General features: G+C 44.4%; 1 protein-coding gene across 1 annotated transcript; it reads left to right on the top strand.

Annotated features, from left to right (window-relative positions):
* Nucleotides 1–14,598: 14,598 nt before the first annotated feature.
* LOC144720767 (uncharacterized) lies at nucleotides 14,599–66,035 on the top strand. Its single transcript, XM_078597792.1, has 7 exons — nucleotides 14,599–14,780; nucleotides 21,403–22,653; nucleotides 46,150–46,325; nucleotides 48,505–48,568; nucleotides 53,807–53,933; nucleotides 64,139–64,280; nucleotides 66,010–66,035. Exons 2-7 carry the CDS (start codon nucleotides 21,404–21,406, stop codon nucleotides 66,033–66,035), a joined length of 1,785 nt encoding a protein of 594 aa, XP_078453918.1. The 5' UTR covers nucleotides 14,599–14,780; nucleotide 21,403.
* Nucleotides 66,036–72,089: the final 6,054 nt, after the last annotated feature.

Genomic DNA, 72,089 nt, shown 5'->3' with positions numbered 1-72,089 from the left:
GGTATAAGGAAACAACACTCAAAGCTACACAGAGATAGATTCACAAATCTACTTTTTCTACTGCCATTCACTGACCACATCACCACTTTTTGCCTTCAAATGTATGGATTGCAAGTGTGCGCTGCCATGCCTGGCTTCCCATCCTGGACATCTCCATGCCATATGCATATTTGACTGTTATAAAAGCGTAGATGTAGAATGTATACATGTTGTGTTTTATAAAAAAAAAATGCCGCATAGTGTGTATGTGTGTGTACATGTGGGGAGCGGTAGCATAGCGGTTAGCACGTTGCACTACAAGCCCGGTGACCAGAGTTCGATGCCAGCTCACGGCCAACGCCAGTTACGATTGTCTGAACCGGTCCTGGGCCTCCTCTAGGTCCACTCAGCCTAAAATGAGTTCCTGGTGCATTGTGTGTAAACTTCGCTACTGGGGAGACAAAAAAAGCAATCAGACGTGGTGCTGGCCACCGACACCTTCATAGATGCTCGCTCACAGCACTTGTCACAACAGTCTGTTAAAAAGCTACACGTGGGATCTTTGTCATAACACAATATGCACACAAATTGCACCAGTGCCATGTTCATAAGATAGAGAAAAAAGTAGCGTTTCAATTTCACCACATTGCGCATTTATTCACGCAATTTCATATCAAAGTAAATGTCGCATCCACATTCGGACAGCTTTATATAATTCACATTCTAATTTTTGTGGAGTTGACTCAAGTGTGTGTGTGTGGGAGGGGGGGGGTGGCGGATTATGTATGTGTGCACAGCGTGTACGCACGCATGCGCGGCGCGCGCGTGTAAGAGATTAGCTCGAAGCACTTGGGCTCGCGCGGCGCGTGCCCAAGTGCCAAATGAGCAAACTCACCCCTCATGCGCCGCGGTGGCAGAGGCAGGTGCCTCGTTGCTGACTGATGGCAGATCCTCCGCCGCTCCGCTGCGGCGGGGCCATGGAAAGAACAAATCGCTTGTAACGCGGCTCTCCAAAAGCGGGAGGGTTTGGCTGGCTGGCCGTGTTACGCGAAAATAACCTCGCCGCCGTGAAACGCGAAGCACGCAGAGAAATGCAACGTTGCGCGGCGCAACCGACATTGATTAAATGATACATTTTTGGGAAAAGACCAAAAAAAAACCCAGTGGAAATGTCCTAGACATGTTCGGTTACGTGTGTTGAACTTCTTTCGCGTCGTACGTAGCCAACCGTGCTAATCGTAGCTGCGCGGGCGGGGGGGGGTAAACAACTAAACACAACACTGTTCTAGAGAAATGCGTTTTTGTATCTAGATTTAAACGTTGCGTAGCTCCAGCCGCTTCCTAATTCTTAAATCAAGATGTCCAATGGTGCGCATGCGCACAATTGTCGACGCACCTCCGATTAGCACGGTTGGCTGTGCACGCTGCGAAAGAAGTCCAACGTGCATGCACGCGCACGCATTTGCGCCCAAAGTGGCGTGTCGCGTTTCACTATCGCGACTGCGGAACAGGAGAAACGCGTGCCCTTTGTGCTGACGGCGTCACACGAACAGGCGAGCGCTCCCCGCCTTTCTCTGCGAAGCAAACAGTGGGATTTGATGGCGCAGCTGGGCAGGATGGAGTTGGGGGTGATGTCGTCTTCATGGACAGGTGCCAGCGGGGAGGGGGTGCTTTGTTCTCGAGGAAATAGAGGCAGACCAGAGCAAGCGTCGCCGTTGTTGAACATATGGATAATTCTGGTCAAATTTGCCCGATGATGCTGGATGTAATCACCAGCGAAATGTCGTACTCAAAAATTGTAAATGTTGTGGATTCACTCTTCAACACACCGGTGGGCTAAAGTAGTGAACTATTTGTCTTTTGTCAACGTGACACATTTTTTACTGATTGGCCGTGTCGGGTAGTGGAGGGTTGCGACGCATTTATAAATAACGCGATCTAACCCACAAACCTTTATTATGAATATGGATAATTATTAATATAATGTATACACGATACTGGAAATGCACATTCGCAACGCCAAAAATGAAAGTTCATTCGAAATAATGTGCAGCCTCTTTGTCGATCCAACTTCTTGATGAAAGTCTTCGTCCCGTGCCTCTTTGGGTTGTCTGACGTCAACTTCGCCATGGTGCTCGGTGCCGTTTGGTGAGGGAAGGAGGAGGAGACCCAGGACCAGCCCGGATATCGCTCATGTCAGCTGTGGCCGTGAGGTCGCCGGGTTAATAGTGCAGTACGTTGTTGTTACTGTACAGCTGTGCTCCCACATATGTAACTCCCCACATTCACCATTAATGGCCATAATCTAGAGATAAAATGTAAAGGTGCAACCCTGCTCAAGGCTCAAGCCACTACTGGCAGTAGGGCCTCCACTCGAGGGAGTTCTACAGAGCCCCTCTAGAGGTTTATTTGTGTGTATTATTCCATAATGACATACTTTTCCTTACCACTTACTGTGGCGTGCCAATGTTTAATGCTGGGTGGACAGAGTGTGGGGATATGTTATAAACTTGTCAATTTAATTGCAAGTCCAGTGTGCTAACCGTTACACCACAGGAGCATCTGAAACTAGAGAAAACGTAGCATTGTTTATGATAACCTGGGCTGAAAAGTATCTACCATTGTAAAAGTGACTCAAATCTGAAAAAAATAAATGTAATATTTTAGCTAATGACATGTGCTCAGAGAAAATCACGTTGCATGCGAAACGTTCCACAGTTTTATGCTATAATCATCAGCCATACTATTTCCATTGCCGAAGGCTTCCCCATGCCATGGCCATCCCTCACAGTATTGCAATGCCACAATCCATCTCACTCAAGCACACGGGTGGGCCTGATCACTGCATCTCTGCAGTGATGATCTTCTTGGGTGTGTAATGTCCTTTAGCTGCAATTTCATTACCATTCTCTCAAATGGTAGTGCACCAACATCTGTTGTTGGCTTGTACTCTCCCCCAAAATCTATGCTCCCCATCTTAACCATCCCACAGTGGCCAGTGTGATTCATGGCAAGCCGATCATATATTCATGAAATTTTGAAAGTGCTGTACATGTGCAGTTATAAGTACTGGTTGTCCAAATGTAATAGGCAACATCATGTGTCGTTCCAAATACTCTACTGGTCCATCTTTGAGATTACTCCATTCAGTATTGCATGAATTCGTCTTCAAAAATACACTCATGATTCACTAAATGATATTACTAGAAAGTTTACCAGGATACAAACATTTATATATAAGCTCTCATTCCATGCTAATAATGTATTGGGCGTGTATAATTTCAATATGTACAGTGTGTTTAAAACAAAATATTTTATTTTAAAATAATTTCTCGTGTAAACAATTCTTAACATAGCCAGTTAATAATGCTGAATGTTCATGATGTAAATTTATAAGTAAATAATTGTAACGAATTTCCCCCTAAAATATACTTTTTAAAAAAATGTAGAATTGACAATTTAAGTTATGCATTAAATAACTTGTATTAAATAAAAAAAACTATCAAACCATTGGCCCACTTGCGACACTACTTTCACTCTCTGTTTACGACCAACCTCTGGAAGGCATTGTCATGATGGAGGGCCATCTAAATTTAACTTGTCCCCTGCAATTGAATTGGAAGGCACTCAAGAAGATAATGTACAGACGTGAGCTGTCTGCCACGTTATTTCATAAACATGTTGAAGGGCATGTAGCGTATGCTGATTGTGTTGGGCAGGAACACTGCTAGCCAGCTCAGAGGGGATGCACTTTTAGGCACATTTGACATTCACAAAGGCTTTTACAATGAGTTTCGTTGAACCCACAGTGCTTGATAAGCCGAAGCCTGTATACAACGTATTTTATTTACTCGACATAACCCCAAAAGAAGCCAATTATTACTATAAGCCTGTTTATTACACGTGTTGGTCGGGTAGTCAATATATCCTTGCTTTGACTGGGGCACTAGCAGGCTTTGGCAATAAGTTACGGCCACTGGGAGTAGGGTTTCATTTGAAGTAATTCATCATTGCTGAGAATGCTACCTCTTCGGTGTGGCACGTGTGGTCTGGGTCTGAAATGCTGCTCTTCTCTACGGGCTCATGGTAATTTATTTTTAGCTTTGCTATATGTGGGTGATGGGGGCAACTTTTCCACTGGCTTTTTGGATTATCTTCAATGTCATAAAGTAGCCAGAGAAATATGGCCATGCTTAAGTATACCGGAAAGGTGAAAGAATTGGCTCTGCACTGGGAATGTGTAGCATGGCACGCATATTAAAAATATAAAGGCTGTGTTTATGATTATTTATTGGGGTAGTTTCCCCAGGCAAGCCTCAATGAGTCCTCTTGACTCTTTTTCAGGAAGAGTCGTGCCAAGATTTCGCAGTAGGGGGCGACGATTGCTATTTATAATCCCAATCGAGTAATTTTTGAAATGTTACAACCACCGAGGTTAAGAACCAGGCTACAGTCTACATTATAGACTGCCAGCACACTCACCGAGGTTAAGAACCAGGCTATTGTCTACATTATAGACTGCCAGTACACTTACCCAGATTAATAACCATTTCTACAGTCTACATTATAGACTGCCAGTACACTCACCCAGATTAAGAACCAGGCTAAAGTCTACATTAGTTTTTTTTGTTTTCTCTTATTTTTATTTTATTATTCATTATTTTTATTAACTTTATTTATTACTATTTTTCTATCTACTTGACTTTACCGAAAGAACCAAAGAATATGAATTCCTGCAGTCACGAAAGTTTTAAGTCAAAATTTAACTTGAGAAATGTTTGACCATGACGCCGGCACACAATAGCCTACTCCTGCGAATGACATCGTTGGATCTTTAACCTCCACTGTAAAGTAGGCGGCACACATCTCGTCAACCCGCAGCAATAACAAGGGCAGCCGCTGAACTCGAACCGTGAAGCTCAGCAACAAGTGGAGAACGCGCTACCGCTGGGCCCCATCACCCGCCCGAAGTGAATTGCATCCAAATTATGAAGAAACTCCAGTTGAAAATAGTATTTACAATGTAGGAAAATGTTAAACAAAAATATGATCTGCATGTTTTTAAGAACATGACAATTACGATCAACAAAGAAAGACATCCAAGAAATGCATGAGAAGAACTTCATTCTGTCTCCACATGAAAAACACATTCCTGCGGAGGGAGCTGGTAGGAACGTTGGGTTGCTCGGTCAATGGCCAGGGTCAACGGCGGCGTGGTGTATTCCGCAAATATGGGCGACTGTGAGGGCGGGCACGAGCCGGCGTGAGTAGGTTAAACGTTGAGTTTTATAAGGGCACCACGGGGTGACCAGCCCCTCCCCACCCAGCCCCAACCCTCCCACCCCCCACGCAGCCCCACCCTACCCACCCAGCCCCTCCCCACCTAGCCCCTCCCCACCCTGCCCCTCTCCACCCAGCCCCACCCCTCCCATTTTTGGATGCACGACGGACGGACGGACACAATAATCCCCTGTGGGCTGGTGTAACCAGGAGGTTCCTACCAGTATAAAAACAAATACTTGTCCATTGGCCTTGGATTTCCAGACCAATATTATCCAGCAGCATTTCCTTAAGAAAAACAAACTATGAACCAGTTTCGGCTTTGTTCAACAAATTCTGCTGGGTTGCCAGATGTTAACACTAACAACTAAACCGAAACTAACGCTAGTGGCAAGAGCACTCTATGTAAACAATGTGGCCCTGTTCAATACAAAAAGCATATTGCTTACAATAAAATGTTATATTTCCATAGCCACGTACATTTATTCAGGTTCAGTGTGGGATGATATGCCCACGAGTTGCTACTGACCTGCATTTGCAGGCTCTCGCATGCACGTGGAGTGCCCGTGTTATGCGCTGTCTGGGTGTGGCTGTGTCCTGGAGAGAACCCTCCGCAACAACAAAAAATTGGCAGCACATCACAGGAGTTGTGCAATACTAAATGCAGCATTAAGTTTTTGAAATTATTACCAATGTAGCGCTTACATAGCAGCAGAGAAGTCCAGCCCAGGACATAACAAAGGGTTTTCATCACGGAAAACAAGGAGGCTGTTTGTAACTTCATGTGATACATCGCATCTTTGTTTTTTTTTGCCAAGATTTTTTTTATTAAGAATTGTATTAATTTAAATCTTAAGAATAAAATTGCATGGCAGCAAAGAATTAATTATATTATTGGTCCGTAGTTTTTTTAAGCACTTTATTCCATACTCGTTGGTTCTTTCGGTAAAGTCACTTAGGTATAAAATAAAACAAATCACGACGTTTTGGGCGCAACACAAGCGTCCGTCATCAGGTGTGAAAGCATGATCTGCTGCTGAGGCAGACTTTATTCCAGTTAATTCCAATTTGGCTTCATTATAATTCCTCCCAATCACTCATTGTTCATATTTCGCCTTGTATCTTTGTTACCGGTTGCTGGACGTATTGTTTTAACGTATATAATTAATTTGTTAAATTTATTTAAACAACAATAAAACAAATAAAACACAAAAAGGTACGTAATATTACTTCGGGAAGGCAAGAAGCCGGGTCGACAACAACACGTGCAAGTACAAAGTAAAACCCCGGGGGAAAGGTAGAGAGAGGGGATGGGGAAGGAGCAGGCTAAGTGGCACCCAATCATCACGTCCAGCATCAACGGAGGAGACCCCAACACGCCAAATTACCCACAATCGTACAAATTCACAGCATCCGTGTAAATACGTAGAAAAAGTTTACAGACGATATTTATCCCTTTCATCTCCAATGTCTCTACCCAGGTGCTCAACATTGGCAGAGTTGATCACAGATTAAACAATGGATTATTTTGCCACTTTCAACCTTTGAAATACGAAACAAAATTATAATATTTTATACCAGGTAAGGCCCACTGAGATATATAGCTCTTATTCAGAAGCGACCTGGCTGAAAATGATAGCTCAACGAAGTGGCTTATCACGTGGACATTTATAGCAGCCAAACACTCTAAATGTGGAGGGAAAACCCGAAGAACCCAGAGAAAAATCCACACGGCCACGGGTGGATATACAGCAGGCGTCAGCGTCGTGATTGAACCCACGACCTCCTACATACCAGGCGAGGGAGTTAACATCTCGCCACTGTGGTTGCCCCAAATTGGGACCTCCAGCTAATTGAAAAGTGGGACATCTAGAGAGGTGCAGTAGATTTGCAAAAAAGCACGTGGATGAGTATCCAGGGAGGTGCTCTCTTGAGAGACTATGGAAATCCACGTCAGGTGTGGGGGGAGGGGAGATGGAAGTGCCACACGCCTTGTTCATTTCCGCAATATAATTCTCGAACATCTGGGCACGGCGTAAAGGCAAACTCGGAAGTTTGTGCTGTGGGGCGAGAACATTGTGGGTAATCGGGTGAGGTCGATAGTTCGCATTTATGCGGCGTGAGCGTGTATTGCGGTGGGTGAAGGGTAATATTGCAAATTGGGGAAGAAGACGCACAGTGGAGCCAGTATCGCAAAATGTAGCCCATCAGACCACTTTCCACACTTGTTTTGTCAACGAATGGGATAGCATATCACTGTTAAAAGCTGCTGTGTGGGGCCTTTGGGAGCAGATTATGATCAAGAAGGAGAGCAAAGACCTCTGAGATATTTTTTTTTCGTCTTTATTTGGACCCTTTTCACCGATTTTGGAGGCATTGAGGCACCTGGAGGGTTCGAACGTGGGGGGGGGGGCAACGATGGCTCGCCTGAACTGGGGCCAATGAACGCAGCAGCAGCAGCGTGTATTTATAAACAGGATTCTCACAGGACAGATGAGGATAAATATGAGGAAACCTCGGCACTCCACCATTGGCCACTGTTATTTTCTATCTTTGTAAAAACCCATGGACCGTCGTCTCTGGTGACTGACACATTCACGTGTGTGCTGACGACATAGTCATTTTCTACTTCTCTTAAACTGTATGCTGTTTACCCGTGCCGCTTCAAACTTATTTCTATTAATATGCACGCGCTATTCTTAGAAGGAAACATTTGTTCTGAATGCATATAACGTAAACTGCATTTGACTAAATACAAGACCCTGACAGCGACGTTGTGTGCAAAGTGGCTTAACTGCATTGCTTAGCATATCTCTGTAGATAAATACATTTAGAGCAAATGGCAAACATGTTTGAGCTGCAGGAATTGAAGTGTCACCTCCATGCAAACTGGCTCGATATTGAGTGCACTCCCCGTCAGCCTTTTAGCGCTTAAAAACAAGATTAGATAAAGATGTCCCCTGCCTGTTGTTTATTATAATTATCAGACTGGCCAATTTTAACCCTTCCCGTGAAGCTATAGTTACTTGTGCTGCTGGTACAACACATGCATTGATCCTGTGTGTCCCTAATGCGAGTGATAATGCAATGAAGTTTTCACATACTTCACTGTATCGATTTTACACATTGCTTAGAATATGTAAGTATGCATTCCAAAGGGTGTGTTTTTTACTCGATCATTTGATTCAAGTTTTGATTGCTATCTGTGTACATAACGTTAGTGATACACCATTGCACACAATGTCACACAAGTATTTGCGGTAAAACATAAGCGACTTGCCTGCCTTGGCAGTCATGGTGTGCAATCAAAGGCTGAAAATGCTTTACCCGCGTCCTCATAACCACTGCCTAATTGCGAAACAATATACGGAAAATTCACCAAACATTTTGGGTAATCTCCTTTCATCAAATAAACATATTAAAAAAATTACGTAAATAAGTTTATGAGTGTTTCACTTGATTGAAATACACATCATATGTATTACGCTATTGTAATTGTCAATTTACTACTGGAATGCCCTATGAATAAAATATCATGCATGGATGACTTTTAATCTTATAATGGAAACGTGTAACCACATCCGTTTTTCTTGAGCTGAGTGACATCGGCTGATAACATAAAGTCTTATCACAAGGCACTTACCTAAGTACATTTGCATGTAACATGAACATTATTTTTTGCGGTATGCTCATGGTTACGCTAAGGAGTGCAGTTATTGATTAGTTTATGTCTATTAGTGAGGCAAATGAAGACGTGTTTGTTTCATATTCTTCGGTTTTTTTTATTTTATTTTACTTTTTAATGTTTTTACCTACGTGACTTTACCGAAAAAACCTAAGAATATGAATCATTGCAGTCACGAAAGCTTCAAATCTACGTGTTTGTTTGTTAAAACTGAGATAGTTTCTATGTATGTGTAGTACCGTTGAGGACGCGTGGACACCCGAGTAGAGGCACACGTATTTATTTCACAACAGTCACTGGGGACATACAGTACTGGAGGGGGTATCGGCCCCCTCACCCGGATAGCTGGGAACACACGGCTAGCTACCCCTAGCCTGCCTCCTAATCCTCCAATTACTGGGCTAGGGGAGGCTGTCTGGCCCGACACTGGTCAGTCGGGCTACGGTACCCGGAGTCCCAGAGTCCTGGCTCTAGTTCACGGGACCACGCCGCTGGCTCGGTCCTGCGCGGCCCTGACAAGGGCGGCGTCCCAGGGGAGTCCAGGGCTCTAGCTAGGCAGTCTTCGGTCTTCAAGAGTTTACTTAAACATTCTGCCCCGAGCCCTCTGACACATTCCCCTTTATACTCCACCCCCGCTGAGGGGTGGGGCCCCGGGCTGCCTGGTGCGGACGTCGTTGAGAGCACCCCCCCCCCCCGTGCACTCACGTAGCCCCGCCCACTGTGTTTGTTTCCCATAAGCTGCCATGCATAACGGCTCTCTCTCTATCACCCCTACACATACAGCTCCTCCGTAACACCCCTACATCACCCCCCCCTGTACAGCTCGCAGCCGTCCCGGCTGCAACCTTGACAATAAAAGTTTATTCACCCTCGATCCCCCAGCGTGTGCCTCATTTTTACAACAATAACGCAACGAGAAGAACAACAGGAAGGGAAAATAACCCGACGCACCCCACCCCCGAATAAATACGAAATCCGTACAACCAACGTATATACATTTTTTTCAGGAAACCCCCCAGCACACACACAACACACAGCGAACACAACATTCGTACAATGCAATGTGCCAGGAGCACACCACCGACGCCGCACACAGTGAGCATAACATGTGAACGTACACAGGAAAAAAAAAATATTTAAAAAAAAAATATTAAAAAAAAAGTTCTTTTTTTCCTTTTTTTTTTCCCATTTTCACTCCGTGCGTCACAAGAGTCTGCGCATTTTTGCGCGCGTCCTCGCCGCAGGCCTGTCACACAGGATGATCCCGGCCGGCAGGCCGTCGGGTGGCAAGTGTCCATCTCCGAGTGAGTCTGTTGTTGACGTCGCAAGACCCTCGGCATCCCCCGTGGGGGTCGTCGGGCGTGAGCCCGTCACTCCCGGTGCACCTGGGGGCGGGACAGCCGGCAACGCGTCAGACGAGAGCAGCGGAGACGAACTCTTTGAGTCGGTCGCCCCCCCACATGTTTGGCCACGCGCGTGTGTAGTGGGACCTCGCACCGCAACGAAGGGTTTGAGCCTGGAGGGGTCTACAAACCACCGGCGCTTCCCCCATTTAATGCGTACGCACTGAGGTCTCAGGACCTCAACCACCTCGACGGGGCCCCGCCACGGCCACACCAGTTTTGAGGAGGTTGCGAGCGGTACCTGGGGACAGTGCAGCCATGCCCTGTCCCCCGGCTTCCACTATAGCACATGCGCGCGACCCAGTCTGAGGCGCTCATTAGCCCTCTGCCGCATGTCAGAATTTTGCATGGCAGCATCCTGCGCCTCTGTCAATTTTTCCAGGTTAAATTTAACATGTTCGGCCAATTGAGTTTTTCCCTGTGGCGCTGGGATCTGCAGCTGGGCCCGAACAGGTGGGTCAGGTTCGCGGCCATACATAAGGAAGAAGGGGGAAAATCCCGTGGCAGCATGGGGGGCCAATCTGTATGCTGCCAGGACCCCCTGAATTTTCAAGTCCCAATCTGTCTGTGAGTCCGAAACCTGCTGTGACAACATCGACGTGATGGTACGATGCAACCGCTCGACCATCCCGTCGGTTTGTGGGTGATATGGAGAGGTCCGAATCTTTTTCGTGCCCAGGATCTCACAGACCTGTTGAAGCAATTTGCCAGAAAATGTTTTACCCTGGTCGGTCAGCAGCCGCTCGGGAGCACCTTTGTCAAGGACATATCCCTGGACAAAGGCCTCCACGATGGCTGCTGCCGACTGGTTGGCCAGGGGCCAAGCCATAGGCCAGCGCGTGAAGTACTCCACCCCGGTTAACAAATATCTATTTCCCCTGGGGGTGGCGGGGAACGTGGCAGTGCCAACGTGATTGGCGACAGGTTCCTCGCAGGGCACCGGCGTTGCGTGAGCAAGCACGGTCCCTTGAGGAATTACCACGGCCTGCGACCCCACATTGAGGACCGCGATGAAAGGGTCCCCGTCCCCCCTTACGATGGTCTGGGCGGGAATTAAATGCGGCCCGCTAACCCCGGCCCTAGATGGCCCCAGCAGGACACCCTGGTCCCCAACACCCTTAGCGAAGGGCCTACGAAGTTTTAGGGGCACCAACATTTGTGCCCCCGGCGGCACGTGAACCGTTTGAACGACAAACGCCGGTACCGTCGCGAACGCCGACCGAGCCGCAGTAGGGGAAGGCAAAAACGCCATCCGTCGTCCCGACGGGAGCTCAATGCAACCTTGATCAATCAAAATCCGAATTGGCATTTTGCCCAAGAAGTCCGTCCCCAGCAGGCACGGAACCGCCAGCGAGGAGGAAACAAAAATGGGGCCGGACAATTTAATATCACCGATCGAAATTTGTGCGCGAATCTGACCCATGATACCCAATGAGCCCCCGTTAGCAGCGTAGAATGGGACATTAACCGGTAGCAAAGGACGACTCTGGACGGGGAGAATGTTGTATATGAGTTCCGAAATGATAGTCGCCGACGCTCCTGTATCGACGAGGATACGCACTTCGACCCCGTCAATGTGCCCTACTACGGCCGACGACCCCGACGACGCCGCCACAACGCGGTGGGCCAACACGGACCACTGCCTGGGTTCGATTTGGGTCCCCATAGTGGTGCGTGTTGGCCCGACGGTGCGCAATGTTGGCCCCCCCGTTCGTTGCGGTGTGCTTGTGTGTAACGGGTGTGTGCTTTGGCCAAACATGTGGGGTGCCGCGACTCGCCGGGTCATGTTGATGGAGCTTGGAAGAAGGAGGAGGGCCGGCGTCCCGGCGAGGCGTCGTCCCCCGCTGTCGAGGAGAGCGGCACCCCGAGGCGACGTGGCCCCGGATGCCGCAGTTATAGCAGCGCGGGAGCGCAGGCGGTGATGACGGACGGTCGGAGCGGCCCGACCCATCCCGGCCCGCCCGTACTCCCACCCTCTGCTGCTGTCGGAAGTCGGCGGCGTAGACCTCCTCCGTCGGGGGGGTGACAGCAGCCACCGTACGCCCGGCCGCTGCCCTGCTGGCCTTCCGTCGATGTGACAGGAGGTTAGCGTGGAGGAGCCGCGCCGCCTGGAGGGAACCCATCTCCGTGTCCTCCTGTGCGACGATGGCGATGTCCAGGTCGTCCGCCAGCAGAAGAATTTTCTCAGTGACCATCGCGTCCATGCCTTGGTCATCCATACGAGGGAAGGCCGTCTTTGCCAACGCCAGAAGGCTCGTACGGTAGGCGAGGGGCGACACCTTTGCACCCCGCTGGCGATCGTAAAATCGCTGTCTGCATTCCGCCGAAGGTCCGTAGACCCCAGCCAGCAACTGCAGCACCATCTGAAGAGTGGAGCGCTTGTCCCTCGGTGCCGACGTAAGAGCGGCGAGGGCGTCGCCGTCGAGGAGCGCCGGCAGCGCGCAGAGGGCTTCGGCGTCCGACCACCCCGCCATTTCTTGGTGCGCGAGGAAGCGCCGCTGGAACCCCCCCCAGTCGCCCTCCTCAGCTACAAACTCTTTCAGCGGGGGCAGCCTTTGGTGTAGCGCAGCGATCGCCGTGGAGGCCCGCGCTTTGCTGTCCCCGCAACTCGGCTGAGCGTCGGCACGAACGACAGATGGAATTGCCTGTCGCGCTGATGGTGACGCTCCGTCCGTTGGTGGTGACGCGGCAGCCCCTGCGAGGCCGATGTCGGACCCCAGGTTGAGGCTGGCCACGCCCTCGGCAGCTGCTGCGGCGATGGCAGGAGATTCAAAGTTGTAGTCAGTAGAAATGGCGGGAAGGCGCAACGGTCGTCGGCCGTCCTCGCCCCGCGGAGGTCCAGCAGCCCCCAGCCGAGTGATGCTCTCGAGTGTGGCGGCAGCAGCTTACAGCAGCTCCGCCAGCCTCGCGTGCGCCAGCCGAAGTCCGTCGGATGGCGACTCCCCTTCCGATGCCCCGGTAAGGATGCATTCGGCCCCGGCTGCTCGTTGCCTCCATCAGCCGTCTCTGGCACCGCACTTCCCGCGGTGTCCTCCGCCTCCTGCACCCTGGCCCGAGCTGTTCGGCGCGTGTCCATGTTCGTTGTTGTTCACTTCTGTCACCAGATGTAGTACCGTTGAGGACGCGTGGACACCCGAGTAGAGGCACACGTATTTATTTCACAACAGTCACTGGGGACATACAGTACTGGAGGGGGTATCGGCCCCCTCACCCGGATAGCTGGGAACACACGGCTAGCTACCCCTAGCCTGCCACCTAATCCTCCAATTACTGGGCTAGGGGAGGCTGTCTGGCCCGACACTGGTCAGTCGGGCTACGGTACCCGGAGTCCCAGAGTCCTGGCTCTGGTTCACGGGACCACGCCGCTGGCTCGGTCCTGCGCGGCCCTGACAAGGGCGGCGTCCCAGGGGAGTCCAGGGCTCTAGCTAGGCAGTCTTCGGTCTTCAAGAGTTTACTTAAACATTCTGCCCCGAGCCCTCTGACACATCCCCCTTTATACTCCACCCCCGCTGAGGGGTGGGGCCCCGGGCTGCCTGGTGCGGACGTCGTTGAGAGCACCCCCCCCCCCCGTGCACTCACGTAGCCCCGCCCACTGTGTTTGTTTCCCATAAGCTGCCATGCATAACGGCTCTCTCTCTAACACCCCTACACGTACAGCTCCTCCGTAACACCCCTATATATGTACAGATAAGAAGCATTATGATCAATGGTAATTGCACTTGAAACGGTCAAATTGTGACGTTTACAACGATAACATGTAAATGTGTTAAGTCAAATTCTGACGAATGAAGCTCCTCCTCATCGATTGCTTTGGATTTTTACGACTGACTTGAACATCAACATGCCAACAACGCGCCGCTCAAACTGCTCTGAGTTCCATCATGCAGTGCACTCGGAAATCTATGGATCAATGTCAACGATGTTCAACATCCCATCGAATACATCAAAAGAGCAAATCGCGACTTTCTTTAATAGTTTCGGTTGATATAGTGGGTGATTCACTTTGTTCAAAACAAGAGACAATTCTCGATGTGTGTGTGTGCCGTTTTGTAAACGATTCCTCTGATGTGGGCGCCTCTGCCGGTGACACCAGCTGCCGTTCTTACCCCCACAGCTTCGGCCAATGAGATGGTAGTAGACCTCCGTACCCCGTGGACTACAGCCATAAGCACCTTCCCAAAATAACCGCGGCCGTTAGTGGAGTGACGCGAAGTCACGGCATCGGCGGCAGAGCCTAAGCCTCCAGCTCGCCAGCATTCATGAGCGCTGGCCACGATTGTGCGCAAGGCTGATCTGAAGGTGTCGAAGCCTCACAGAGGTAAAGTTGACGCTTCGGTAACCGTCAAGTTTTTGTTTGACGAGCAGTCGGACAGCTGGATCCACAAGGGTGCAGGACGTTGATCCACCACTTGGCAATACTGAGACGACATCAGGTAAACCGTTTGGCTGATTCTCTTCTTTGGGATGCCTTATGTCCGTGGTGCAATGTTTGGGATGTATATGGTGCATCAGTCGGTCTGTGGTTTACATTCTATTTCCTTTCATTTGAAAGGAAAGAGAAGTACATTTCACTGAAAATGTTTGTATCAGTCAATCGTATTTTATGTGGACATGAAGTTTTGTTTGGCACTTTCTACTCATGGCATTTAACTTTGTCACCGTATCAGCAGCAGAGCCTCGCCTCCAGCTCCTGAAGATGGTTCACATATACATGACTTAGTTGTGTGCATTTTGAATCGTTTGTCTTGGCATTAATTTTAACAGTGTTGAGTTACTTTGCCAATTATAATGCAGATTTTTTTTTTGTTAAAGTATTCACATTAATTAGAGGTGTTCGTTAAAATAAAGTTGCAAAATATTAAAGTGTTCCGCGCAACACTACAGGAATATCATCTTCAATTAATATACAGCTCTATAGAAAATGTAAATCACAGCAATGACAGTAGGTTGCAACTCATAATAATGCATTGTATGGTGTCAATGTGAAATAATTTTTACTGAGTCATTACATAAATGACATTTTTTCTTAATTTTGTCGGCTGTCTCTTTGCAACTGTTCATTAGAAAAGGCCACACGGCGCGCTGTTTAGCGGCTATATTTTTATCCGGTGGCCTGGAATCGGCACGCGTGGAGCTACTACTCCAGAGGCACGTGCGGCATTTCCCTCAACCACCACCACCACCCCCCACCCACCCACCGACTTGTGCTCCCGTGGCTCGCGCAAACATCCCTCCCCTATCGCCGCCGAGGGTCCACCACGCCGCCTGCTATCTCTCCCTCCCCGCCACCACCACCACCATCTCCTCCTCCCGCTTCCGCGGATGAAGTGGCGCGCGCGTGCCTTGGAGCTGTCACTTTCAGCGAGTTCGAGAACGGGGTTTTTTTTTTTACCGCGCGGCAACGCAACGCTCGATCGCTGCCTTCTTCTGGTGGTTCTGGAGTTCTAGAAGTAAAGCGATATCGGTGGGGGGGGGGGTTGCTAAATATAGCCGACGACCTGCAGCAGAGTAATGCACACGACAGCTGACGCCAAAGGGGAGAGGAGGGGGGGCGGTGAAGACTGCACCGTAGGCATTTTCTGCCCTTCTTGAACTTAAAGTGACACAAGCAGGCGTGCGTAAACGTACCCTTTTTGAATAAGCCCTCAACAAGTTGTTCGTGTAAGAGTAAACAAATGTCATGAGGAGATGTCCCCTACGTCTCTTCAGGTAAATTTAGAATGTTTTAGGCCCGCCGTGGAGCAAGAATATACCGCCGGCGGGCGGGAGGCCAGAGTGGCTGATTTAGCTTAGTTCCTCGTGTCACCAAGTATTTTGGGATATTTTTCTGACAAACAAGTCCCTCGCACCAAGGTTTTGTGTTTCAAAAAGAATCGTGGTGGTGGTGGGGGTGGTGGTGTGGGGGGGATAAATCGGCTGACATTGCTCTGCACCGTTTTCTCCTTTGTTGCGTAATTTTCTGTTGCCCCCAGCGGTGTCTAAACATTATTGCGCGCGTCTTCTGCTGCCGTTTCAAAAAGTTCACATCAAGTTGGGTTCACGCCATGTCAATCGTGGCATGAAAGTGGCTAATTATATATATACGTCAATTTACAATAGTGTATTTATAACAGTGTGCATTGGAAGTCTATTTTAAAATGTTCACGTTAATGTAAGTGGTTAAAGCACATCTGAAAATAAAACACGTGGACATATATTTGTATGAAAATGTTACGTACACATGTAGGATAAGCAGCAATACAACTTGCAGTCCGTGAATGACACACCTACATTCTGCCAAAACAAATAACGTGAATTAGTTTAATCTCCCATTGTCTTTTAAATGTTTATTGCGTGTGTTCCTTTTTCATTTAAGGTGGTTCTGACATTATTTCATGAAGGGTACCTTTTATGAACAATTGTTCAATATTAAATCTGGTACATTTAATTCATCAAGATTGCAGCCCATGTTGCCTGTATAGCAGGTGTGCTGACGTTAATGTTAGATAATTTCTGAGCCCTGGGTAGCGTATTGGCAACCTGCCTGGACTAGAATTAGTCTACCGATATAGCAACTCACTTTGCAGAGCAAACATCCAATTATCAGTGGTTCCAAAAAACTGAAATTCACAACTTTCAGTACAATTTCAGCATGCCGGCTACAGTACATGGAGTATTTGCTTAGCTGCACATTCCCACAGGGAGTCGTCTATGTATAGGTGTTGGTTAATTTTCAATGAGGTGCTTTCACAAAATAGGAATTCCCACTGATAAGGATGGAGAGCATTTGGTAACCAGGAATTTTGGGATCATGACAGTGATGGCAGGGGAGTAGAAGCGTTTGCGTGGTTAGGAAGTGACCTCAGCTCTCTCATGCTCCATACTTCCTCATGGGATTGTGTGATGTTATGGAACATTTTTTTGTATCAATGCCGTATGTGGGATCTTTAATGCTAGGACAATTACTGCCTATAAAATGTGGCTCATTGTGTCGAATGACACTGCTGAGTACACGTAAATTTGCAATTAAAAAAACCTGTATATAATACTTTAATAATGTTCAGCCCTTTATCAATCCAACGTTAGATGAAAGCATCCCCACACTGTGTTGGTCATGGATGTTGCTTAACCATACTTCACCATGCTAGCGAGTGCAGGTTGGCGAAGTGGTGACTCAGTACGCGTTTGGATATTGAATGTTAGCCGTTGCTGTGAATGAATCTCAGGTTGCCGGGTGAACAGCGCAGTGCACTACACAATGCACCACTGCTGCCACCAATATCTCATAGTATAACTCATTGCATTTTACAACAAACTTAACGTTTTGTACAATAAACAACACGTGTTTTAATGTTCCTTAAGGACGTACAATGTTCGATGATTCACATTTTATCTACTTATGTTTGTGTCGTTATCACTCAAATCCAATATTATGAAAATCTATTCTACTTTCGCTGTGAATAACTTCAGCGAAAGTGTGTCTTCTTGTTTCACTCTCATTGTCACTTGTATGGTGATGCATTCTTCATACAATCTCATTGTAGGTGTTAAAACAAGTTTCCAATGGGGTTTAGAACATGTCATTTATAAAATATGTTTTTTTTTCATGACTACCAATTGAAATAAACAGTATCATTATCAAAGCCACTGAAGTTGAACTACATTATAACTATACTCTTTGGTTCTTTCGGTGAAGTCACGTAGTTAGAAATAACATAAAACAAATCACGACGTTACATTATAACTACAACCACCAACGGAAATTAACTACAGGAAATTATCTGAAGAACTTCATCAAGAAGAAGGCTCAAGATAAATATGAGGAATAAAAAAGTTCCACGCGAAGTCTGCACAACTGGAAAACGCATCAGGGTATCTTGTGTTTATTTTGTTGTCCGTCCCCGCACCTCCGATTAGCACGGTTGGCTATGTTCGGTGTGAAAGAAGTTCAACATACATACAAAAACTAATTCCAACACTTTCTATAAGCGATGAGAAACTCGTCGGACAGAAGAGTGAGCGAAGGCTGGAAACAAATAGAAGTAATATTATTTATTTTCACGTATTATATACATTACACGATGTATATCGAAATGAGTTATTGGAAGCAGAGCGGGATCAATATAATGAAATAAGAGGATAAAAGGTTGGAGTGCTTTCGAAAAAAAAATACTTAATGATGAAAATCAACATACTAATATATCTCAAGAAGGGCATATTAACCAGCGCATATTACCTGTTATGACATATGCATCAGAAACATGGATATTGATAATAATAATAAACATTGATTCATGAAGCTTTAAAAGTGCACAAAGAAGCATCGAGAGGAACATGAGGATTCTCGAACATCTACAAGTTAAACACATCACATTGTGAGCTTTGAGCAGTACGCATCGCAGAAAGGGACGATGGCCAGTGGTCGAAATTAAGAGCAGAGTGGCAACCAAAGGATGGAACATGACTCATAGTACATCCACCGTGGAGATGGAGTGATGAAAGCAGCTTGTGTGCAAGAGCTACATGGATTGTTGCATCGCAGCTCCACTACAGATGGTGATGACATAGTGGCAGCCTTCATCCAGAAATTAATAGATCATGGGTGATAATGAAGATATAATAATTTAAGAAAATATCATGCGCAGTCTTGTCACATGACCAAAAACCACATTTGTCGAGAGGAAATGCTTTGTGCTATGAATTAGTTTTGTATGCTTGTTTGTTTACAAGCATTGCTGAAATATAAGCTACGAGTGTGTGCCAACGGATTGCCCTTGTATCATCAAACGTTAATGTGCTGTGGTTTTGTAACTGGAGTATGAGCACATGATTTGCCAGAAAGGGTGAGGATTCTGCTGTGGCATTCGCTCAGAAGTTGAGTAACATATCACTGGGAGTTTGCACATGAACGTGCTGCAGTGCTGACAACACAGTGCAATGTGCATAACGTCATGAATTGCAGTTTTCTCGGCGTACACATGAATAGCATTAACATGGCTATCCAACAGTATAAACAGCCTGATTTTATTATCGCATGACACTATAAGACGATTTAAAACCAGTGCGATATTAGTCTCGTTTCATTGTGCCACTCGATTTAACTTTTTCAATAAGAATTCACAACTTTGTTATGTATGTTGAACTTCTTTAGCACCGTACGTGGACAGCTGTGCTAAATTGGAGGTGCGAATCGGAGGTGCACAGACCCATTGACAAGCCGTACATAGCCAAGCTGTGCAGAGAGATGGTGACTAATCAGAGATGCCAACCGTGTTAACAAAAGCTCCAATAGTGAAACCACAATGAAGCCAGGAATAGCACATGCTACATTTTTAGATGGGCTATGACATAAACATCGAGAGGGTCGTTGGTTCGTTTGAAACAATGCGGCAAGTTTCTTAAATACCCCCCAACTCTGTCCACCCAGCAGGAGCAATGGTCACGCCACAGTTAGTAGATGGGCAGGTTGCACGTGGTGGGGTAGAGTGTGGGTATCTCTCTTCCAAGATGTCTGGATCGTTTGGAGAAAAAAAGTAGGCCAAATACCCTAGATATCCTCCTAGTGCAGGCCGTTCTGCCAGGAGTGGCATGAGCGCAAAATTGCAGGGCTGGACCTTTTACCTACCACCTCTCACCTAGAGGCGTGTACGACACAACACTTCGTGCATTTATGTTGTTACTTAAACGTGCAGCATGCACTATTCCGAGGAGATGATTTGGAGCAAAAAGTTTGGGATTTTCAACTTAAAGCCACGATGGCAATAAATCACGTACGTGGACATAACGATCCGCTTTGCGGCATGGAGCGTACACGTCTGGTCAATGGCGAGCACTGACACAGTCTTACAAAAGAACATTTCAGAATCATGGGACTTGCCTTTTTCATTTGTGTCAGCATCTCGCCGGCTCTCACAGCCCTTGTCCTTATCATCCTCCACATTGGAACGCCTGATTTCGCCCACCGCGCGTTACACCACATCACTGGCGTTCCATGTTTCTATGAGTAGTTCACATTGTGTGTCCATGTGTCAGGAGTGAATATGAAAGTAATGAGCTATTCGCTATGAATTGTGAAACCCACGGCAGCACTTAGCCACGGGTCGAATATACGTCTTCAAGATTAAAAGGGGACATTTTTTCTGTACAATTGGTCAGGTTTTGGAGATCAAGACACGTGTGTTCAGAGTATGAATTGTTCGGGCGAGGGCATTATTAAAACTTCTGAGGAGTCTAACGTGCACCAGCGAGCCAAATAATTGGCACATGAGTTCACACGGAAAGAGCACTCATGATGGAGTAAGTGAACACTGTCTGTAATTCGCGCAGCAGTCGTGGCGTGTGCATCGGTGACCTTTCCAGCGTCCAACTGTGGTGAGGAGCAATAATCCTCTTTCAAAATGTGCTAATTTTCTTTCCCAGGTGTAGCTCAATACAATCACGGAATTTGTAAAGGTTAACGCCTAATCGTATTTTAAATTCACTGCAGTAGCCGTTCAAAAGTTTGCACTCACTTTTGTTTTCTTTTTCGCAACTAAACTGTTTGTTTTCTCATTCATTCACACCTGATGACGGTTGCTTGTGTTGCAATCGAAACGTCGTGTTCTATTATTATCTTATTTTATTTTCTACGTGACTTTACCGAAAGAACCAAAGAGTAATTCCTGCAGTCACGAAAGCTTCGAATCTAGTTCAAACTCAGCATTTGAGTAGGCGGTAACTACTGGCTGCATGTGTTGCCGAGATAAAGGAAATGGTGTTGACAATGTCAATAGTTCCTTAGATAATTTTTCCACAATAAGAAATATAATTAATAAATTAACAAATGTTTATGGAATCGATGTAAAATGGATGAGTTTATTTACAATCGCTATTCATAAGACATCATAAAATGTAAAAGGTGCTTATTCCGTTTAAACTTGGCATTTATTTGTAAAAGAAAATCAAAATTACCTGAAAAAAGTGTTTGTTCATGTTTCCTCGTTTGCATGGTGCTATTTTGTCAGAGCAATTGAATGCAACACAATAATGGTAAAGTGAGTTTCAAGTTGTCGCGTTTTTGTCTCGCCTTTATGACAGTATGCAAGAAGGAAACACAAACCCAGGAATCCCAGAGCATTCACCTGGCACACAGCAGCAGTGGGAACGGCATCAGAGCGACGCCCAAGGCCACATGGGAGACCAGGAATTCTCTCCAGACCTGTCGGCGTTCCTAAGCCAAGACGAGCTCAACAAGAGCGTTGACCTCGCCCGGGAGGCCATCGGTTGCCCCTCAGCTGGAGATGGGCACAGCTCCACGAGCAGACCAAATGCAGCGTGCCAGGCAATGCTGGGTCCCAGAGAATCTTCGCAAAGACAGGACCTCCAAAACATGGATAGGGTCCTCCAACAGAATCAAGCCCAAGCACCCGAGAGAACACTCAACAGCTGCCAGCCTGCGCAGAGCGACGACGAGTCCCCCAACCGTACTCAGCAGAATCAAAGCGGCTCAATAGACACAAGTTGCAGCGCGTATCGGCCGTCGGCCATTCGTGGCGGTGAAGTCGCCGGTTTCGGCCAGCAGAAGCAGGGCGCGGGGAAATCCGTGGGCAGCGAGACGGACTCGAAGCACAACGCGGCGGCGCTGATCGAAGAACTCTCATCCCTCTTCAAGTCGGGTCCGCCGCGGAGAGGCGGGCGAAACCGGGGGAGGCGTGCAGGCCGCGGGGGCCACGTCTCGACGGAGGACATCTGCCAGGCGATGGATTGTCCCAAGCAGGGGCCCACGGCTCCTGCGCCCGTCGAGAGGATCCGCGTGCAGTCCAAGGAGCAGCTGTTTCAAATGCGGCAACAGCAGCAGCAGCAGCAGCAACAGCAGGCCCTGCAGCAGCAGCAAGAGGTGTTGCCACAGCAGCAGGAGGACCAGAACTCATTGTGTGACTATATCCAGCAGCAGCAGCAACAGCAGCAGGATGTCCGTAAGCCAACCGAGCTCACCAGCTGCCAAGAAGATTTAGACGCGGAGCAAGATTCAAACCACAACGACCACCACCATCACCACCACCAACATCAAGAGGCGAGTGCTCAGCGCGAGTTTCCCAACCAGCAGCAGCTGGAGAACAGCGTCGAGGTAGCAGCAGCAGCAGCGGCAGCAGCATCAGCGCAGCAGCAGCAGCAGCGAGCGGCACCGCCGGCGCAGGCGGTCGAGACGAGGTCCGTGGACCCCGCGACGTCGCTGCTCGCGAGGGAGCCGCCGCGTTTCACCACCAAGCTGAAGAGCCGCGAGGTTCCCGAGGGCAGCCGAGTGCAGCTCGACTGCCGGCTCAGCGGCGCGCCGGCGCCGTCCGTCAGGTGAGAGTCGCTCCCGTCGGTGGCTCGTGACCCGCGACTTGCGCTGAGCGACACCTGTCAACAAAGTCCCCCCCCCTTGTCGGTGCCATAGCTTTGTTGTTACGGAGTAATGCAGATCTTGTTGGTTACACCCCCACCCCACCCCCCACCCACCACCGTGCCCTTTAAACATCTCAACATTCATCATGCAGAGTCCCATCACAAGGGAGAAACACAAATAGGCAATCGCCACTGCTGCACTCATCACCACACCCACCACTACATACCGCCAACGCCTTATCGGTGCATATTGAGGTCTGCATCGGTAAAAGAGCGGAACCATTTCGAGGACATTCACATTATGAGGTGCATACATTATGTACTGTTTGGGTATCTGCAGTATTTCCCTGTGCCAAATGAACATTTTCAATTAGTCCATGTTTGCCTGCTGTGACACGGATGGGAAACATGAACGTTGACAAAAGATGCAAAGCGAAATTCATACTTGGAATTGTACTCCCGGACAGACAGAAAGAGGACGAAATGGATCAGAGATCAAACACGAGTAAGAGACGTCATATTGACTGTTAAGAGAAGTGGGCTTGGACAGGAGACACTGCTCAAAGGGATGACGAGGCCGGCGATGGAATGTCAGCTAAAGGAGGGAACATCTCAAAAGAATATTGAGGAAGACATGAAACAATAAAATCAGCGCATGTGTGGGGAACGAGATGGATTGTGTTATCAAAGGACCATGAAAGATGGTAACGACATGGGCAAGCCTTCATCCAGCAGTGGAAAGATAATGGTTGATATGATATGCAGTATTCATTGGTAGCGTTGTTTATATATTTTTTCATATAAGCTGTACTGTTTGTGTAGTTAATGTAAATGTTTCATGGGACTGGTTTAATAATGTTTCATGAGTAGACGTGAACCCGTGGCTCAAAGTTCAAGGGTTAATTTAACAATTCAGTCTAAATTAAACAAAACAATGAAAACCAAATAATCCAAAATTCCATATTACAGCTATTCATAATCACCACCATTTTTGTTAATCCACTGCTGGAATAAGCTTTCCCCTTGCTGTGTCGAACATGGGGGTTGTTTGACCATACTTCACCATGCTGGTCAGTGGGCGCTTGTGAAGGCAGTGTCCAGGACCTCTTCAGATATCACTCACCACTGATATTAGCTGTGGCCAGGAATCTAGCTCAACCCACTGGGTTAATAGTGCAGTGCGTTAACCACTGTGCCACTGCTTCCCGACGGTATCATGCTGTAGTTCTCTTAAATTATCTTCATGCAAATTAAATTGGTGAGTAGCAAGCTGAATTAAATGACCATGGACATCCATAAATTCGTTCATGTTTAACAGTCAGTTGTGAGTGCATATCACCTTTTCTCACGTAACAAAACACACCACTCTAAAGCTATTTGCTGATATATGTGCTGCAGCGTATATATTGTGTAGATTTTGTTTTGTCACATGCTTTTCAGACAGTCACACACACACACACGTGTTCAGTGAATTAGAACACGAAGGGATGCTGGTTATGTCAGCAAGTTCCTCAGCTGAAACATTAGCCAAGCTGCTGAAGGAGTTGTGACAGAAATCCCTGCTGCCTATAAAGGCATTAACATCTGTGTCAGATGTTGGAGGGTCTTAACAAACACAAATTTGGCCAAATCGTTGCGGGTCCTCACCTATATATGAAAAAAAATATATTATGGTTCATCATATTGGCTACAAAACCCTCTGTGATCGGTTATCTGAACCTTTATTTACAGGTAACACACACTAAGTGTCCGGAGGAGTTTTGTTTCTCCCCTGAATGTGATGTTGGGTGCTATCGTGACTTGCTCCACTTTATTCCATGTTACCAGTTCCACTCAAGTAACGTCAGTATATTTGTTATTTTTTTTGCTTGTATTGTCAATATGAACTATGACTAGCTTCACATAGTGATGTGTACACTTATTTTAAAGTTAACAACAAACACAACAGAAACGTATTATAGTGAATACATTCCCTTCACCACCATCACTATCATCAGCCATGATCAATCCACTGTTGGACAATACCTACCGAAGCTGTCATCCTATCTCACGTTCCTGCAATGTGATCATCCGCGTAGCACCTGCACACGAGCTGATTTAACTACTCCATCTGCTCGGTGGCCAATCCTGAATGAGCCCATGTCCTTGTCGCAAATTAAAACGTTCCTTCGGAGTGGGCACGTAGGAACTTGGTTGGACAGCGCATTCGTGCACGACAGACAGACAAATAATCCCTGGTGGGCAGTGTCTAACCTGTTGTTCCTACCTGTATAAGTGTAGTGGATCGTGTCGTGTATAGTGTAGTGTGTAGGTTAAACGTTGAGTTTTATAAGGGCACCACGGGGTGACCAGCCCCTCCCCACCCAGCCCCCCCCCAGCCCCTCCCACCCTCCCCACCCAGCCCCTCCCCACCCTCCCCACCCAGCCCCTCCCCACCCTCCCCTCCCGACCCAGCCCCATCCTCCCTCCCCACCCAGCCCCTCCACACCCAGCCCCACCCCTCCCACCCCCCCCATATGCACGACAGACAGACAAATAATCCCTGGTGGGCAGTGTGGAACCTGTTGTTCCTACCCGTAACATGGCGTTTCTAGGTTTAATAATCTCGACAAAAAAATATCACAATTAAGTTAAAGGAGGTGAAGATTTGGACCTTTGGTAACGATGTCGTTCAATAAGCGACAACTGGTGAGTAGGCCCGTTCAGAGAAATGGTGGGCCCCGGTTACACAAAGCCACGTAAGCCGGTCGGCCCCATGCTTCCCCATGTAAACAAAAATCAACTCTTGTCATTTTTGGGGGGCCGCTAAGCTTACACTCCCCCCCACCCCCCTCCAGTTTTTTTCAGTTTCATTTATTAGGTATAACTCTGTGAGCCATAGAGCTCTTGATTATATAAAGTAAATTCATCCCCCCCCTTTGACCTACTGCTGTCGTTTTTCCTGCTGGTGAGCTACCGTGACATTTTGTCTTGATGCACTGTAAGCTTGGATAGCAGCAGGCAGCTCGTGGGTGATGGTGCGTGTGAACCTCTTTTATTTATAGCGCCTCCAAATGGCTTGCATCAATTATTTCGCTGCCAAATTTTTAATGAAAGTTTCATTTCACACCTGTCCTGCTGGTATGAATTGCTGTTTTCAAATACATATCTAGTTTAGCCCTGTATGCAAGTAGTAACAATAAAAAAAAATCGGCAAGGAAAAGCACAGTGTCATAATATAACATACATTTTGTTTGTAACGTTTGCACGCAGCTCCGTAATGCTGGATTTCTGCAGAAAGCTAGCCAAGCAATATTACAGTTTACAAATAAAATGCCTGGTTATTAATTAAGTATTTCATACTTTGAAGCAAAGTTATTTGGCTGTACTGCAAGAGTTACAGTGGCCCGCTGATTGAATAGCATCGTGGAAAGTTTACAATCCCCCATGTGTAAAGGGTGGCACGCTGATTACTGTCACACAATTTGAGATGCTGTGTCTAGCAGAGAGCTCTGAAGCCAGGCATGGCTTGGAACATTGAGTGATGAACTCACAGCACTCATCCAGTCATGACTTCAGCTGTAAAAGAATCACTTTGCAATTAAATCCCCTGGTCAAGCTGAACTTTACATGTATATACTGTATATATTTAAATTGGAGTGAGGTCCATGTTATATAAAGTCAATGTTTCATATTTATTCTCTGATTATATCAGTCTATGGCATAATTTTTCTAGATGTTACTCACTACTATCGGTAGATTATGGTGACTTATGGTGACTTTCTTAATATTCTAAATAGTATTATCCTATTTATAACTGACTTTGAGTTTGTCATATATTTAAATTTCAAGCATGTTTCTGGATTTCTGATAGTTAAGTCAAAAACTACTGGAGGTATATTACGTCAGACATTATTCATTATATGTAAATATTATAAATGTGATATTTCAGTTTGGCCGTGAGGTTATGTTAACGTGCAACTTCTATCACATCAACCTGCGATGGCTTCCTGTGCTGAATTGTTGAGGATAGAGGCTCTACGTCTCTAACAATATGGGTTTTGTTAAATAGACTCAAGATGATCTTGTTTCTAATTCACCATGTTAGAAGAACTAATTACTGAAAAAAAACAGATATTTAACATCAAAAGTCTACATCAGGAGATGCTCAATTTTAGACTACCTCTAAGCAACAGAATCATATGCCTACAGTAGTGTTTCTCAACCATTGTCGGATGATGCCCCCCCCCCCCAGTCAAGACCGCTGTAAATAAAGAAGTGGACAAGAGCAGATTTGGAGTGGTTTCATAAACTGAAATTAATTATGTCTATCAACCTAGAAAAGTGCCTAAAGATTTTTCTTATTCCAGTATACATCAACATTGACAGAGAAAATAGAAACAACAAGTTGAAAAGTGCACAAAGAAACAAGGGGAGATGGATGCTTGGAATTATATTGAGAGGCAGTAAGAGACATCCATAGAATAGAGGAAATACAAAAGTTAAATACACCATAGTGACTTAAATTTGTCGTATTGGGCTTGAGCAGGACACGTTGTTACTTGTTAGTAGGGACGATGGCTGGTGGTCAAGACTAACAACCAAGTGGCAGCCAAAGGAGGTGATTCACCCTAGATGATGACCACCGTGGAGATGGACCTGTGAAATCGGTTTGTGTGCAGAAGATATGTGATTGTTGCATGCATAGGGAGATAGGGAGCCTGTGATAGATGGCTTGGTGTGACCTTTATCCAGGAGTGGATTGATTGTGACTGCTGATTATGACTTTGTAAATTTTCATATCCTATTTATAACTGACTTTCAGTTTTGTCAGATATTTAATTTCAAGTTGTGTCTCAGGATCGCATGATAGTTTCAGTCAAAAACTCACACAAATAGTTCACAACTCACTGCTCACATTCAAACAAATATCTCCATTTTAATTTAAAGCTTTCGTGACTGCAGGGATTCATCTTCTTGGTTCTTTCGGTAAAGTCACGTAGAAGGGAAGTAATACATTTTATTATGTTTTATTTTTATTATTTTATTACTTCCCTTCTACGTGACTTTACCGAAAGAACCAAGGAAAAGGAGAAATATCTCCATCTTATTTACGTTATTTTTTGGAATGACCTCTGAAACATTTTAGATCTGCCTGGGGATGGAAGCCAGCAAATTGCCGGGCCACTTGTGGCCATCTCTTGACTTATAGGGCACCTGTCCATGGATCACTTCCCCACATTTAGCCCGAATGCAACAGCTGCACTTCCTAAAAAAAAAGACTGTTTACTTGACGTAGGAAAATGAGCCCGACTGCATGGCGATTAATTATTTAGTTTCTCGATTATCCCGACAGCACACATTGAATATGTAAACACGTTGCCACAAAAGTGATTTGTATACGCGTATGCGTGTTCAACGTAGTGCATAAGAGCTGCGGGGCATGAGGCCAAGGCAGTGATTGGGGTTGCAGAATGTGAAATATTTACTTTGGGATTTGCGATAAGGAAGGGTCGGCTTATACAGATGTGTGCAGTGGAGGACAGTTACTTTTAGCTGGGTGTTGCTTCAGATTGTGCCCAGGATTTATGTGCAAGTGGTGCCATGGGACAGTGCATTGGTGAGGGATGCTGGGTTAGATGGTGGTCGGAGGGCTCGAGGTGGTATTGAGCTGGTGAGAGGGTAATAAAACAAAACGGCCCTCAAACAATGGGGCGTCTCATCTCATGCACCATTCCATCCATTCGTGCATCTGACCACATTATGAGGAATGTGGACACTTTCTGGGACGGCCTGACTTCAGACTCCTTCAAGGTTGTACTTTGAAATACTGCATTGAAGTATAGGATGCTGCTGTGGTGTTATGTGTAGCACACTGGACTTTCAATTCAGAGACCACCAGTTCAATCTCGCGGTGCGGCAGTCAACAGATATGGGACACATTTCTTAAATGCCTGTTTGTCCACCAATTGGCATGAATGGGCACACCAATGAGTCAATCGGCAGGTCACGTGTGATGGTGTAACATATGGCTACTCCCGCCTCTTCATAATCTCTGGCCAGTGTGGAAGAGTAGGCCAAACACATTCTCTAGAGCCCCCTTTAGAAGTGGACCTTTATTTTTAATCTTTCAATGAGAATCTCGAAACCTCTTTGTTGGCTCGCAAGGATTTTACTTAACCTGCATTGTGCCAACCTCTATCCATCTTGGCCTCCGTGTCCACACGTAACAAACTCTTCCATGTAATATGTATAGTTATATTCCGTATCTACATTTAAAAACAAAATCTAATGTAATCCATCAGCCTACCATTTATAACCTGCATCCAGTCATGACTTCAGCTGTAAAAGAATCACTTTGCAATTGAATCCCCTGGTCGAGCTGATTTTTACATGTATATACTGTATATATTTAAATTGGAGTGAGGTCCATGTTATATAAAGTCAGTGTTTAATATTTATTCAGTCTATGACTGATATAAACATGTTGAGGGTTTTTTGTCTCACATTTTTTATTTAAACACTGCACGGTTGGCTATGTAATGTGCGAAATAAGTTCAACATGCATACAAACATAGTGTGATGTCACACTGGTGAATAGTATGTGTTGCATTAGTGTTTTCGACTTTTGAGAAAACTATAAACCATATTATTATTACCACGTAAAGCCACGAAACTATTTGAGATGTACTTCTGAGGCGACCTGTCCACACGTGATAGCTCGTCAAAGTGGTTTACCATATGCGAGAACTTATAATGGCCAAATAATATGAACGCATGTTTCTAAAAGTGGAGGGAAAACAAATTAACCCGTAAAAACAAAGTTTTTCACTATAAATCCTTTATATGCGTGTTCAATGGGCCACAACCCAGCCCACATTGGTCTTTGAAACGAGCGGCTAGAGTCCTCTCGTCCTCTGTCTTGAGATGGCTGCCACCTATGGGTCAGATGATTGCCTGCCACCATTAAGCAATTGGTAATTAAATATAATTTATTTTTTCCTAAAAAGTATAAAATTTTGGAAAAATTTTACGAAAATAAATTGTCACGCACAACGAGTCTGTGTGCAAAATGTCAGCTCGATTGGATCACGGGAAGTGGGTTAAAAAACGACCGAAAGATGTGCACGGTCGTAAGCACGCAAGCAAGCAAGCAAGTGAACTTAATATAAAGGATTTAAAAACGGAGGACCCGGAGAAAAATCCACGCGACCACGAGGAGAGAGAACTCCAAACATACAGGCACCAAGGTCGGGCTCGAACCCACAACCTTCTTCATATCAGAGACAACATCTCGCTCTGTGCTCTATGAATGTCTGTGCTCTATGAATAGAATAGAGCACAGACATTTAAGAAATGAGCCAAGCGACAAGGGTTGATAAGGAGTCATACTCTTAGGTTTTTTCGGTAAAGTCTCGTAGGTAAAAATTAAAATAACAATAATAATATAAATATTTGAAATACAATTATAAATCACGACGTTTCGGAGGCAACACAAGTCTCCGTCATCAGGTGGACCGTCACAGCCAGATTTACAGTAAATCTAGCTGTGACGGTAAATCTAGCTGTAACGGTCCCACCTGATGACGGAGACTTGTGTTGCCTCCGAAACGTCGTGATTTATAATTGTATTTCTATTATTTCTATGATTTTATTTTTATTATTTATTTTTACCTACGTGACTTTACCGAAACAACCTAAGACTATGAATCCTTGCAATCACGAAAGCTTCAAATCTAGATATGAAAAGGAGTGTTTGATGTAACACTTGGGTTAATAGCTTACAATGAAACATACAAAGAGTATACATCAGTTAGGGGCGTTTAGAAGACATATCATGCATTGTGAACATGGAGTGTAAGTGTTTAAATATAACATCAGTGTCAACGTGCTTATGTTCCTGTTGGAGGGGAGGAGGGGTTGACACACACCTGCTAAGCCCATCATTTTCAGATGGAGCACAAATGCACGTATACTGACTTGTAAGTGATAGACATGAATTACACTGGGAAATAGACATCATAGGCTTATTGCTTCTAAAGAGGAAAGTCAAAGGGATTTATTGCTCAACTGCGCACTGAGGTGGTGCTCATCTCTTGTTTACAGCCCTGAGGCAGTGGTGGAAAAATCAAACGTCTTCACCCAGGACAATGACTGTTAACTTCCCCACGAAGCGGTTTGTCATTTGATCGATCCCGGAGGGATGGATGGGCTGAGTCAACCCTGAACCAGGATTTGAACTCGCAACCTTCCGATTGTGAGCTTCTCTACTGCTGAGCCGCTTCGTCAGTTAAAGCGAAATGAAAGCCTGCAAATGTGACAGACTCCTTTGACTTTACGGGCCTTTGACAACGTTAAAGACACGCACACATAAATTATGTACACTATAATTCATATCAAAAGAGACGAGGGCGAATATACTCGTACAAAAAATTATGACAATATCATTGTCGCCTTCAGTGAGATGATGTGTGACCTCGACTAAAGGATACACCACTGGCTCAGCACGGGGACATCAAACATCGAAGGCACCCAGGGACACACGAGTGACTGTGGGTGATTCTCCACTATTGGGGATGGCGTTAACACACCGTGGGCTTCCCTTGCTGCCGTAGAATGAGGTTCTACAGCCACACACGGTGGTACGCGTGCTTGTGCAGGTATTTGATTTCCAGTACGTTCCTTTTACATATTGCCACCTTGAAGCAAACTTACAGTATCGGTGCAAATACCGACCACTATGCAACCCACCCTCCTCGTACTGTGTTAAAATAAAAAAAACAATTGTAGACATCTTATGTGTATAGTTAACTGTATAAAGACACGGGAATTGAGCATCTAACATTGAATAAGGCCAACATTTCGAAATCTGCACATACGATTTGTATACGTGTGAACCCCTTATCAGTGCCTACCTTACTACAGACCAATTCAGACCTTATAAGTCTCAACGTTCATCCTACAAAGTCCCATCACAGGGGAGAAACACAAACAAATACACACACCTTTTTTGCCCGTATTGAAACGGCTATACGCCCTATGGACCTGAAAACTCAATTTCCCAGTACAAGAATACGGGATAAACCGTGTAGGTTGACAGGTACGGGTTTGTGGACAGGTCCATAATTAAACGTGTGACCCAATTTTTGGATAAATCTGAAAAATCCGAAAATCGGGCATGTATACAACGTTTAGGATCCCAAAAAAATGTTTTTTTCGGATTGATCCGAAAGCGTGATGTCACAGAAAGTGGCCTTGTCGTCTGTGGTGTCACTTCCACGAATTTCCTGCCAAGAGTGCTGTCGTGTGATGTCACTTTAGCTTAAATATTTATATAATTCACTATGTAACACTATTTTTTTTCCTGGGTAGTAAGTGTTATTTTCTAATTGCTTATGCCTCAAGAGTATAGAAAATGGCTATTATTCCCCACAAACTTTGGCTTTTGTGACCAGGACTTTATGTGAAGGAATGACACAAATGCACACGAATTCTCATTGAAAATATGGAATTTTTTAAATATCACTGTGCCCGTAGAGCGATTTAGCTGGTCCCGCTCATACGTAACGACTCGTAAAATAACAAATTTTACAATTTCTACCGTGCACAAATTTCACGAAGCGGATGTGTTAACTGTTTGATCGCAAACTTGGAGACATTTGTGGGAAATATAAAAAAAAACGCACAATCTCAACAAAAAGAAACTGGTATAGACGGTGATGATCGTGATGCAAAAATAGCCCCCCCGCCCCCGCCCGTAGGAACCCGAGACACCGCGCTCCTCCGGGTTCACGGGCCCTCTATCGCCGAGGGTTGGTGGACGCTCCACTCCAGTGGCACACAGCTCTGCGCCGCGCCGCATTCCACGACGCGGTGCAAGCCACACTTTGGCATTTTGAGGCTGGGTAGTCCAGCCCCTTACTACCGCGTTCGATTGGGGTAGAGGTGAGGGCTGTCAATTGAAACAGACGCCATTGGACAGGTGCACAATTTACGCTCTACATTTCATAACACCCTTACTGATGTCGTAACTATTTTTTTTAATTAAGGTCCTTATAAATCACAATTCTAGAGACGCATATGTGTTACATCATACTGTCTAATTGCTGACTGCCCGGTTAAAAATAATACTCATTCGTCAGTTACAAACGATCCTTTTATTAATTACTGTATAGAGTATTGAAAGGCCATTGCCTGAAACATTGGCTCATTATATATTCTGAGTTATTAGACAGCGACAGGTTATTCTATATATAACAAATAATAAAATAGAGAGTGAACAGTAAGTATTGGCACATGCCTAACTTGTCAGCTAACTTATTTGAAGGGTCAATATTGTAAAACAAAATACTGTAAAACAAAATTGAGAACGTCTCAATGTTGTAGAGACGTAACGTCTGCTTTCAGGACACACGTTCACATTTAATAAGAGAAATGCCTCAGGCAGTACTGCTCAAAGATGCCTCCAACGTGGCAGGTGAAACGTGGCGAAGGAGAAAGCAGGAGCAGCGCTCGTCAAGGCTATCCCGAGAGAGTATTTGTCATACATCGAGCGGTGAGAACCGACATCAATACAACTTTTGGTAAATCTAATTTTCTGGGTCTGTCGAAGAAAAGAAACCCAGCGGCAAAGCTCGTGCGCAAGAGATGAGCGCAGCAGCAGCAGCACAGTTGTGCAATTAGGCATTGCGCCAGCACTGTTTCTCTGGTCTCTTCCATAAACGTACCTCTGGTCTCTTCCATAAACGTACCACGTAAAGTTGTCATTCAGTCCTTCAACACACCTGACCCAGATTCGTCATCCCATGAAGTTGAAAGTGACCAATCAATAAAGGAGGTGCGCTTTTCCCACCTTGTAAAAATCACATCTCCCCTTGACTTAAAGCTTTCGTGACTGCAAGAATTCATATTCTTTCGGTATAGCCACGTAGATAGATCAAATAATAAAAATAATAACAATATCTATTTTTTATTCTTATTTGATCTATCTACGTGTCTTTACCGAAAAACCCAAAGAATATCACATACCCACCAACACTTTACTGTTGGACGGCTCCACCTTAAAATAATTTCGTTTGTGGATGGCTTGTTTAATCGCTGTGACTGCAGCCTTGGTTTTCCAAAACGGGCACCGAGGCTCACATGTGGCTGTACTTCCAGCCAAAACCTCACACTTGGACCGAGCCTGTGATGAAAGAGCTTGGCAAACCTCGGCCCCTGTCTGTTCTTACACATAAATCCACAGGTTTGTACAGCCTGCCGTAGTGGTCATCCTGACTGGCACGCGGAATACGCTGCGAGTTTCCCTGCGCAACTGTGCTGGAAGGTTTATCTTTCATTGGGTCATATTTTTTTTTCATGGCAGCTTCAAAGATCATTACCCTCACTAGAGACTTAACTCAGAACAGGCAGAGTTGTTAACATTTTACTGGAAGCAATAAAAATACACTCCACATCAATTTGGTGTATTTTCAATGATGACATTTTGTTTATGTAAGCTGTACAAAATAATGTATGATCATAATTACGGTACTGGATTGTATTCCAGCAGATCGTATTAAGGTCTGTGTACTGTGTGTGGATACATCATTTTATTTTTACTTTCAGCCAAGGGGTGTTCAGACTCCAGTCCACATGTGACTTATCTCCAGATTTTGATGCAGTCCACCTTTAATTATCTACCAGCGTCCCCTATCTCATCATCATAATCAGCCATGATGATGCTGGATGACTGCCTCCCGAAGTCATCGCAATGCATTGACATGCATTGCATGATCTAATGACAACAGACATTTTAATAATGTGCAACTTAATCCACCCTGTCTTGTATTATTTCTGCCTCTCCTACGTGAATGATTTAATTGAATGTGATGCAGGTCCTTAATGAGTGTATTGATTGGTATGTAACTCCAGGAGGCACAAGACAGATGTATACAGTCATGCAAGGTGCTTGTGTTGCATTACAGCTGCTTACAACCATCCACTAGGTGGCACCATAACTTAACTTTCATGAGTTGCAACTTGTATTTTGCAAGAGTATGCACTATACTGCAATCGATAATACACATCTGTCTGCAGAGTAAATAGAGTGTGCAATTAAGCAGTGAAGTTCTATTTAAAGTCTTGGTTAATGTCGCTTCAAAAATGTTTCGACCTAAATATGTATTTCAAGGATTATTATGCTTGTACGTAATTTTCATTATCGTTCACCATGCTCTCTCCACTGCTGGGTGAAAGCATTCCATCACCATCGTTTGTCATCTCGTGTTGAAGCAATCCATCTGTGTCTTGCACGTGAGCTGATCTTACCACTCCATCTCTGCGCTGTTCATTCTCATAGCCATGTTTACTTCCTTAGCTGCCATTTCATTGTCTGTCTCGACCATGGGCCATCACCCCTTCTTGCCGTGTGTTCCTACCCAAGTCCATTTACTTTTCTTAACAGACAATTCAATTAATCCGAAACCTGAAAATGTATACAACAATAATAATAATAACAACGTTAAGTTCTTAATCACTCAACTACTAGATAGATGAAGGCCTCCCCGTGCAATGTTAGTCATGTGGCATAACATTGTTTTACATCTTAATGGTTTTAACGTTTAAACTACCTGTTAAAGTTATAAGACCTGCCAAAATAAATCATGTTAAGTGATTCACCTTGACAATACATTTCTTTCTAACAATAACCAGAGGTAGGAAGCCACCAGGGACATTGGTCTGCATTTCCCAGAGTTCCAATAATTCATGAAAGACAGCCAAAATAACTGACATGGCCCAATAACATAATCAGTCGTTTTAAATTCACAGCACTTCACTCCAAAATTGGAAGAGGAATTGTTTGACACGGACAGCGTGTGGGCAATTGCAGTAGTACGTGCATTGGCATGTCTGTGTCTTTTTCAGTGGAACTTTGTTGCATCATGGAATCATCATGTAATAAAATCTACGAACATTCATTGCATAATCTAATGGCACCATACATTTTGATGAATATAATGTGTTATTTAATCCACCCTGCTTTGTCATTTTTCTGATGCAATTGAGTATTCATGTTTTAGTCCTCTTTGTATATTTTTGAACGTTTAAGTTTTTGTCATGTATAATACAAAAACAAATCCATTAAAAAAAGTGTTCTTACAAAAATGTCAAAAACATACCATGCATCGAATCAGAAATAACGACATGAATACAATGAAACTAACAAGACATTATCATACTTGTTCATGTATGAAACCACCCAAAAGCCACATGCCTTTGAGCAATGGGCCCAAAATATTTAAAAAACCTGAGAATCCAGCACTTGAATTTTAAATGACCATGTAGTGAATTGTTGCACATCGATGTCAAGGCCAGAGTGCTATTTAACATGTGTCATTGTTCGCCTCGTTCAGTCGACAGTCCTGATCTATATCTCCATCAGTCCTACACGAAAAAACTGGCCCCTACTCACAGTCGTTAAATTTGTTTGTGCTGCACCATTTAGCGTTGCACCGAATAGGGGTGAGTATAAATAGCAGAACATAGGTGCCACCCACAGCTGTTCCCTAATCTGTCATTGGCATGACATTGTGCACGACCCACACACTTTTTACCCCAGCTAATTTCTCTTGTGACCCGTAGTCAACTCCTATTCCATCTCCGTGTCCGTATCATGCCAACTGAGCTTAGACCTCATCGGCTCTGTTCAGCGCTGAGCATATTCTGCAAGTGTCCTCGTATGTAAGGAGGATGAATGCAGGACAACGGGCAGATATTTAGTTTGAGCACACTTTGTAATATTTAATTTACGTTTATAAATAATCGATTGCAGTTTAATATGTGTCAGCGTGTAAAACAGCACAATACTTCATGCTGTACCTTGTCCCATGTTTGGCAACAATAAACTTGCTCTTTTTTGTTACCGAAGTTTCAGTGTTATCTGACACCGAAATACAAAGGGGCTCATACAGCTCCGAGACAAAAAAAATAACCATTAATGCAATTTTTTTCTCTGTGAATATTATGACGTGTCCGCCAAATAAAAACCCTTGTATGCCTAAACATTTTGATTCCACTGACATAAGTGTCGGCAGTGGAGTAGTGACCCCAATCCACAACCCACCTGTGGCCCGATCTCGTCAGGTCCCATGTCCATCTGTCTGACACAGACCCTACTCCTGGCATGGTGGGATAAAATAGCAGCTGCTAGTGTCACCCGCTCACAATCTGCATGGCCGGGTGGCATCGTGCAGAAAGGTCCAGTGATGCCATCGCCGCGTATTGTGAGGCGCGCCGTGGAGCGGGCGATGTTGTTTTAAAGCTTTGCCAAAGGCGGCAAAAGTCTATCAGGGCACTGGTTAAGCCTGTGCTGTAATTCCAAACCGTCATTCCAAACAAGTCAAGATTCTTGTGGGATTTTTTTTCCTTCTGTTGTGTTGACAGCTGTCAAGGATAATGCATTTGGAGACGATCCCGCATTCCACTTGAGCCCATGACGTCACTGCAATGATACGATTGGGATTCCCTTGGTTATTGTCGTGTTCCGAACTGCATTATCGTTTAGACGTCATTGATGGCCTTTTGCACATGGCGGTGATGGTATTACTACACGTAAAGTGTTTAAGAGTTACCTTTCATCGTAGTGTTGACCGCATTGCAGTTATTTCTATTAGCACTTTGGGGTATATAATGGAAGGAATTATTGAAGGGTGCCACGTACGGTTTGCCCAACACTCCTCGGTTTTCATGAGATGTTATCCTCATTATCTTCAGCCATGAATTGCCAGCTGGATCAAGGCCTCCCCATGCCACCGCTTCCTCCTCTCACGATTCTTCAATGTTAATAGTCCACCTAGTACCTTCACGCAAACTGATTTGCAATTTTTATGGACGTAAGAAAAAAACGTGGCCAATTAAAACATGATCAGTTTTTGAATGGTCCAGAGGAGGAGCAACTAAACGGTGATTCATAAGTCTTGATAAATGATACAATCAAGCCATGTATTGTGTTCATGTGAGTCTACACGTTATAAATGTGAAGCGTCTTATTTAGCCTGGCACCATGGTGCATTTCATTTTCACTCCCGCAATGCTGCGGGGCAAAATGGTGCAGAGTATTGTCAGATATATAACGTAAAACAATGAACGCAATCAAGATTTAACACGAATCAAAATGGCCCATTCAGAAGGGCGTACAGGGTGACCTTGTCCACTCACTATTGACTGTGAATAATAACACAGGTAACCTCATCTCAATCTCTACGTGTGTGTCGGTTAGCGCGCCGCGCTGCGAACCTGGAGACCCGGGTTCACGGCCAACACCGGTGACGATTATCTCAACCGGTCCTGGGTCTCCCCTAGGTCGACTCAGCTTCAAATGAGTACCTGGTGCGATGTGTAAACATCGCCAATAGGGAGGCAAAGGCGGCCGGGCGCGGTGTTGGCCACCCACCCCCTCCTCGTGTGCCGTGCCGGCCTTCATAGGTACTCGCTAACAGCACTTGCCCCAAAAGTCTGTTAAGGCTATATGGGGGGATCTTTGTCTTTGTTTGTGTTTGGACCAAGATTCCACCTGCGTCTTTGCGGCACTGTTACCATCTGTTTTACAATAAAATTTAAAAGCATAGTGTACTGTACACATATCTATTTCAAAGTCTTTCCTCCTCAACCCGTTACATATAACTTATGCCAGAAGACTTTTTTTATCACCAAATACATGGCTGTAGCTACATCTACAAAGCAATTTGGCATCTTTTTGTAGTTGCCATCCTCTCTCTCTCTCCGAATGCCGGTATGCGCACATTCAAAGTGGAAACTTCTGGACTACAAACCTGCACATCAAACACCTTAACGCTGCCTATTTTATCTTGCTCTATCCTGGCAGTTTACCAATTCTTCAACGCGCTTGCCTTTTTCCCCATGGGCCCTGCATTTATTGCTTCTGCCACACCTGACCTTCACTCTGTGCAACACCCAGAGACGCTGAAGGGTAGATGGAGGAAATTAGTATATATATATGTTTTTTTACAATTTTAAGGACAAATTTTGCATTTATACTCCTCGCGGAAGTCGTCTTTTTTTTTACATTACATGAAAACATAATATACATAGAATATATAACGGTTGAAATTTTTACTAGAGAAAATTGCATTACTTTACATGGTAAAGTATTATAGACTAGTGTAAATAATACTGAGTAGACGTTGTTGGAATTATCATAGGAACGGTATACAATTAATAATGTACACCTCTTCGCAATTTTCTACTGAAGGCCTCCCCACACGGTTTTAGTTATGGGGGGGGGGGCTGTTTGAGCATACTTCACCTCACTGGTCAGTTCACATTAGTGAAGTGGGGGGTCAAGTCCAAATCTGATGTCACTTGGGTTTATTAATATCAATTTACTACAGTCAATCATTCCTCATACACCTGCACATGGGTATAGATTTAATTAAAAAAAGTGCTTGAACAGTTTACATTGCGACCCAGGATTGTTTAAATTAGGTATGTGATGATGTACTGATCTGTTAAAATGCATTATGTTAATAGTGCATGCATAGGATCATGCGTATATTAGCACATTACATCTTAATATTACACTTTTAAAAAATCAATCCTTGACTTGAATCGTGACACCAATAAATTGTGAAAGTTCATCGAATCACCATGCAGGTACATCGCTCCATGCACGGAATGAACGATACAACCCAGCTAGAGCTCTGTTGAAGGTACGGCTGTCAGGATGTGTGTGTGTGAGCGTTGTGGAAGGAACGGTAGTGTCGTGGTAAGCGTGCTACATTACCAACCGGGAGACCCGAGTTTGATTCCTGCTCGCGGCCAACACCAGTGACAATTATCTGTTGCCGATCCTGGGCCACCCCTAGGTTGACTCGGCTTCAAATCAGTATCTGAGTGCTGTGCGTAAACATCGCCACTGGGTAGACAAGGCGGCCGGGCGTTGTGGGGAGCCACCCACCCTCTCGTGTGCCATGCCAGCCTTCATAGGTGCTCACTAACGGCACTTGTCCCAACATTCTGTTGAGGCTATGCGGGGGATCGTTGTCTTTGTTACGGAAGGGTTCGAGTTGGCGCGGGTATAGTCTGAGCCCCGTCAGCTCACGTTCGCCCGCTTGAGCGTGAACTCTGGGCAAGCTGAGGCGAGCTCGGCTTTGCTTGCGTGCACTTTTCTCAGAGAGTTGCAGCCTGTGCCCTCGATGAATCATCTGCCCATCTGTGCAGCGCAATTCACGTGCCAATACTGCTGAAGGCATTTTGAGCAAAGTGCTGACCGCCGTGGGATTTTTTTTTAATAACCTGGCCACCATCAATTTATTTTCACCGTTTTTTGTTGTTTGTGGGGTTTTTTTTCACGTGCATTGTTTGTGGGATTAGTCAATTGTATGGCAATATTGTCATGGCTAAATTTGGTCGTCTTATCATGTCACATTTCCCCTTGCAAAATGCTTGCTTTGAAGTCTGCCGCCTGAGTTTGTCCGGATGAAATATGCCGCTCAACATACAGATGACAATGGTCTTTTATTGCTACAAAACTGAGTTCACAATAATTTCTAAAGCCGGCAAGGGAGAGGGAGATGGATGAGCGTGAAGGGAACACTAGAGCAGCCCTGAGAACTGGTACAGTCTGTGATTGATGTGCCGCACATTTGCAAATAGCCTTCAAGCACGCAGCCCAGATGTGGAGCATTAATTGTGAGGTTCACCGTTTCTCTCACAGAGTGATTCATTAATCCACCTCTTTGTTTCGGAAGTGTCACCGAAGCAGCACACAATATTATTTAGGCATCAAGCTGCTGGGGTGGCGGTGCAGCACAGCGGTTAGCACACTGTGCTATGAACCCGAGGTGGATTTCTGATCATGGCGAACATCGGTGGCAAGTGAAAGCTGAACCAGTCCTTCGACAATCGACACTGAGCGAAGTAGTGAACCGCTGTGGATTCAAATAACCCCCATGGCCGACACGCACGGCGTGTGGGAAGCGTCCCATCTAACAGTCGACTGACAAAGAGCTGATTACTATAACAAGTTTGCTGCTTCAGTGAACTTATAGATATAAAATCACCAGATTAATTTAAAATAATAAGATATCCTGTAACACTGTTACTGAGAGGAAAGGAAGACCTCAATGTTTTGGCAGACTGGCCTTCTCAAGGAAATATCGGACTACTGTTGCTGTGACAACGACCACATTGAACAGGCTGCATCTCTTGTAATGCACATTGTTTCATCATGCATATTTTTGCCTATCCAGATGGAGTAAAAAAAACACACACACATTGGCCATGCAATATTATTTACGTATTGTATAGTACACGACTTCATGTACAGTATTATAAAAGACACGTTTCATACTATACAGTGTTATTTTGAGAGAAACAAAAAGTTTTACTAACTGTGGGTTTGGAGGCATGCGCAATGCTTTGCTGAAGGTTGACGAATCTATTGTTATAATGTGCAGATTTAACCTTTTAATCTCTTTGTATGGGGCACACTTTCTGATTGAGTAATGAAATAATTGACAGACTCGTGCTAAATTTAAGAGAGGTGGACTGACATTGCTTACTCTGCTTGCACAGACTACCATAAAAAAGTAAGTGAAGGGAATTAAAACATGCATTGGCAGTCCAGTATATACCTGGGTCTAGACGCAAAGTAGGAGGTCCTGTAGTTATTTTGTTTACATCAGACTCGTTTGCTTTACTATTACAGGATGTGTAAAGTCTTCGTTGAGAATTGGCTGTAGGTTATTTACTGAGCATGGATAATCGTCATTATCTGTCCACTGTTGACTTTGGTTCTATCGGTAATGTCACGTAGGTAGAAATAAAATAAAATAAATCACGACGTTTCGACCGCAACACAAGCGCCCGTCTGTGTTGCATTCTAAACGTCGTGATTTATTTTATTTTTCTACCTACGTGACTTTACCGAAAGAACCAACGAGTATGGATTCCTGCAGTCACGAAAGCTTCAAATCAAGATTGTCCACTGTAGGTTGCACGTTTTCCCGTGCATACACAACTTCACATGGTATTATGTAGGTGCAATCTATTGTACAATTCCTATTTGTCCTGTGATTTCATGTAGTAATTGATTTGTGTCTCTTTGCCTTTCATTGCAAGTTTTGTCCATTGATTGTTATTCCTTCCAGAAACAGTCTGTCATAGTCCACGGTAATTGAACGACACGGCAAATATATTGGTAACGTTTTTGAAACCAATATACCTCATCGGTGGAAATATTTTTTGTTTTAGCATGTGAGCTTTACGTGCGTAACTTACACAGTGCAATATTATGTTGTGTTTATATGAATACACAGCACACTCGTTTATGTGCCCCAGCTGTGATATTTAAAGCTGTATCATTTACGCTTCCTTTTTGCTGTAAACACTGGCAGAGCTGTAACCGCGTTGTCCAGGTGTTCATGCCTCAGGATGCCTTGTAAGGATATGCTCTTTGTTGCAAACAAACCCCTTGAAGATACTACTCTTGAACAAATCACTTTCTGATGTATGTGGGAGCCTAAAAATAGTTTACTTGTGGTATCCGCTAAAGGAACTATTTAACTTGCATGGCCTTGAATTGCAGCCTCGAGGCCACTGTCTCATGTGTAGCCCTGTTTATACAAAATTCCACCACATTTATTAGCAATGTAGGGACATGAACATATTGTTACAAATATAAACCACATGATAGCTTTAATTAATCACCAGTAGCTCGAGGCAGGAGCTCGAAAAATATATAAAACTCGCAAATAGAGAGGCCCTTTCCGCGTGTAGAATCAAAAGTTATTTTATATATACATATATATGCTAATTTGGAGCATCAAGGCCACACGGAAGGGGAGTGTGATGACGGATATGTCCTGTGAGGTCACTGAGATATACAGACAGACATGGTCACTATTCATTCCTAAGCTTTCCCGTGACATAGTGCACGCTTGTGCTTAAATAAATATGCAGTGGGTTTTTACGACCGTCTTCCGTTCGTTTTACACACTCTACTTATGCACTTGACATTGTTTGGTTACAACGAAAGCATACAACACAAATAGCTTTTCATTATATGCCTGTTACTCCGAATGCAGACTTCAGAAATGCTCGCTCAGTCCAGCTTTCCATTGCAGCCATTCATATCTAGTTACATACAAATCAGCGGAGATGCAATACCCAATCCTCTTGACGGTCAGACATGGAAAGTTGGAATGGTTATTAGTCTCTGAGGCATGGGCTTGAGAATCACTGGGATAAAGTTGAGTTTTTGGAAAAGTTTCCATTTACAGTTCTGTGCTGTTTTGATTTCCTTGAACTTGGAAAAGAACAGAGTGACCATTGTCTATTCTAATGCTATATATGTGTTTTTGTAGCTGCCAATATTTTATAGTTATCACTGATACCATCCTGGATAGAATATATTTCCCAAAGACAGGAAAGACAAAATAGCATCAAAGATTTTTATTTTGTATTTGCCCATGTAAAAATAATGGTCTCGTCATGGCAAAAATGTCGTGTGAGATTTTAAATGTGTGAATCGGACCAGTTACAGAATGTGTGTCTACAAGGATAGTATCCTTCACGACCAGATACACAACACTTTAGCAATCATGGGTTGTATAAACTTGTGCAGGCGTGATGCCTGATAACGGTATGCTGTTGCATGTAGGAGTTGTGTAACACGATTAAGCTGTTCATATTACAGTTGCAGAACAATACACTCTTGCATTTGAAATGATATGACACTAATTCTAGATTTGAAGCTTTCGTGACTGCAAGGATTCGTATTCTTAGGTTTTTTCGGTAAAGTCACGTAGGTAAAACATTAAAATTAATAAAAGTAAAATAAAATAAAAATCACGACGTTTCGGTGACAACACAAGCTTCCGTCTTCAGGTGGAACCGTCACAGCCACGACAGCTGTATCAAGTAACATTGTTTGGTTACAACTTGATACAGCTGTCGTGGCTGTGACGGTTCCACCTGAAGACGGAAGCTTGTGTTGCCTCCGAAACGTCGTGATTTTTATTTTATTTTACTTTTATTAATTTTAATGTTTTACCTACGTGACTTTACCGAAAAAACCTAAGAATATGATATGACACTAGATTTGAAGCTTTCGTGACTGCAAGGAATCATATTCTTAGGTTTTTTCGGTAAAGTCACGTAGGTAAAACATCAAAATTAATGAAAATAAAATAAAATAAAAACAAAAATCACGACCGAAAAAACCTAAGAATATGATATGATACTTTCATCTGCTTTCATTCAACATTTAGCAAAGCGCTATGCAGTATCAAGAATGTAATAACTTGTAAAAACCAAACACGTGACCGCCACATATAACAAAAATGTAAGTCAAACAGTAAGATTGATATTTGTGACTATACCATTTCACATTATTGTTTATGGATAATTAGTCTTCTTCATTTTAAATGTGTGTGTGTTTTTTTTACTTTGACATTCATTTAATTGCAGTTCATTAAAATAATTGTAAAACTACATATGTGTACACGGATGTTCCTGTGCGTTCCATTAAAAAAATGCCTTTTGTTTACAGATGTTGGCTTCTCCCTTAGCCTTCTCTGCCAAACCTTTCATCTGAAGCAAACCATCTGCCACAATGGTTTCAAAGCAATTTTTAAAATTCTGCATTTCTTTGAATGCATTTTCTGGCATATTGAAACCTGGAGAAGATTTGAAACTTGGAAACGAATTTTCTAAATCCGTAACAAATCACTTTGTCTTGTTGAGAGCACATTACATGAAAAAAAAATGATGAAAGGCATTATAAAGCAGCTTTTATTTATCTATGTGCATCGTGTAGCCTTCGTCTCTCTCGCCTCATGAAGTAGACAATAAGCTATATGACCCGTAGCCTTGTGATGGCTTTTACACGGTTTTAAGATTTGTTACTGAAATTATGTTTTAAGTAAATATGGCAGCACGATAAAAGTCTGATACAAGTTCATGAAGGGTCATGGGTGTGGCATATTCTGTATGGTAAAAATGGTAAATTCCCTCATTAATGTATTAAATGATGTCTGTGTTATGGTATTAACGTATTAAATATCTCATGTTATGAGTAGAAAAAAGGTAAAGGTGCAGTCCTGCAATTGCTAGCTCAAACCACTGCAAGCAGAAGGCCCTCGAATATGAGCTCTAGAGAGCCCCGCTGGAGGGGGCTTGGTCTACTCTTCCACACTGGCCATACATCTTGGAAGTGAGAGGACCCCGACTTTACCCCACCACCTCTGGGAGGATTTAAGAACATTTCTCAATTGTCTCAACTTACATGTTGGGAGAACAAACCGGTGTGCTCTGGATCGCAAGTACAATCTCTGCTAATGATGTCCACCAATTGCAGCATTCATTGTGATCAGTACAGGGACACTATATACATTTCAAAGAGAAGTAGTGTATTTGCATTCACCCATGCTGGATTATGCGGTTGTGCTGCGTGCCTGCCTCAGGGGCAGTCCGTGACTGTTTACCCAGGCTCCACCACCCCCTAGATACAAATCTTGGGGAAAGAAACCCTCACATCCTGTTATTTTGTGTTACAGACCAATATGGCCCATTAGCTAAACTCACGGCCCCATATAAACTAAAGGGTAATGTGAGGTTAACAAAATACAAAGGCCCTCATTTACCCACCTGCAAACCAAATCACCTTCACTTATATAAACTAATGAACAAGTATTTTTTTCAGTGGACTTGGGGTAAAGTGAAATTATTATCATCATCATCATACCACTACCATTGCCATCACTGCAACCACCAATGTATGCTTGCATCTCTTGTTTAAACTCAGTTGTCCTCAAAACAACTATAAATGACGCACACACATGCACGTGAGTACATCAAACACTGCACTGTATTTTATACTTATATGTAGACGCTAACGACGGACCTTAAAACATTAACTACGAATGACTAAACATTAAATATAAACGTTTTGCATCCTTGTTTTTGGAAATGAATAGCCATGGAAAGGTCAAATGGCTACGTTAATATATTCATAATCCTTAACAAGGAAGAAAGTGTATCAATGTTTGGCACTGATCCAGTGTGGAGGGAGGGAACCCATGAAAAACCCAACATAGTTTCTGTGATCATGTCAGAAGTTTTTGAGATTAATACCCCATGTAATACGAGCTGCACACATTCCTCGACAGGATTCATATCGGAAGCCATAAATTAGCAGTGACTGTTCATGAAGCCTGTTGTCTCACAAGGCGACTAATTATGGAAAGCAATATTAAGGGGGGTGGTATGGCCTAGTTTTCTTGGTTCAACAAAATACTGGCGTCCAATAGGAGTTGATATGCGGGGACACAATGCATAATGAGTTTATGTACGGTATTGCCTTTCACAATGAAAAAGGCGTCAGTTTATATGGAGCGCTCTTACCAGTAACATCTCGTAACCCAGCAGCATTTGCTTAAAAAGCTTGCTTGCTCACTCCAGTGCCTTTCGTTGCAGGTGGTTTTGTGAGGGGAAGGAGTTGGAGAATTCTCCAGACATCCAGATCTTGCAGAACGCTGATCTGCAGACACTAATAATCAGCGAGGCCTTCCAAGAGGACACGGGGCGCTACACCTGCTTGGCCTCCAACGTGGACGGCACCGACAGCACATCTGCAGAGATCTACATTGAGGGTGGGATGGGCTACACCTACACTTGGTTCTGAGACTGTGTTATTGCTACCCTGCTTTGCTACTCAATTACAATTAGAACCAGCTCAAACGGGCTTCACATCCAGCACCTTTAGAGATAATTTCTGCTCATCAAAACACGGGGCTTGATTGGGAGACATGTTCCCCCCCGCATGAGCCATGAGGCAGAATATTGGCAGGCAATGGACAACCTCTTGGGTTAGGTACAGCCATGTCAGATAAATGAGCGTGTTGTCCCAAATATTGCATCACGTGGATGTGTTGTGTGTCTGTATCAGATAACGCAGCATATTGGCACAATCTGTTCAATAACAGGGGTGTGCTGTGCACATGCATCAAATGAATGTGCACGTTGGAGAGAGGCATTTAAGCAATGGGGTGGTGTGCTGTGCTTGCCTCAGATAACTCGGCCAGTTGCATCGCTTCTAGTGCATCGATTTATTATAGGCATCCTAATTAGTTATACTGTTTAATGCGATGCTCACTGTTCACTTATCCATTTCAGTTTTTTTCATATCAACATTGCAGCCTGCACGCGGCCCACTGTGATATGTGAGAAATCTCGACTAATGCCATCAACCTGGTTACCAAACATTGATCAATCATTCTAGATTTGAAGTTTTTGTGACTGCAAGGATCCATACTCTTTGATTTTTTTTGGTAAAGTCACGTAGGTTAGAAATAAATTAAAATGAAAACAAATAAATTATATCACGACGTTTCGTCACAGCAAAATTACTGTATCAAGTGCATTTTGCTGTGACGGTTCCACCTGAAGACGGAAGCTTATATTGCCTCCGAAACGTCGTGATTTTATTTATTTCTTTTCATTTTAATTAATTTTTTACCTACGTGACTTTACCGAAAAAACCAAAGAGAATTGATCATTCATCTCTTGGTCTCCAGGGCAACAACTCAAGGCACCATAAGTTAACCGAATACAATGTAAGCTTGGGAGCCAACATAACTCCTGTATGTATTTAATATCTCTAAACACATTCTTGCAAAGAATACTATAGCATTAGCTCTACGGGTGCTGGTGGTAGCAATGTAAAATGTGCGAGTGAAATCATCACAGTTTACTGTGCTGCTTATACCGGTTTGTATCTGTTCCTTCTGTTAAGGGCACAATGCCTTTTCACCAACTCTTGTGGGTCTATAAATTTATGTTGTGGCTACTTTTGCAAATAAATTATTTTTACAAATAAAACTCTTACTATGGCCGTTATATTGACTAAGTTTTACCATGTATGGATGTTTAACTGTAAATCCATGATTTGATCTTGACAAATTAATGAATTGCAGTGCAATTAACAATGCGCTTTAAATCACTGAAGCATGACAGATTTTTTTTAATGATATCACAGTGGATGTGACTCACAAATGCACACATCCACTCATGTGTTTTTATTAGAAATCAACTGTGTAGGCTATTTTTATGTTGTTGCATTTTCCCTTGTGGCTTTCGCTGAATGCAAAGGCGTAATTCCTCAGTATATATGTGTAAATTTGAATTTATAGAGTCGTCTGTTCGGATAAGTGATGCAAAAAATCGTATAACCTTCATGTCCTTGCTCAGACCTCCCTGGAGTCCTACCATTGCTGCTTCTCTTCATAATGACTAAAGCATGAGTCGCACATTTTAATTGCAAAACAATCACATTACAAGCAAATAGATGATTATCAAATTATAAAAGTCAGCAAAGTGAATATCGCATTATTGCTTTGGTTAACTAATTGCATAGAAACCGAGAGGGAAAAAATGCTGCCGTATAATCCAGTGCGGATGATGTGTGTTATTGTATATTCACTAATGAGGAGAGATAACACAAACATCCCTTACTGTTTTTGAAATTCAAATATGCATCTTTAGGCTACTGCCCGGTTTGTATTATATCTACGTGCATGGAAAACATAAAAAAATGGCAAATCTATGGAATGAAAATACCATAATTTAAAGTATTCATACGAAACTTAAAATAAAATAATTCCTGTCTTTGGGCATGAATAATTCATATATCGTTTTATGGATAGCCACAACAATCATAAATGTGTTTACTTAAAGGCGGGTGAATTATGCATCTGCGGTAGATATGAATATGGTCATTGGGTTTGTTTTGATGGTTTTAGAAACTTAGACTAATCCACGTCTTTGTTGCAGGTGCCACATCCTCAGATTCAGAAGGGGAGGCAAGTGCAGCTTCCCTGGAAGATGATTTGGCTCAGTAAGCAAAGCAATTTCCATCCCTGAATTTTCCCATGCACCTGATTGTCTGCACATTCATCCATCAATCGATACAAAACATATGTCCACACACGTATATACACAGCCTTCTAACATACAGGGAAATGTAGAGATGGATGGGTGACTCAAGGGCCAAGGCACTGATTTGGAAACACTGAGTTCCTGGGTTCAAGGGAAGGCAGGCATGTGAAATGAATTCCCCTCGTGTGGATAAATATATTTATTGAAATGACTTCGGAAGTAGTTTTGTGATGTCCTCTTCCATGGCTGACGGACAGCAGATCATTGGAAGGTGCTGATTTCTGAATGGCAAATTTTAAGACAGAAACAGAAGGATTTCTCCACAACTCTGGCTCTCGCCTGATGAGGCTGGTTGTAATTACATCGTACTTGAATTGTAAATGTTGTGGATTTACTCTCCAACACACCCGTGTGCTAAACTAGCAACGAATTGGCATGTTTTGTTTACGTGACAAACCTTACTAATTGGCTGCGTCGGGTATGGTGGCGGGTTTAACACCGACACATTTATATTCATGCGATCTAACCCAAAAAATCTCTCATAGATAAATGTTGGTCGCCAAAGCCTCCGTGTTAAATCGCATGGAAATATTTTCGTCTCATAACATGATTCGCCGTAGCACAACCGAAATATACATCATGGAATTAGAAGATTAATGCTGGAGGGGATATTCTGATGGCAAAACTGCAGGATTAACTGTGAACTTATATTTACAAACACCCGCTCATACATTCAGAATTTTTACACAATGGGAACCTCATTTGCCAGTAAAAATATGATAATTGGTTCTTTACCCTTCTATCTGGCAACAAAACTGACACCTTTTTACAAGGAGTCATGTTTGCATAGACCGCAATACCTGCAGTCATAATACAAACAAAAGAGTTATGTTCTTTTGTTTGTATTATGACTGCAGGTATTGCGGTCTATGCAAACATGACTCCTTGTAAAAAGGTGTCAGTTTTGTTGCCAGATAGAAGGGTAAAGAACCAATTATCATTCAGAATTTGTTTATAACACAATGCACGTTTGACTAATGCGTGTAAATATAAAGTATTGCACGATTCTTGACAGGAAGTTAAATGTGGTTTTACGAGTGAGTGTCATGGAACAGAAAATGCGGCCAGCATATTACACAAGTTATTACCCTCCTAGAACGAGCGATATGTGTATATTACACAAAGTCATATACATATATGTACACATTCACGAGAGGAGATAGTTAAACTGTAGAGCTGTGAGTGTGTGCGCATAAGAGTAATGTTAACCCGAGGGCTTAGACCAGTGGTTGTGCTGCATGCACCCCCTTGGGGTGCGAGATGCCCTTTCTGGGGGTGCGAGACGTGTCAGAATTATTTATGAAGGTAAATCGTCGAAACACAAATTAAGCACGGGCACGTAAGTACAACTGCTTTGTTTCATCAAACCCTCTATGTATTTATTAACGTAATTTTTTTCATGATTGAGGACCAAAGCGGTGCAAGGCTGCAGTAAGGATTAAGAACCACTGCCCTAGACAGTAGAGAGGAGATGGGTTACGTGAAATCAACAGAGACGAAATCCACACATTGCGGATGGCTGAGCGCAGGGAGTTCCATATGCTGGAAGCAGCAATGGAATTGACCGACCACCCACAGAGTGGATATTTAAGCAGGATTTGGAATTAATATTTTTCTAAGTATACATTGCAGCTCGACAGCCTTGTGGTTGATGTATTCACTACTGAGCTGGGCTACAGTCAACGGTTGTTATTCCGACAACCACTTGGTAATTCCTGTGGGTGATTGTCTAAACTCCCAGCTTGCTATAAAGAGGGCATCAGCGGCACTGAACACATAATTCATAGCATGCCTCAAGTAAGTACATTATAGAAGATGGCATTTTGTAATTGCTTGTAATATCTCATTGTTGTCCTTTGTCCACATTTCAATAAGAGATAATGTCCCTTGCTTGAGGAGCATTGAGTAGAAAGAATCATGCATGAAAGCACATTTTGAACATGAGGCCTCATTTATAGCAGTTTACATGAATTTCCCAGATGCTCAAGTTTAATGAGACCACAGCAGCTTTATGCATTGCCTTCGATATGCACTTTAATTTATTCACCCATTTTTCATGTTTATTTCTGGATGGTTTTTACAACATAACTCAACTCGGAAGCACCAGCTTGTTGTTTCCTCGAGGCTCACTGAGAATGGCATTTAAAATATTAGATTATTACACTGAAGAATTATAGTTGTCTAATCTCTTGAAATGGACACTGTATCAGCATGAAACATACATTTCCTTGAACTGTAATTGCTATGGCAGTATATGTAAAGTGGAGCTGTCATGAAAAAATGTGTCCTGCAATTCGGATAAACTTTGTTCCGTTTCAGTTCCAGTCAGGATGAATGAACCTTGGGCAATAGACTTGATTTGTGTTTTCTTGTCAACCTCCACTGTCAGCAGTGTGGGTGTGTGGAACGAGGTGCAATGCTTTGATTGGTGTAGACCTACTTAGGCCTCGGCAAGGTAACGTAAAAGGTCAAAAGCAACGAGCCTACCTTTACCCTACCTTTTACACTTACCCCATACAAATTACCCGATTACAGGGTAATTACTGGGGTACTACACATGAAAAAGGTTTATAACAGGTAAATGCTAGGTAGAGCGCTTTATTCATATAGACTACTCTCGATGATTCAAATTTTAAATGGAGGCCACGGACTGCGCCATGGAGCTCTTAGCGAGCAGTAAACAAGGTACCATATTTACCGGGTAATACTTCGCGCCACCTTTACCCTACAGGGTAATTCTTCCGCACTACTTTTACCCTATCCTTTTACCTTACCCCTTGGCATGTCGACACCTTTACCCTTTACCCTTTTACCCAGTAAAAAGGGTAAATTACCTGACCTTGCCGAGGCCTAGACATACTGCCGGTGTCGGAGCCCTCTCCTATATTAACATAAGCTGCCCCGCCCATCTCTAAACCTTTATAAGCAGCTTGCCCTCAGAGCAGAGGTAGCAAACGGGTTTTGATTCCTTACCCGTACCCGGCCGCACCAGGGTCGCAAACGGGTACCCATACCCGTACCCTACTCGATACCCGGCTACCCGTACCCGGCCGGGTATCGGGTAGGGTACAGGTACCCGATTGCGACCTCTGGGATGAAGCCATGTTGCAGGCGCGGGTGGGTTGATTCTAGGAACTTGAATTGTGAGAAGAGACAAGACGTTGGGAAATGAGTGACAAACGGTGACTCACCAGTGACTCACGGCCTACCCGTACCCGTACCCGGCCGCACCAGGGTCGCAAACGGGTACCCGTACCCGGCCGGGTACGGGTAGCCGGGTATCGGGTAGGGTACGGGTATCGGGTACCCGATTGCGACCTCTGCCTCAGAGGCTAACCTCCCTGTTCCTGATGACGACCGCTTGTGTTGTGATCGAAACGTCGTGATATTTGTAGTCACTTTATTTTTTTTTATTTTATTGTTATAATTTTTTCTATCTACGTGACTTTACCGAAAGAACCATAGAATATATTCAGCGTTTAGAGATTAGTTCACCACATTAAGGGAATGTCAGAGGGGGTTACGTAATGCACGGATAACTCCACCTTTTCTATTTTGAGGTCAAAAATGTATCTGTCGTGCAACGACTCCCTCTCACTGTGCTTTGCGTAAATAGGTTCAATGATTTATCTTTACACATATACACACACGGGAAGACGAATACAAAGAACATCTCGCTTAGGCTGCGCGATGTAAATATGAGATTATGACTCTGAAACTCTGGTAACATTGACAATTTCGAAGCACATCTACAAACCGACATCTGTTGGTTTAAAATATCCACGATGCTCTGTGGAAATGGCCTACACCCAGGCACAAGCGAGCAGTGTATTCTCATACACGTAGGGTTTCTAAAAAAATGCAGCTGACTGCGAGACAAAACCACCCGATTTATTTACAGCATTTGTCAAGGAGCACTTATGCAAGAGTTTTCGATTCATTCATAGAGAATAGTGTTTGATCCGTGCAGTAATCTAACACTCAGTCACATATTCTCAGGTTTTTTCGGTAAAGTCACGTAGGTAAAAACATTAAAATTAATGAAAGTAAAATAAAACAAAACAAAAATAAAATTCACGACGTTTCGGAGGCAACACAAGTCTCCGTCATCAGACTTGTGTTGCCTCCGAAACGTCGTGAATTTTATTTTTGTTTTGTTTTATTTTACTTTCATTAATTTTAATGTTTTTACCTACGTGACTTTACCGAAAAAACCTGAGAATATGAATCATTGCAGTCACGAAAGCTTCAAATCTAGAATTACTCAGTCACATGATTATCATCGATATTTCTTTCACTTAGCTCACAGGACCGATCTGTCGAGATCCAAACTCTTGGGTTGAGCAAACCTACAGTTTTTCCAGGGTTTTTTTTGACACATTATGTACATCAGTCTAGCCAGTGGCATTAATGTAAATGCAATGTATCATTTACTGCTCTTGTTCCCATTGGTTATGTGTAATAAAAGCTCAACAAAGTGTTGGTCGAGCTATGTGCTAGATATATTTCTCCACATTTAATTACAGAATGTATTCTGGTCCAGGGGCCTATTGGCTTTTTGCACCAATTTTATCCAACGGAATTAGTTTAAGCAAGCAAACTCTGGACCAGTTTCGACATTGCGTCTCATCATCAGTCAGCCTTGTTAAAGAAATGCTGCCAAGAACTCCATCTAAACCATGTTCAACTTCTACCACGGTTGGCTACTAACGGTGCGAAAGAATTTGAACATACATACAATGTCAACAAGAAACATTGTACATGAACGACGTATAATGAGATGCTAGAATACATCAGATCACGGGTGTGACTCAAATGAGTGTAAACTCTACACTGGTAATGCAGGTAGAGAAGGAGCATGACCTTATTGCAGGTGTGGATATTTTTGGTTGTGTTAAGCTCAAGGTGAAGTGAATTGATAGTGTATTATCGTGCTTACAACAGCTATTGTCTCCGGCGGTTGACCAACCCATTATTTATTGATGCTGCTTTTCTGCTCCCAACAATGCCCAATTTAAAAATTCACAGCGCGTGCCATCTGGTGCATTTTCCTAGCGGCTACGGACTAAACATCACCATTGTTCACCTCGTGTCCTCTAATCCTCTAATGGGTGTTGGCGGTTCGCTTCTATTGCAGAGCTCAGAAATTGATGTCGGTGTCCCTGACTATAGCTGCACCCCCGCAAAACAGTGGCATGGCCCAAGTGGAGATGCAGGCGCAGCCTCCGTTGGTACAACCCATTGCTGCTCCGGTGATCCCACAGGTACCGATTTCAATACTTTGCAGGGCTTTTTATTTATTTACTTACGTATCGTTCAGTTTCAAATTGTGTTATTCAATCCCATCATTGAGTTTAATAGTTGCTTAATCGTGTCCTCGTTTTCATATTATTATTGAATATAATCAAAAGTATTTGTATGTACCCAACAGAAAGTGGCCAGCCCAAGTTTTGGGTTGCCAGGCTTTGATGGTCAATCAGGAGTAATGGCTGCACCCGTTTTTACGAAGGTAAGTCGGTTTCTATTTGTAACAGCCAATTCATGCTTGTCTGGATTAGCATATAGCTAGGTTTGTAAAAAAAACAATGTCTCTCCCCTAATTGGAATAGTAGTGCTATATTTTACACTTTTTGCCAACCAAGGTGAGGTTTAAGTAAACGCATGTGCTTTATTTACGAGTCAACATTGGAAGCAGTGTGATGGATACTCATAAAGGAAACAGTGGCAGATAAACACCCATGATTATCTTGTTTTACTATGTAAAATTATCACTGCCATTTCTATTATGCATTCTGGAAACAACTTTGGGTGTGCAGTTTGGGAGTTTTTTTTATATGATCCCATGGCCTCTATCGTTCTGAAATTCGATCATAATTGGTCAGTTGATCCGAACCTATTTTATATTATTATTTTATTTACCAGGTAAAGCCCACTGAGCTATTAGCTCTTTTACAGAGGTGACCTTGCCACACATCGAAGGGGTTTATCATATTTGGAAATTTTTATTAGCAGCCATCTAAACGCAAATTTAGATTATTTGTGGAGGGCAAAACTGGAGGACCTGGACAAATATCCACACGACCACGGGAGGAGAATTAGTGCAAAGTCCAAATATAAAGGCATCGTCAGTTTTGGGAGCAGACTCATGGCCTTCTGCGCACTACGCAAGGGAGATAACATCTATTTGCCCCCAAAGCACACTTTGGAGCAGATTTTTTATTGTAATATATGTAATAGTTGCAATTATCATGTCTTTGTTTGTATTGCATGTAAGCACTAAGTTTCATGTGTTAAGTCATAAATCCATCACATTGTCATATATGCCTATTTTAAAACGTCTGACATGTAACGTGTAGATGTTAAGTTGTCCTTAAAATAGTTTGTATTGAGTTTTCATTCCGTTTTAGTGCAGGATATTGAAGAGGGAGTGAACACGTTCAAAAATATTTAGCACATGAATACCATACACCAACGAGTAACATGACTGGAATTCCACAGTGCAGGAGTGTATATTGTGAAGACCACTCTAAACACTTGCTACCCACTAGGCTGGGACAGACACAAGTTGCTTGAGTAAATACTGTACAGTATTACAAGATGTTTGATATCGCATTGCATGTGGTAGATATCGAGGATCATCTTCATGCCACGTGGTATGAGGAACAAATGTTATCGTTTTAATCTAAATAGAACCTTGCCATTTGTGAATCACAATATGTAAGTCATAACATGAGATTCATACACTTTCGTCTTCTCGCACCACTGCTGGTAGAAGGGCCTCCTCTTGGCCTAGTCTTACATACTGGCCACATCTGTGGCCTACCAATTGAATGACTGGTGAACCCATTTATACCGCAAGGGGACTCAATAAATGCCACGACATGAGATCGATTCGGACCAGCAGGTCTCGTGAGCTAACCATTGCACCATGGCAAGAATGTGAATGTAAAACGACACAAACCCTATTCGGCACCCATGTAGTTTTGACACGTGCATGTGTAGGTGCAGTGTGTGTGTGTGTCCAGGTATCCAGTATGCAATCACCATCCTGCATGTGAGGTGTCCATTGTAAGCGGCAACATGTTCAGCCAAGCGGTTGTGATACACTCAAAGTGTGTGCATCACCAAAGTCTCTAAATACCGGACATCGATAATTATGGGTTATTGCACACATGTGTTCGCACAATTTCCAGTACTTATGTTACTTAATAAAGGATATTTACAAAATAATCTAGAAATAACTCTACGTCTTATTACTCTGCGAAGAGGCTTTATTGTTCGTGAAATCCCTGTAACTCTGATAAGATATCTTTGACCTCTGCATCACCTCTATTGCACACACACTTCTGTGACCACGTATATCGTCGTTTCATTCATTATACAGTCAAACATTTACTGCTGCAAACATTCATTATCACAAACATTGAAATGCCAAATGTGTTGCAATAAATATCCCTTTTCACTCAATACACTTTTTTTCTTGGTAATTGTAGATGCATAGAACTAAATAAAATGTATTAGACATTTATTCGCTACAGTCATGTAGGCCTTGCTGAAATACTTGCTCTAAAATATAAAATTGAATACCACCATTAACCTTGCTCAAAAGTGCTGCTAATGTAATGCCAAAATGTCACTGAGTATTAGATTGCTGCACAAATCAAATTCAGCATGTGATGGGCTGGTGGCACAGGCAACACAGCCACCTATTTAGCAAGCTCGGGGACTCAGCATCCCGTGCATAAACATTCTGATTAAGCCACAGCTTCACATTAGCTTTCCTTGCGGTAGGTAAACAACTCTGGGCTAACACACACTGCAATCATTGTTGCATCATGCTGAAACATTTGTGTTTGTTTCCTTGGATTCATGTATATGCAGTTGTATATATTACTATAACAACTTAACATGCATAAACAGTGGGAAATGTTGTTCTTACTTTTTCTTTGCAAGATGACCATTATCTGTAAATGTACAGTAAAAATGCAAACATTTTGTAAATCCACTGCTGGATCAGGGCCTCCCCGCTCCTTTCAGGTTTTGGCTGTTATTTGACTATACTTCATCATGCTGGTCAGTGCAGGTTTATGAAGTTGGGGAGCCTAGATATGTACGCATAGAAGTACAGTACAACAATGCTTGCTTCTGCCCTGCTGTCTGCTAGGCACCACATAGCGCCGATCGCAACATGTACGAGAGTCAATCACCGAGATTTGACAAGTTCAGGTGCATTGTGGGTGTTTTGGCCATAGGTATACACAGACGGCATTGATTGCAAATTCCAATTGCACTTATCAATATCACTCACCAGTCTAATGTGACACATTTTGAGTGCTTATATTATTTTTATTGTAGCTTGTCAATTACAATTACATATAGAATGCTAGCCTTTATACAAATATGCATTTAAACAGAGGTGAATTGTAACTGTGCAATGCTCCATTGGAACCGCCTTTGCCAGATGGCGTCATCTGGTCCAACACCATGTGAGACTAGTCTCTAAGCAAAGCTGTCTCGGGTGTGGACCAATCAATTTCAAGGACAGTGCATACATTATTAGAGTTGTGTTTTTGCTTGCATTCTGACCGCAGGTATTGTGGTCAATGCAAACATGACTCCTTGTAAAAAAAGGTGCCAGTTTTGTTGCCAGATAATAGGGAAAAAAACAATTATCATCATGTGCAATGCTCATTTGTATTTTGTGCCCGGGCCGGCAATGCTTATTTTCGTGGATTTGGATATTTCTCAAGTCAAGTCGATTTTTTTTTTTGGCTAAGACACGTGGCGCCTTTCTCGCACAAATCTGCCACTCAAAAGCACCGCATGGTCATTTTCTACCGTACACCAACCGCAGCTTCATTTTCTCTCGTGCAGATTTGGACTGTCAGTTTGCCCCTTGCAAATTCAGTCTCTCGTGCCTCATTGTCGCAAGCTGTGGACCGCTGTTATCTGAGATGGGGTCATGTTTGCATTGGAGTCCTATTTGAGTAGGCGTGGTGCGATTCATTTGACGAGTGGCGTGAATGCGGATACAAATAGCAAACGTACTCCATCAAGAACTTAGCAGGACCTTTCTAAATAGTTCCAAACGAGCTACCCCGTGTGGAATGTGACAGAAAGAAATCAAACATTAGCGACACCGAAATTGCAAATAGTGTTGCATGACTAAGCATAACAGTTCTGAATATTGGAGACAATTGAGCGTAGGGGGCCGTCCATAAATGACGTCACGCGATTTTGGACGATTTTTGACCCCCCCCCCCCTCGTCACACGGCGTCACAAAAAGTCAGACCCCCCTCAAATATGACGTCACAAAACTCTGCCCCCCCCCCCCCCCAAAATAAAACATGCTTGAAATCGCTTTAAACTATTGTCATTGTAGTGCGTATTTAATGTGACGCTGCACTCTGATGTTGTAGGAGAAAACATGTATTAAAAAGTGTTGTCTATATTTATTTAAAGTTGCGCATTTTGATGTGACGTCACATTTCTCAAACCCCCAACCCCCTCGTCACACATCGTCACAGATGTCTGACCCCCCCCCCCCCCCAGGTGCGTGACGTCATTTATGGACGGCCCCATGCCTGTCATTTTTTGGCTTAATGGCATCGCCACTTTGGCTGGAAAAACAAAGAAAGCCAGGTTATGGTGCAGGTCTAGCAACCTACTAGAAGCCGCAGTTAATGCCAGCAAATGCTCGTGATTGCATCATTCCCACCAAAATGCTTGCAAGTATAAAGCAGCACAATACCCTGGCGTGTTCACGTCTTCGAATTTTTATGATATTGTTGAGCAGAGTAAGTTAAGGGATAATTTAGTGCACCTCATTAACGTGGTGCTTTTTACGTACATTAATTTAGGTAATGAATTAGTCCTCGTTAAGTGTAAGTCATTAAAAGTACACTGAACAAGTTTATCCTGCCTTAGAATAATGGTATGAAATAGTCACAGGCATGGTTATGTATTGCTCAATGCTGCTGTCTTGGATGGACAAACTAAGTTTCCATCTATTTCATGAACAAAGTAAAAATTGCATGTGAATTGGACGCATGGGAAATTATTAGACTGTACCAACATTCAGAGCGCTTCCTTTTATCTCCGTATTATTAAACAGCAGGTTTGCTCATTGTAAATTAAATTAAGGCACCTTGAACGTTGCCTCAGTCACAATTGTTTAACAGACTTTGTCACAGAGACGCATGAGATTGAGTTGCTGAGCAATGCTGGAAAAAAAATCAACTGCTTTTATTAATCAGTGAATTACAAACTGATTGTCTAATTAAGTCATCATTAATTCTCATTAATGAACATGTCATTACATGATTAATTAATAGAGCTCGTTTATGGGCTCTTACAAACCATTACTGAGTAATGCAGCTCAGCACTATTTTAATAGGATTCCAGAAAAGCCAATAGGCATCCATTCATCATGGCACTGAGTTCACTTGGCAAATTGCACTTCAACGGGACCATTTGAGGTAAGCACTGTGGAATCTGCAATGTTTGGTGATGAGATGACACAGCTAAGCATTTTCACCAACCTGCACTGACCAGCGTGGTGAAGTTTGCTCAAATTGCCACCTTGGCTGACTTGCCAAAGTCATGGCTCTCAGTCTCCAGAAAAATCCGTAATTCACCAGCCATGCTGTCGCCTAGGAAGGTGATAATGCAGGGAGTGCGAAGAATCACTGGGTGTCAACAGGACGCATTGTGGATGTAACTCCAGTAATGCTTCTCAAAAGACGAGTACTCTGTCAAATAGAACCGTCTGATTGAGATACATAAGTAAGGACATAGTTGGAGTTAGTGAGGTGAGAATTATATCCATGCTTACATTTAAACCGATCTGAATAGTAGCAACCACTTCTGTCATGGAGGGAGCAGTTGAGAGTCATTTCGGACGAGTGGGTTCCTTAGATTCTCTGGAATCAAACATTGAGTTGTAGTGTTCAAGAGAGTATCAGATTTAGTTATCCTCCTAAGATTAAGACTGTTGAACCACTGAAAGCTAAAGATAATTCAAACATATGCCTCAACAACGAGCCATTAAGATGTTGCAGTAAACCAAGTATATGAAGAAATTAACTTCGGAATGAGGGCAAAACACAACATACATCATAATGGGTGACTTTAATGCGAAGGCAGACAACAGAAATTATAATGTAGATGTTTAATGTGCATTAGGGTGAGGAGATTTATATAACAACCACCTTTAAAAATATATATATAATAAATGTATCAAATGGGCATGGATGATCTGAGATGTAGAAATTATAAATAACACATTTTCAGACGTGTCTGTTCCAGCAGATTCACGACAGGAAGTGATCACAAGTTGGCACAGTGCAGTTAACACTTTTAACATTACTGGAGGGAGCACTGGTCTAATTACAGGCAAAAACAAGACATCATGGGACCTCCTTTGCCAGTACCAAAATATGATAATAAGTTTTTCTCTCTTATCTGGCAGCAAAACAGGTGTTAATTTGTTAAAAACACCAAACTGAAACCTTTTACAAGGAATCATGTGTGCATTAACCACAATACTTGCAAACAAAAAACATACTCTGATAATATACGCTTTTTGGCGTCCTTTGGTCGAACACCGTTTGAGACGAAGCTCAAAAGAAAGCTGTCTCTGGTGTGGACCAATCAGTTTCTAAGACAATGCATACATTAGCATAGTATGTTTTTTGTTTGCATTTAGACCACAAGTATTGTGGTTAATGCAGACATGATTCCTTGTAAAAGGTTTCAGTTTGGTGTTTTAACAACTTAACACCTGTTTTGTTGCCATATAAAAGGGGGAAAACTTATTCTCAAAAACAAGACAGTCAACCTCAAAACCATCCAGTCCAGGAGGTTGGATGCTTTAGACAAAATCTAAGCCACCGATTGAAATCCCAAGAGAAGCAAGATCGTTAAATGGATGTCACCACTATGAACAGTTAAATAATTGGTATTGTAATGAACAGTGTAGGGAGGGTGGGAATAAAACAACGGATAAGAACTTGTTGGATACCACAAAAAGTGCAACGGTGAAATATAGAGAAAAGAAAAAATGACATTCAAAAACTTGTCAGAATTCACAGAACTCAGTAAACCCGAAGAAAGATAATGACAATATAAATCAGAGAGACAGAACGAAAGTGGTTGAATGTGTCATGATGAACAATTGGAGAATTAAATCAGAAAATAAAGTTTTTGATTAGTCAATCACAAGTTGCAGTGCTTAGAGAGCAGGACGAAACCATAATACATTGCAGAGATATATCATTAAGATAGTGGAGCATTTGTCTGCAGTTCTCTACCGGGTGATGATGATGGTGATGATGATGGTGATGATGATGTTACAGCTTGATTATGTTTTTCCAATGGTAGTACAGTACGTTTAAAATATGGTTTTCCTCCATATACTGATCCAGTGCAGAATGAGTTAGTACACTTTATACAATAGGTAACGTCACATATTTTCAGTGCCTGTGCACCATGTAAATATAAATTCAGATTGCCCATCGATGACCCTATAGTATAATGAAATCAATCGTGTCATTTTGATAGGTTCGAGTAATATATTTGATGTTTCAGGCTAACGCTGCATTTAGATGGTCGCCACGTGCGTGAAGCAGTCCTTTTACAATATTGGGGGTACACTGGGACACGGTGAATGTCGGAAGCCGAATGTAATGCGTCGCGTTGTTTTAGGGGCTCCCTTCAGCGCTAGTTTCCCCCCCAAGATGGAAACTCTGTGGCAGGCACACACGTGGCAATGATTGTTGGGTTGAGAGTAGCCAGAGGGGCCCATGTTCATTAGACAAGCTGGCCCACGAATACTGTTTGAGGGGACACAGCATGTGGCTTTGCCTCCTCTTCAAATGTGTTGAGGGTAGCTGCTCTCCCTGCCCCCCCCTACTCCCGCCTGCGCGTGCCCGCTCCCTGATATTCCCACACTTTCGGTTTGTGGAAGCCATGCATCAACACTGCCCCAATATCTAATACGCTCTCCCATGCATGATCGTGCATATTTTACATTGGGCATAATAAATATTGTCAAAAATATTAATGTGTTTACAATTCAGAACTCGCTTATATTACAGTTATAAATTCATGATATATATACAGCCTGTTTATTGCAATGGACACCTACCAAGCGTTTGCTTGGCATGCACTTAAAAATAATATTTAAAGAATAGATTTGAAACAATAAATATGTTTTTTGGTTAATACCATATTTACATAAAAAGGCAATCAAAAACGGCCACCTTCCCTCCTATGAAACATTCTGCTTGTAGTTGTGAGCAGCGGCAAGTTTTTTCAAGTATTAAACATTTTGAGACTAGGCTCTAAAGAAAGCTGCCTCTGGTGTGGACCAATCAGTTTCAAAGAGAATGCATAAATTATTATCGGAGCATGTTTGTGTTCGCATGTTCACCACAAGTACGTGTGATTAATGCAGACAGGATTCCTTGCTACAAGGTTTATGTTTAGTGTTTTAACATCTTAACAACTGTTTTATTTCCAGAAAGGGTAAAACCAATCCTTATATTTCTCATGTATTGTTTGATCTTATCTGCACAACCGGTCACGTGAATGTTCATACCCTAACACCACCAGCCTCCTTTAAAACGTTTCAATATCCAGACTTCCCAGCGGTTGTGGAAGAAGGCCAGGAAGATGTGGCGCGTGTTTAATTGATTTTTGGATGCACAGAGTTAGAGAAATAAACGCAGGCAAGCTGTCTTGGTGCCAAAGTGCTGCCATTTACACTTCAGCAGTATGGTTAGAGAATGAAGTCTATAATGTTACAAACGAAGGCGGCACACTTTTAATATCATTGCTCATCCTGGACCTCTATGCACACGTGCCAAGTCCATTTCCCATACTTCCTGAGAAATCTTCGAAAGAAAGTTAATAAACTGATGAACTAGAACAGAGACTCTCTTTACAAACATCTGCTCATGTCTATAAAACGAACTCTTCATTGCAACCTCCTGCCCACAAGTCCTTTAATTGTCATGTATAATCATCAGCCATGCTAAATCGACTGCTGGATTAAGGGCTCCCAAGCAGCCACCACCTCTGTGGTGATCCTGCAATGCGGCAATCCACCCAACACCTGCACACGAGCTGATATATTCGCTCCCATAGCCATGTGCCGACTGTTACGTTGGCCCTCAGGTATATATAATTAAAACCAATTACACATCCAATGTTAACTCTCTAAATTCACTAGAAATTAGTTGATTTAATTTGTAGTCTCGTGAGACAACGTTTTTGCTACTTACTGAATGCGTTTCGATTGTAATAAAATATATAAACTTTACGTATTATGGTTTTTGGAAAGAATTCAGGTTTTGTTATTCTTTCATTGAAAAATATATTCATCACTGCAAAAAAACTTGTTTTTGTCAAAATGTTTACTCCTTTGGAAATCATTTACCTCATTATTGGAAGTCTACTGCTTCTCCAAGTAGCCAATAACAGTTATGTTGGCAGGCTTAAAACTTCAAACAAATAAACTTCAAACAAATAAACTTCAAAAGCTAAATATTTTTTTCCACAAATAAAATCCAAAACAAAGGAGCCCAATCTTTATGGAATGGCACCTACTATGCGTTTGAGAGAAAAAAAATGTATGCAAGATGATCCATTTATAGATACTAGACTAAATAATGGGAATAGAATATATAAAAACCAACATTTCATTTGAAAGCTTCTTCGTGTCTCCCACCACTTCCAGTATACTTATTAAATTTTTTAACACTCTGCTCGGTAATATACGGGGCCCATCGCTTTCACAAAATGTAATCATCTATTGGTAAGAAAGTTAGAGTCATTAGAAATCAGAGGGGTGTCTATAAATAGATCACCCTGTTTCATAAAAGTTTAAAGTCGATTTTATTTCACCAGGTGAGAACTCAAGAGACCGGAATGAGTCAAATTCTCGAGACAGAGACCGGGGATCACCAAAATAACAAAAAGCCACGGGCGTCAACACAAGTGCAGCAATGCAACAAATATCATTCAGAGCAAAAACAACAAAAATTTGACATTCGAGACAAATGTTGAGCGGAGGTTGTTGAGATGCCTCCCAATAATTTCACTTTGTAACAAAAAAAAATATTTTTTGTTCCTGGGTAGTTAAGTGTTATTTTCCAATTGCTTCTGCCACAAAAGTACATAAAATGGCTATTATTCCCCACAAACCTTGCTTTTGTGACCAGGACAGTGATATTTTGAAATATACCTATTTTCAATGAGAAAACGTGGTGTGCATTTGTGTCATTCCTTCACGTAAAGTCCTGGTCGCAAAAGCAAAGTGTTGTGTGGAATAATATCCATTTTCTATACTTTTGAGGCATAAGCAATTAGAAAATGACACTTAACTTCCCGGGATCAAAAATCGTGTTCGAGGCTTCGCATTACAACGGCTTGCTGCCCCACGTGCCCGCCTGTCGCCCTTCGCAGCCTCTGACAGACGCGACGGCGTCCGAGGGCCAGCTGGTGGTGCTGGAGTGTCGCGTCAAGGGCTCGCCAGCACCCAAGATTACGTGGTACCGAGAGGACGCTGCTGTGGACGATTCTCCCGACTTCCGTCTCCTGCAGAAAAGTGAGTGTGCCCCCCCCCCCTCTCTCTCTCTGGTCGGCAGTCCGGCATGGAACGCTTCACGAATTTGCGGCATGGAGATCATACTGGTAGGAACCACCTGGTTCCACCAGCCCACAGGGGATCAGGGGATTATTGTGTCCGTCCGTCCGTCGTGCATCCAAAAATGGGAGGGGTGGGGCTGGGTGGAGAGGGGAGGGTGGGGAGGGGTTGGGTGGGGAGGGGAGGGAGGGGCTGGGTGGGGAGGGGTGGGGCTGGGTGGAGAGGGGAGGGTGGGGAGGGGCTAGGTGGGGAGGGTAGGGGTTGGGTGGGGAGGGGTGGGGCTGGGTGGGGAGGGGCTGGGTGGGGAGGGGAGGGAGGGGCTGGGTGGGGAGGGGTGGGGCTGGGTGGAGAGGGGAGGGTGGGGAGGGGCTGGGTGGGGAGGGGCTGGGTGGAGAGGGGAGGGGAGGGGCTGGGTGGGGAGGGGTGGGGCTGGGTGGGGAGGGGCTGGGTGGGGAGGGTGGGGCTGGGTGGGGGGTGGGAGGGGTGGGGCTGGGTGGGGAGGGGCTGGTCACCCCGTGGTGCCCTTATAAAACTCAACGTTTAACCTACTCACGCCGGCTTGTGCCCGCCCTCACAGTCGGGCATATTTGCGGAATACACCACGCTGCCGTTGACCCTGGCCATTGACCGAGCAACCCAACGTTCCTACCAGCTCCCTCCGCAGGAGGAATGTGTTTAAAGCCTCCCACACGAACTGGTGCGCAATCCGCACGTAGTGCCTGGTCAGCACTTTGAGTTTAACAGTTTCCTGCATGGGAGGCCCGTGTACATTATAAATGATGACGATGGCCAAAGTCGTTATCCGTTGGAGAGCTTTGTTTTGTTCATGTTTGGGGAAACGTTGTCCGCTCCAAAGTATGTTAATTGATCACACACCAGGTGGGGATGTTTTTTACTCTTTGGTTCGTCTTCACCTGAAGACGGTTGCTTGTGTTGCGATCGAAACGTCGTGATCTATTATTTTTTCTATCTACGTGACTTTACCGAAAGAACCAAAGAGTATGGATTCCTGCAGTCACGAAAGCTTCAAATCAAAAATGGGGACATTTGAGTTTGATCAGTCACAATTTCAGGAAACACACAGACCACTCTACCCTCTTATATCTGTTTAACATAAATTGTACACACAGTCAAGTTTTTGAAGACCTGGTTTTGCATAAGATATATCCAGCTCGTGGCGAGAAATAGTAATTACATTTCTCCGTCTGATAAACTACAGTGTTTTTTTTAAGCAGCGCATTCCCAACAAACGTTTGACCACCACTTGCACACTAATGAAAGAAAGATTACTTATTTTTATTTGTGTTTGGTTTGTGGCTGTATCCTTCATAGACCCCCCCCCCCCCCACAATTTATTGAACAGTTGCATACAATTTATCATATTCCTGAATTATTCCGAAATTGGCGAGCTGAACACACATTCTAATGCATTCCGTAACCAACACAAATGTGTTTTCCTGCAATCTAGCAAAAAAATGTTCTTGCAAAGTGGGCGCAACTGAGTGAGTCGTGTTTAATATTATCGGCTTTCGATGACAAGCCTGTAGCTGATGGGTGCCAGGCTGTTTGGGGCCTTGCAGGCCTAAATCTGCCCAAACTTGCACAGGAACATATGAGCTGGCATAGAAATTACGAATGCTTGCCAGGCCACCTTGGTACACACTGTGTACCCTTCGGCACTGTGTTCCAGCCAACACCGTGAGTGCTCTTCTGTAGACTTTGCTGGCCTGTCATCCACTTTCATGGGCTATTTAATTTTAAGTCATCAAAATTTCCAGCGATGCGTGAGAAAGCCACGAATGAGGTACGTTAGTTCCTCTGCCACCCTCTTCACATTGCACTCTGTTTTGGATAGTGTCCTCTTTAATTTATTTTAGTCTTCTTTTGTATAATGGTTATACTTGTAACCAGTAGCGGGCTTTGCTTTACTATTAAACTACGGGGAAGGTACATGACTTAGTATACTGATGATGGAGAACAAATTGTGGAAGTGTTTACTATGAGCTTTAAAGCAGTCGAGAGCTTTATGCTAACTCTGCCCTATTGGTGTAAATAAAACTTACCGGCTGCAATTGTTGGCGGCCGAAATACCGTAGAACGATTCGTGATTTTATTTTTGTACTTAAAAGCATAGACTCGATTATATTTGGGCAAAATGTCATATTTCTAGTTATGTGAGTAAAAATGTGCAGGGCTGCACCTGTACCTTCATCTTATTGCCACCACGATGCATCGTAGTGGTAACAAGCCACCATGGCCATGCGTTTCAATGCCGCAAGTTGTGATGGGAACGCGGCAGCTGCACTCACTAGAGTGTAACGAGCCACCATTGACACTCTTAAGCATCTTCCTTGGAGACCATCTGGACGATGGGTCATAAAAGCGTAGTGACGGCACGTTCCTGGCATTCGTAGCATTGCTTTCCCATGGCAGGATTAATTGTGAAAGGTCAAAAAGACACGGATTGATTAAAACCTGTCGACGCTGCACGAGCGGAGTCTCTCAAAGGGAAGAACGTGTTTTGTCAACCATGAAGCCTATATATTGTGATGATTAGCTCTTTATTAATTCATTGATCAACTGATCAGGTAATTTATACAGTCTATATGCTCACGTGTGTTTATAAGTTTGCGTATTACTATGCATGTATAGATGCATCCATAATATAGTTTTTTTTTGGGTTAGATCGCATAAATATAAATGTGTCGTTAAACCCGCCACCACCCGACACAGCCAACTAGTAATGTTTGTCACGTAAACAGAACATGCCAATTCGTCACTAGTACAGCACACGGGTGTGTTGGGAGCTTCATCAGGCGTCAGCCAGATTTGTGGATACATCCTCCCGTTTTGTTCCTTAAGTAGAGGGATAGGTGTGATGACGTCACTTGTGAGCCCTACTTATGAGACAAATCATGGATGCTTACATAGTCCTAGTCGTCTTGCATGTGCTCCTCATGAAACTGCAGACGTGTACGTCACTCATAAGTCCCAGAACACATTCGTGCTCCTCAGCATTAAGCTGCTACTATGGCAAATACAATTCCTTGCAAACAAGACACAGTGCCCCAAAGTTCACGATCACACCCATCGGCACATCATTTAGTGTGGGGGGGAATGTGTGAGCAAGGACACTGGGTGTGCATAACTGTAGATGCACAACATGTGCCACGTTAAACCCCCCACTGTAACCATTGTTTGATCATTGTGTTGCATTCTTCTGTCTTGACTCCAGGTTCAGTTGGGCAGGCTCTGCTACAATCGTTCACTCTGAAGGCCTTTGCATGTGTAATGTAGTAACTCGGCGGGAGACGACTTCACGGGTAACACACTCTTTATTTTATCAAACTCGTTCACAGGTGACTAACACCTACTTTGTATCTCGGGTGACAAACACCCACTTAGTATCTCGGGTGACAAACACCCACTTAGCTACTTGGCGACTAACGCCCACTGAGCTACTCGGATGACCAACATCCACTTAGTATCTCGGGTGACAAACACCCACTTAGCTACTCGGCGACTAACGCCACTGAGCTACTCGGATGACCAACATCCACTTAGCTACTCGGCGACTAACGCCCCTGAGCTACTCGGGACACTCCCTGCCCGGGGTATCCGTCTCGACTGTGGGTCCCCAGCCCGACCCACGGGGGCGTCGGACCCCGGGTCCCACAGCCTCGCCTCCGAGCCACACAGGGCCCCGGTCCCCACAAGGACGGCGGGACTAGGGGTCTCGTGGCACTAGGTCTTCAGCTCCGTCTTCGGGTCTTCAACTGGGTAACTCTCCCCGAGTGCTCTCGCGCGTCCCCCTTTATACCCCACCTGCGGACGTCGCTGCGAGCACCCACTTATTCGACCAATCGCCGGGCGCTGGCTACGATCCTCTTTTCCCACATCTCATCGTGCCTCACCACTCACGCCGCGCCGCCCCGTCATCTGTCACTCCCGGCGCGCGCGTCCACACCACGCCCACAACGCGTGCCCAACCCCGCACCCTGCGCCGCCCCGTGATCCATCACTGTCACAGTCGGCGCACGTCAATACCACCACTACATCACCCCCTACCACATAGCTCGCAGCCGCCCCGGCTGCTATAAAAATATACAAACCCCCCTGTGTGCCCCGTAACACAACACAACAACAAGAACAACAACTAACCTAACAACACAACACGACGCGAACACTACCATCCGCAACCCTCAACCAATGCCACCGCGACAATAGAACAATATATACAAACCGGCGAGTGACAATAGCAATGTGTATGCAAAAAGGAAAATAAATGGAAATTTTTTTTTTTTCTTTCGACTCGTGCAGTGTCCCCTTTTTCTTCCGAGCGTCCCTACAACGGGACATTACCCCGGCAGAGGGGAACACCGGGCGAGCTCGGTGTAGAGAAAAAACGTCTTCATGAAAATTGTTGAGACCTAGCCCGAGTCCGCCTTGCCGGTCCGTCGTACGGCACCAGACGCGGTTGAACGTCCGGTGGTGCCGGCGGTTCAGGAAGACATCGGCCAGGCATCCAGGACTCGTGCGTGCCCCGGGGTTCAGGCTCTCGACGGTCAGCAGCCGTCAAGCCCGAGGCACCGGGTTTTGTTGGGATGACTTGTGGCCCTGGTCGTCGTCCCGACGTGGTCCTGTGGCGCGCTGACGCGGGGCCCGGCACCCGGCTGCGACGTGACCCCGAAGGCCGCAGTTGTAGCAGACGACGGACGTCGTAGGTTTCGGTTGCTCCAGCTTGCGGGGCGAACGTGTGGGCGAACGACCTCCCGTTCTCCACTCCCCCGGACGCGATGCAGCGAAGGCCTGCTCCTGCACCGCAGCTGGCTGAGGTTCGGCGATCGTGGCGGCCAGTGCCGCGTTCCCCGCCCATTTGCAGACGACCCCCGGCTTGCGTTTGAGGACCTCGTACGCGTGAATGCTCGTGGCGATCGCCAGGGAGCAGATATCCATCTCGTCTGCCACGTTGATGGGGACCCCCAACTCGTGGGCCAACACCAGCAGCTGCTCCGTCACCATGGCGTCCTTCCCCTCCTTATCCATGCGGGGAAAAGCTGCATCCGCCAAGGCGAGTAGTGCCGTGCGGTAGGCTAGCGTCGTTTCCCCAGCCACCTTCCGCCGATCGTAGAACTGGTGGCGACACGTGGAGGGCGGCCCGAACACCTTCGCCATCAGGTGTAGTGCGGCCTGGAGCGTAGAGCGGGACGACCTTGCAGCAGATGTGAAGGCTGCAAGCGCGTCGTCGTCAAGCATCGCTGGCAACGCACGCAGGGCAGTGGTGTCGGACCACCCCGACATCTCCTGATGAGCGAGGAACCTTCGTTGGAAGGCTCCCCAGTCGCCCCCATCCGCCTTGAACGCCGACAGCGCGGGCAATCTTTGCTGGAGGACCCGATCGTCGTCGACGTCGGAGAGATTTTCCCGCGCTCCGCTGGAGTTGTGTAAAATGTCGGCTCGGTTGTCAGGCGCAAAATGGAGGGCTCCGGCGCGCGCTGATGACGTGGGCTGCGCTGCGCGGAGGTGTCCGGCCACGTGGCGTCCGTCTTTCCCGCCAATCGGTGGCGGCCCCCCAAAAACGGCGGCAACTTCCAGACTTTTGGCGCGAAGCGCCTTTTGGCGGGAATCCTCCAACGTCGCTTCCTCCACGACCCCCGCAGCCGTTTTTCCGCTCGCCGGAACGGAGATGTCGGCCAAGACAGCGGCGGCGGCGAGTAGCAACTCCGCCAACCGGGAGTGCGCGTCCTGGAGGCTGGTGTCGGAGGCAAGCGGAGCGTCGGCCATCACCGCGAAGTGCTGCATCGGCGGCAACTCCTCGTCCTCTACTCCCGAGGTCGGTGTCCCCGGTACGCCGTCGTCATCCCGACCTCGCTCGTGGGTACGGGTAGTCTTCCTTGTGTCCATACTTCTTGAAGACAGGTTTACTTCTGACGCCAGTTGTAATGTAGTAACTCGGCGGGAGACGACTTCACGGGTAACACACTCTTTATTTTATCAAACTCGTTCACAGGTGACTAACACCTACTTTGTATCTCGGGTGACAAACACCCACTTAGTATCTCGGGTGACAAACACCCACTTAGCTACTTGGCGACTAACGCCCACTGAGCTACTCGGATGACCAACATCCACTTAGTATCTCGGGTGACAAACACCCACTTAGCTACTCGGCGACTAACGCCACTGAGCTACTCGGATGACCAACATCCACTTAGCTACTCGGCGACTAACGCCCCTGAGCTACTCGGGACACTCCCTGCCCGGGGTATCCGTCTCGACTGTGGGTCCCCAGCCCGACCCACGGGGGCGTCGGACCCCGGGTCCCACAGCCTCGCCTCCGAGCCACACAGGGCCCCGGTCCCCACAAGGACGGCGGGACTAGGGGTCTCGTGGCACTAGATCTTCAGCTCCGTCTTCGGGTCTTCAACTGGGTAACTCTCCCCGAGTGCTCTCGCGCGTCCCCCTTTATACCCCACCTGCGGACGTCGCTGCGAGCACCCACTTATTCGACCAATCGCCGGGCGCTGGCTACGATCCTCTTTTCCCACATCTCATCGTGCCTCACCACTCACGCCGCGCCGCCCCGTCATCTGTCACTCCCGGCGCGCGCGTCCACACCACGCCCACAACGCGTGCCCAACCCCGCACCCCGCGCCGCCCCGTGATCCATCACTGTCACAGTCGGCGCACGTCAATACCACCACTACACATGCTCAGACAAATTCCACCTCTTGCCAACAAACTCAGGCTGAATGGCATCAATATCAGCACACCACGGAAGCAATGCAATGCAACAATTTAAATGCATGCTGGGATATCAGAACAAAGGGCAGATGATGTAGCCAAATGTCACACTGTAACCTTTTAAATAAATTCATGGCACCGTATGCTGTGGAGAATTTGCTGCTGATTGAAGTAAGCAAGAAAACATGTTGCCAATTAACATGGAGTTACGAGGGATATTTAACATGGCTGAGGACTACACCGCAAACACATCTGTGCTTTGTTCTGTTTGAAAATACATGTTAAGTGGGACATCTGTATAAAGTATTTGTTTTAGGATAACCACCAGATACCGCCACGCTTTGCTCTCACCTTAACCACCCACCAATGAGAAAGGCCACTGAGTGTCGGGTTAGTTGATGTGGGGAGTCGCGGTGCATTTATGTTTTGTTCAACGCTGCGACTTAACCCACAGAACTGTGTCACCTTGGAGAGAGGGGGCACTGGCTCGGGTCTACCCGACTGAACACCGTAAACCTTTCACGTTGAAGCCTTTAAGTGAATGCCCTCATCCAGCTTGCGTTTAAAGGGAAAGTATATTGAATTACGTGGAGCTCAGTGCTACTGATTGGTGGAACAGAATGGACCGCTGTGATTTCCTTCCGCTCGGCAAACACCTCGACAGCTTCAATTTCCAACAAGAAATATTGCCGTGATGTGGTACATTCACTTCGATTGAAAGTACATATTCGATATGTTGTATCTGAAATTGAGTGTTCAATGTTGTGTAGCTTCAATTGTAAAGGCAACAAAATAAACTTCATACTCACAATAAAGTAGGTAACAACTACAGCGAAGAGAGCTCTAAATTAAATCAACGCTAAGAATTGATTTAATTTAGGGCGCAATCTGCGCCATAGATGTAGACAGAGTGAGCGAGCCACACGCGTGGAAAGCACAAGGCTGCAGACTATGAACAGCAGTCACACGAGTGTAGAAGAGCATTATCTTGCAACACTTTGCACCATGTGAGTTTTTTCAGCTCAG

This window comes from Lampetra planeri, chromosome 9 (genome assembly GCF_965212315.1).
Source record: "Lampetra planeri chromosome 9, kcLamPlan1.2.h2, whole genome shotgun sequence".
Classification (NCBI taxonomy): Eukaryota; Metazoa; Chordata; class Hyperoartia; order Petromyzontiformes; family Petromyzontidae; genus Lampetra; species Lampetra planeri.
The sequence above is the reverse complement of the archived record's forward strand: the minus strand, read 5'-3'. Positions and strand labels throughout refer to the sequence as shown.

Excerpts from the sequence above, each read along its gene's own strand:
- LOC144720767 (XM_078597792.1), top strand. The coding sequence starts at position 21,404 with ATGCAAGAAGGAAACACAAACCCAGGAATCCCAGAGCATTCACCTGGC. Across the intron at positions 48,569-53,806 it reads CTGGAAGATGATTTGGCTCA|AGCTCAGAAATTGATGTCGG; the intron begins GTAAGCAAAGCA and ends CTTCTATTGCAG. Across the intron at positions 64,281-66,009 it reads CTTCCGTCTCCTGCAGAAAA|CCAACACCGTGAGTGCTCTT; the intron begins GTGAGTGTGCCC and ends ACTGTGTTCCAG.